Below are 72,089 nucleotides of genomic sequence, written 5' to 3' on the forward strand. Positions count from 1 at the left end.
TCTATGCAAGATGACTAATGTGAAAATGTGTTTAATAAGGATTTACGTGTAGAACCCATATAAGATTGCATGCCATCTTGGGGAGGGAGGGGAAGAAAGGGGGAGAAAATCTAAGACTTATGGAAGTGATTGTAGAAAACTGAAAACAAATTTTTTTTTAAAAGTAAACAAAAAAGATTGAAGGTGAGTTAGAGTGGTTGTGACAAAGAATGTAATCAGCTGGAGAAGACAGGATAGAATGAGTGGTTTGCCCTGGAAAGGAGGACTATCCTATTTTGTGACACAGGGGTGAAGGAGGAGATAGTAGTAGAAGAAACCTGGGTAATATGAGGCTAGAAAGAGAGGAGGAGAGGGAGATCTCAGTGAATTGCCTGAATTTTTTCAGTAAAATATGTAACAATGTTCTTAGCTGAGACACAGATAAAGAGTTATGGGAGGCTTGAAGGAATATGAAAAGGTTTAGAAGACTTGCTATGGTGAGTAAAACATTGAGTTAATTAAGGAGGTTTAAAAATATTGCCGTGCAATGGTGAGAACCAAGTTAAAGTTGTGTAATATAAATTAGTAGTGGACCTAGTCAGAACATGTGACTTTCCCCCCCATATTTGTTCTATAGTTCATGTATAGGAATAAAGGAAGTGGGAGTGTCCCAAGGCTGAAGCTTTGCAGGGCAAGTTTAGCAATATATTAAGGAGACTAGGAACTCAAGAAAAGAAAACAGTGTAGAGTTGAACTGGTTTATCAGGTGTCAATATGAAGAAGAGGATAGCTAGCCAGTATAGGTGTGATATCCTGGGAATGAAATAAAGTATTGAAAGAGTGGAGGTCATAGTAAGGACAAAAACTAGGATTAGGGGTTGCAAGGCAACAGAAGAGATAGAAGGACAATAGATTTTGATCTGATAAGGGAATTTCAGAATTCATGAATATGAAAGTGGTGCATTTGTGTGAAATGGCAAAATCAAGGGTATGAAGGAATGTAGAATGATCAGGCTGAGGAACTGTGCAGTAAAGGTGTTCAAGGAAGTATCAATATATGTGCTGAAGCTCCCTATAGTTAGGGCAAGAATTGGGGAGAAGAGGAAGTCTGTGAGCCAGATACTGAACAGATTGAGGAGGTCCATAGATTATAGTCACCAGAATTTTGATTGAATAATATAAATGGATTGTGCGAATCTCAAAGGAAGAGAACTTACTGAGGAACCATAATAGAGCAAAAGCACAAAAACAAAAATGGGGAGCAAGGAGTATTCCAACTCCCCCACCTTGACCAGTGGTCAGAGGGAATGAGTGAAAGGCAGCCAGTGATAGAATGGGAGTTTAAGAAAGCTGTATTATTAGGAGGGATACAGGTCTCAGTGAGACCAAGAAGACTAAACTGTAAAAAGAAAAATTTTAAGATGAAAATAAGATTGTTGTCTATGGAGGAGGCATTCTAGAAACCACAGTGGGAGGGGTTGGTAGCTTTAGACTGGGACATGAGAGTGTTGGGTTGAGGGGGTTCAGTATAAGGGAGCAGGCAAGAGAGATGGAGAACTGGGTTTGAATGACAGCTGGGAGGTTGAAAATCACTGATATGGAGAGATAATGAGGAGTGGAGAGTTTGTTAATCACTGTAGATTTAATTCAGGTGATGTTCCTTGTCCTTAGGGTTTGGCCTCAGAGTGGAGTTCTCTCAGAGCCTTAGGCAGTTCAGATAAGAAGACCAGTACTTGAAGCTAAAGCACTGGTGTCAGTAAGACCTGAGTTCAAATTCAGATTCAGACACATATTAGTTGTGTGACCTTGGGCAAGTCCCTTAACTTCTGTCTGCCTAAGTTTTCTCAGTAGTAAAATGGAGATATTAGCATCTATCTCCCAGAATTGTTGTAAGGATTAAATAAGATAATATTTGTAATCACTTAGCACGGTGCCTTAATAAATGTTTATTACCTTCCTCAAGACTCAGTAAAGCATTTCTATATGGGACAATGAGATCAGAAGATCATATAGGAAACTGATGGAATAAATGACTTCTTTCCTCTTCCCTGGAAAGAGCACTATGATGTTTGCCCTCTCTCTGAGGCAGGCAGAAGACCAAGCAGGAGACTTGAGATTAGAATTGTGTTTGATTTCTGTATCTCAAATAAGAGAAAGATTCATGGTGGAATGAATTTCTTCTTTTTACAAGGGAGACTGGAGATCTTGTAGGAGACTGGAATGGTGTTTTAGAAGTTACCACCTAAAAGATGTGTATATTGAATTTAACATAGTAGTAACAGTCTTGTTTGCCTGAAATTTTTTTTCACCTTTGTTCATATAATGTAGGTTATTGCTTTAATTTGTATTTTTAGCTGCAAAGTTGTACTCAGTAACATAAAATTATATTGAGTCACCTAGGTGGCACAGGACATGAGAGAGCTGGCTTTGGAGTCAGGAAGACCTCAGTTCAAATCTTGTATCAGACACTAACTGTGATCCATGGAAATTCACTCAGCTGTTCTAATCCTCACCTTCCTCTCCTGTGAAATGAGAAGGTTGGAATCAGTGGCTTCTAATATAGCTTCCAGTTCTAAATCTATGACTCTATATATCGAGAGCTGGAAGGGAACTTTGGGAATATCAAGTCTAATTCCTTCAATTTACAAATGAGGATACTGTTACTCAATGAGGTTAAGTGTCTTGTTCAAAGTTACAGAGACAGGAAGTAGCAGAGGCAAAATTATAACTCAAGTTTTGTTACTCCATGCTCAGTCACCCTCTATTCCATGCTTCTGCACATATTGTTCTTTTGATCCTTCTTCATTCTCCCTCATATCACAAAAGTTTTATGGTAGTTCTGGAAGACTTGATATTGATCGTTTCTTGTGGTGCAGTAATATCCCATCACACTAATATACCATAAGTTTTTTTTCTATAATTACCTAGTTGACGGGCTTTCCTGTTTTGATTGTTATTAAATAGTGCTTTTAGGAATATGAAATATATATATATATATATTTAAAACAAAGTATTTTATCTTGTCAATAATTTCTCTGGGTTATAGTTCCAGGGGTGAGATCACTGGGCCAGAGAATAACCACAATTTAATGACTAATATAATTTCACATTGCTTTCAGAAAAAGATTGCAACAATTCACAATTCCATCAGTTACATAATAGCATATTCATTTTATTTAATCTGCATCATTATTGAATTTTATCATCTTTATTAATTTGATCAGTGTTAGGTGAAACTTCAAGGTTGTGCTAATTTTCATTTTTTATTACTACAGATTTTGAACAGTATTTTTATGTTGCGGATATATCGTGTATCCTCTTTCTAAAAATGACTAGTCATATGCTTTGACTATTTGTCTGTTAAAGAACAATTCATATTAATAAAGTTGCATCAATTCCTTATAAATTTTGGACATCATACTTTAATCAGAAGCAATTGATGATGAACAGATTTTTAAAACATTTTTTTCTTTTTTTTGTATTTTTGTTGCTATGAAAAGCTTTATTTTTATGTTACCAAATCAATCTATTTTATTTCTTCTTATTAACACACTGCTTGTTAAGAATGTTTCTGACCACTACCTCCCTTCCTTCTGTTTTCTCTTTTATCATCCTCCCTCATATCTTTTCTCTACTTCCCTTTCTATTTTTCTATTGAGTATGATATATACTAAAGCATCCATCTGCCATATCACCCTCCCCACAACTAAATAAAGTCTAATGACTCCCCATCACCTTCAGGATCAAATATAAAATCTTCTCTTTGGTGTTCAAAGCTCTCCATAACCTGCCCACCCTATCCCATTTCTAGTCCTTTTTCATTGTACTCTCCTCTCTCACATACTCTTGATCCAGTGACACTGGACTCCATGATGTTCCTTGCATAAGACATTCCCTCTCCTGACCCCCCACATTTTCAAATGGATATCCCACATTTCTGGAATGTACTCTCTTCTGGCTTCCTTCAACTTACAGCTATCATGTCACAATCTACAAACAGCCTTCCCCAGTCCAGTGCTTTCCCACTGTTGGTTAACTCTAATTTATCCTGTATATCTTATCTATACACAATTGTTTTCATGATTTCTCCCAATTACACTGTCTTTTGCCTTTATTTTTATCTTTATTTTTTATCTATTTTTGTCTGTCCACTGTGTCTGACACACGACTGGTAAATAAATGAAAGTTTATAAGCATGCTTAATCAAATTTATTTTTTCTTACATATTTGAAAATCTATACTTGTCAGTAGATGTTAAGTTAAATTTATGTTTAAAAATTATATTAGAAGTTAAGTAAATATTTTAGAAATGACAAAATGTGCTATAATGAAAAGAGCCCTGGACCTGAAATGAAAAAAGATATGTTGAAATTCTACCTCTAACATTTACTTGGTAAGTGTGTGATCATGTCTGTCTGTCAATATTTATTAAGCTCCAACTATTTGCCAGGCACTGTGCTAAATGCTGGGGATACAAAGAAAGATAAAAAAAAGTCTCTTCTCAAATCTAATGAGGAAAACAATATGAAAGTAGCTATGAGCAAAAAAAAGATCAGTAAGCACAGTTAGCTTAAAGCAAAAGTATTAACTAAGATGGCTTTTAAGTTAAAACAAAAGTAGCCACTAGATATTCCCCTAACAAACTCTGGGTATACTACACACACTACACAGTATGTATGGGAAGAATGGGCACAGATTTAGTTAACAATGATGGCCATTAGTTAGCACATGGCCAAGGCAATTCAAGGCTCTGGTATTACAGGGATTCCATATCTTTTCTCTCCTCTTTGAATCTTCATGTTGCTCACCCCTCAATTACCAGGGGATTCCTTTGAATCCACAGTGGTCTCTCTTCTCTGTTGCTAGAGGTCAAATGTCTTAAAGCTATTTTCTCCTTCAAGTCCTTTGTATCTGACTGGAAAGCATGTGTCTTTCCTTCCAGACAGATGTAGCTCAAATTTACTTTGAACTCTATCAAACCACCTTCCTAAAATAATGGATGATGAGGTGTCTCCTACAGGGCAAGTGGCCCTTTGGTTGACAGCATAGCCAATGGGGCAAGGGGAAAGAAGGAGGATTTAAAATAGCATTCTATTTATATATCACAATTTGCTCATGAGGTTGGGGGAGAGACAGGTCCACAAGAATCCCAGATAAGTCTATAAACATTTTAACCTATAGGACTCCACTCCATCACTCAGGGCTTAAAAGAACCAGACTCACCTCCAGATCCCTATAAATGTGGACAATAAGGACCCTGAGTTCATATGCAAAGCACCCAAGTTAAATACACACACACACACACACACACACACTTATACACACATATATGTACACATACATATATGTATGTACAATATATATTAGATACAATTTTGTTTCAACCTATAGAAAAACATCCTCTATAATCATCTTCCCTTTAGTTCCCCCCCACCAGAATTTTAATTTTTCATTATTCTGAACCTGTTAAACAAGCATGAACATTCTCATATGTAAAGAGAACAAAAGGATAGCATACAAAACTTCAAATCTTTTTATATACATTCCATTTTCAAAAATATATTACAAACTCAATTAGTGACAAGTCTCTCCAGACTTCTTGTTGAATTTGTTATATACTTTACAAGATGCAGCTCAAGTACTATCTTATAAATGAAGTTTTTCCTGATCCTCTCAACCATTAGTGCCCTCTCTCCTACATGACCTCGTGTTTAACAGACCTAATTTCTGCCAGATTGTTTTCCATCTTCCTCAGTAGTTTTTGTCAAATTGTGAAGCCTTAACCTAGCAGTGTTAGTATATTTGTTTCTGAATTTGGGGTAAATAATCTCTCCAGAGTGCATTGTTTCCTTGTGAAAAGGAAATCAGTTAGTATTGATAATTTTGATTTTTAGTTTGCTAAGATTTAGCTCCCTTCTTTAGGAAAAGCTAGCCCTAACAGCTAAGCCAGATAAATGTAGATATTTTCTTAAGTCTAGGTCGCCTATAAACTTGGTGGATAAATAGGCTTTATCATTTAGCAGCAGATAATTTAGAGTAAGATACATCTTTATAGTAATAAAATAATCATAGGATTATAAGACCCTTTTAAAAAGCTAAATTCCCCTTTCTAGCAGCTGGAGAAAGAGAGGATTGAATAAAAGGTTAAGTTCCTCTTCCTAGTCTAATTGGTTGTTGTTTTTTTTCTTTAGCTAGAGATTAAGTTTAAATTGAGTAATGGAGTCTGCTATGGTTGGCAACTGGAAGATGGGGGAGGGGGGAGGGATGATTGATAACTACAAATCACAAGCTTGTCTTTCATAGTAAGCTTTCTGGTCACAAAAAGCATTGCCTATAGGGTAAGGACTTTTGGAGTAATCTCACTTTGACAACTAGTTATTGCCTGGGAGAAGTGAACTAGTCAGATCACCTGTCTTGTCCAACTGAATTATGTTGAAAACAAGTTTCCCATTTTTTTGTTCCTTTTTACTATTATAAAAATAAGCTCTGTAAATCACTCCTTTGTCACTAATTAGTTGACCTAATTAAGTAGTAACTTGCTAGCCTTACCATTAAATAATTATTTATTACTTTCTATTTGTACCTGGGTTTTTTTTTTTTTTAAGATGATTCATTTTAAAACTTGTTGCATAATCTTTTCTGTGTTGGGGCAAAGTAAACATTGTGTTAAGACCAGGAAAAGCTTCTTTAAAAGATGGGAATTGAGTTGAGTCTTCAAGGAATCTAAGAAACGAGAGGTGAGGAGGGAGAGCATTCCAGGCATCTGTTTTACTCTGGGTCGGAGTGTTGCAATCTTCAATTTCCCACTCCAGTCCCACTATGCCAAGTATCTAGGTCAGAGCACTGCTGGCTCCTGCTGCCAGAGGGCTCCCATCTGACCACATTGTGAACTTCCACAGAATTTAGGCTTTCCCCTCACAAGGTTGCAAGCCTCAGGTGCTTCTTCAGGTGTAGACTTTCAGCCTGTTTTCTGGGCTGATGCTGGCTTCCCTAGTGGAATCTCTCTCCCAGTGACCACAATTTCTGACTTTTTCTTCGATTTTGGTCTGGATGAAGGCATTTATTATCATTTCTCTTTGAACTTTTTGACCGTCATTTCATCTTGTGCCTTTTTACATTTTTGCTAGAGTACATGTGGGAAATGTAGACTGTTTAAATGACCTTTCATGTCACTCTTCTAACCATTAATCTTCCCTATAGATTTTAAACTTGTTAGTAACTGTTTATCCCAGTTCTAAGAAGATTTATCAGTAGAACTCAAGTTTTGCCTGTTCTACCAAGTTGGAAAGACCTACCTACAGTGATGAAAATCCAGGACTGAAGGGTCAATTTAGCTAAATTTATTAATGATTGGGCTTGGGTTTCTGTTCAGGTTAACGATGGACAGTAAGTTTTCTCACAGAGAAGTTAGCAAAGTAGAAAAACACTACCTCTTCTACGATGGTGAATCTGTTTCAAGAAAATTATTTTCTTAAAGTGCTAATAAAATAAGTATGATTTTATTGCTTGTCACCTTGAACCCATCCTGATGCTAACATCTCTATAAAGATGGACATCAGCATTGAAATTGTCTATATGTAGAATCTGAATATAATAAATCTTTAAAATATCATTCAAAAGATGTCATTATTGGAAAATAATTCTTATTAGAAAGAACAAAAATTGAGCATATGGAGTTATAGCCAATATAAGAGATCATTAGAATTAAGCCCAGCATTTAGGACCATAACTAAATATGAAATAATGGATAGGATACAAGCTAAAGGTGAACTGACTCTTTCCAGGAGGGTATGACCCAACTCTAACAATAAGATGTGAAGAAAAATTTCCAAGTAAGATACTTTTGCAACCTAGTCCTCATGAATGAGGAAGGCAAATGGTACTTCAAGCAGTAGGAGATCATTTTATAGAGAAGAGCTTCTGAGAAACTGAAGAGACAAGAGAAAAAAAAAAAACTTTCACCAGCAGAATCTCTAGAATCACAGGTGTATGTTAAGCAGCCTCAAATCTGAATTAAGCATGAGGGAAAACTGTAAAAGTTCAAAAAAGTCAAGATGGTTGCAACCTACAGGGGAAAAATAGGCCAAAATTTCATTTATAACTGTTACCCTTAATCTGATCCTGCTGTATTTATTTTGTTATACTACTAAATGTTCTTCAAAATATTTTTTCCCTGAAACATTGGAACTTCCTCAAATTGCCAGGGTGTTGTCTTTTTTTTTTTTTACTTCATACTTTGATTTGATGATAATATGCATTCAGATATGCATAAGCCTAAACAGTTAAATATTTCATCTGTGTAGGTTGATGTTTTGTAATTTCATATTCCTCCTATAGGATTATAGATCATAAAACTTCCTGCCCCCATCCATTTCCAGATCACTGATATTCTTTTCAAAACAAGACCTGTGTTTGGATGATATTAGAAAGTTCAAGTGGTTATGGTGTTATGTAAAAATTTACAACTAGGTATTCTATGCCTACACCTTTCACTGAGTATATTTTAGAAGTCTTGTATGCGTCTGAGAGGTTTATATATGATTCTTTTGTTCTAAGTCTCCCATTCCATAATGTTTTAAATTTATAGCTTCATTACAACCTTGCAAATTAAGGAAATACATAACGTAGTGGGTTGATCACAATTTTAGTTCCATTGTCTCTTTTTGCCATTCTTAGTCTACAGCCCTTCTGTAGATTTTCTACAGTGTTAATAATTTAAAATTGTGAATTTTCATATAAGATTTTTCCCCCTGTACTTTAAGGTATTTTACTTTTTAAGTATTAGGGAAATTTTAGATATGTGTGCAGAAAACACCAATTCTTAAATTCACAAACCTATTAACTGTTAGGATAAATGGACTCTGTGTCATCTCCGATTCATATCTTCTTAAAGATACTTGTGTTAAACTGTAGCTCTAAACAGTCACAACTCAGATTTCACAAGCTAACTTTTCTAGGAAATACATAGTGTCTGTCTTAATTTTGTTTATCACTGAATTTAAGTCCTCATTTGTTCAGATTCTTAAGAGAAGGTTGTACTTGTGAACATATGTTCACAAGTATGAGTTCAGTTCTTAGATGTATTATATATATGTACTTAATTATACATATGTACTATTATAACTATAACTATATATGTGTATACATGTGTGTGTATATATATATATACGTATATATATGTATATACGTATATATATATATATTTCTCATCTGATACACAGCAAAGTCACTTGCTCTTAAGGTTCATGAACCACCTAAGATAATTTTTTTGTAAACTTCAGTACAAGCCTTGTCAATTAACCTTATATTATGAATAAGCTAAATCATCTTGACTACATTTCTCTAAGAACTGTTTTCCTACTATGCCACTTTGACAAAAGTCAGTACTCAATTTTTCTTATTGGCAGACGATTCTATGTACTGTGGGTGTCTGGGAATGGAAACAGATTGATTTTTTTACCCTCATGTAAGGTGCCTGTTAAGAATTTTATTAAATGCCAAATACTTTCATGGTAAAGTCACATATTATAATCTAAAAACTGTATTTAAGAATTATGAGAACTGTATTTAACCAGCTTCAAGTTGTGCGACTGTGCATAATAAAGAATTTGAAACAGATAATGAGCTATTTGAATGATTAAAAACAGCAGTATCGTCAAAAAATTTTTTACTGAGACTCATGATCAAGCTGGTTACACAGCATAATGAATTTTTCTACTATTACAGTTCTATTACAATTGCCTAATAAATTCTAGTATAAGTCTAAGGAGGAGTATAACCCATTCCAATGAACTCACAGATCCTTTGCAAACCTTAAAGCAGATCTATATGTTAACTAATATTAGTCTTATCCTTGAATAGATACTCCAATTTATTTTGTTTCCCTTACGGCTTCAAGCACAGTATCATTCCACAAGTAATAGCTCAAGAAATGGTTTTTTTTTAGATAGAAATTCTATTTCTATTCTATTCGGTGTTTTAATAGAAAACAGAAAACAAATTAATTTTTAAAAAGAAATGTTTTTGAATAGTCTTTAAGATTTAAAAAAGCACCTTACTTCACACGAACAGTTAAGTAGATGCTGCAAGTATTATTATCTACAAAAGATCATTGAATTATTAGATTCAGAGCTGGAAAGGACCTCAGAATCTCCTGGTTCAAAGCCCTCATTTTACAGATGAGGAAACTGAGGCTTGAGAACGTTATATGACCTCCGAGGTCACACAGGGAGTAAACACCAAAGGCAGGATTTGAACCTATTTGAACCGACTACCGCCAGTACTCTTTCCAGTTTTCCAGATTAACCTGACCATGATCACACAGATAGAGTTGGAGGGATTCCCTGTAATCCAACGCTAACCACCACACTTCACTCCTGCTCAACCTTTGTGGTTAATGAATCCCTTGTCTGTGTGCAACATTGTATTCATTTCAGGAACGAATCTAAGGACTTTAAAGGACTGCGTCTGGTCTTCCTACAAAGTCCAGCCTTAATTGCATTGAGACATCTAATAGATGACTGTACTTTAGCGTCGCTGGAAATGAAGACGACACAGCAGAGAAGCTGCAACATTTCTGGAAGCAGTGAAATCAACATGCGTGCTCAGGGGGCGTGCTGCCCAAGCCCGGAGTGGCTGAGATCTACATGGTCTCCTCTGCAAACACCGGACATTCCAAAGACACCTCTTTGGCTTCTGAAGGCCCGGCGGTCCGTTCGCAGAAGGCCCGAGGGCAGCCCTCTCTCTTTTAAGAAGCCCTTCTAGATCAGCCTACGCTGTTCTTCAAGTCGAAGCATCCCAAAGCCGTAAGAAGACACTTCCGAACGGGTTTAAAAAGGGAAGCCTTCAGCCTATGGGATACATTCCTTTGGGTAACTTCCTTCTCCTCGCGGAGGAAACGGAGCCGGCCCAAGACCCGCGGCTGAGCTGCGCCACCTGCCGGCAGAGGTTTCTTGGGTCCGAACTTTTTCCCGTGTGACGTCACCGCCTGGAGCCAATCAGCAGTTCTCCTCTGGGCTCTCCCCAAGTCCTCGCCAAGCGAATGGAGATGAAGTGAAGAAGCCCGGAGACTGAGTGCAAAGATTCCGATCAGTCCTGAGGTGAAGGGTAAGAAAGAGCGAGAGGCCAACCGACTGTGTTTGCGGCGGGGGGAGGGGAGGGCGGTGCCGCCAGGAGAGCGGGCCGGACGAGGAGGGGGAGAGCGGGGCAGGCCCACGGCCGGACCCCAGCCGCCGCCACTCCGAGGTAAATGGAGGCCGGGCAGGCCCCGCCGTTTCGGGGGAGGCCGGGTTCCGGGCCGGAAGTAGCCGGGGCCCCGCCTCACATACTGTCATCCCGGGGGAAGCCTCGGCTCGTTTCCCGCCCCGGCCGGTGGCTGCCACTGTCGGGTCCTCTCCAAGCCGGCCCTCGACCCCGCTCGGTGGCCGCCGGCCCTGGGTACCCTCGGGTACCCGGAGGCTTCTCCCCACCAACGGAAAACCCGTCACTAGCCTTCTCCCGCTCCGCCTCGCGTTTCCCCTGCCTTCTGGGGGCCCCTTCCTTTACTGTGGTGCAGTGGCAGGATGGACAGTCGGACGGCCGAAAGCCCGACTCCCCCCTTAGGCCTGTGGCCTTAAACAGATTCCTTTTCGGTGGGCCTCTGTTTCATCACGTATAGAACGGCGTGTGTGGTGGGGGTGGATTTGCTCATCTCCAGTGGCCCTTCTGACTCAAAATTTTTACCCCGGTCTCTTTAACAGAACTAAGTTTTTGTGGTATTTACTGAAACTTAGCCTTCTCTTGTAAACATCAGGCGCCTTTATATGCTCTCCAAGGCTCACTCCTTTTTCCCTCGTAGAAGGATGAGTTGGCATGCTGATACTCTTTTAAACACTGGCTCACCCTTACCTAGCAACCATCTTTAACGGTCGATCAGTTAACCGGGATTTATTAAGTACCTTCTTTATGCCAGACACTACTTCTCTACAAATAAACCCCTCCCCCCCAAAAAAAGATCCCCCTGCCTTCAAGTAACTTATGTTGTATCGGGGAAAATAACAGGTATACATATAAATAAATACAAAATATCCAGAAAATAAACACTAATCATTTGCTGCTGTCTGTGGATACACAGATCACGTAAGTCGATTACCTGGCTCAAAATTTTCTATGAGCTTTGTTTCCTTGGCACAGTCTGACCTGGCTCCACAACCTTCGCAATGACTTCTTTCTCAAAAGGGTCATAGCTGAGACTCTTCTCACTACTTCAAATGATTCCTGATCATGACTCTGTCTTGGATGTTTGCTGAATTGCTGAGGACAGAAAGGAGACTTTTGGCCATGGATGATACTTGTTGCTTTACTGTGTTCGTCCTTCCTTGCAGAGGAAGACCATGCCATCGGAGAAATAATGACATGACTTGTACTTGACTTTGTTTTGAGTGAGAGAGGACTGTGTAGGTCACCAGCCTCACTTCTCCTCTCCTCCAGCCTCACCAGCAATCTGAATCCAGTGACCAGATATTCATCAGGATGACTGGAGATGACCCAGGATGAGGCAATTAGGATTAAGTGACTTGCCCAAGGTCACACAGCTAGTGAGTGTCAAGTGTCTGAGGTGAGAGTTTCTGAGGTGTTGCTTTACTAAGAGAAACGGGAAGAATGGGTCTCTTCAATCTTCTCCTGCATGCTCAGCCTACTACTTGGTGAATGAAGCAGTTTAGGAAACAGAACATGAAATAGATAGAACTGAATCAGGGTAACATGGAAAAAGTGCTAGATTGAGAATTTTGTTCCTCAGTGAAAGATCAAAAAATGTTAGGACTTAATCCAAATCTTTCCACTATGCAAGACTGCTTTTGTAATGCATTATAAAATTCCTTTTAAGATCTAACATGATATAATTAAATCTTCACTCTCTTCCACCAAGGGACCAGTTAGTTGTTGATAGTAGCCTAATTCAGACCTGTTTCTCCTTTTCATCTTTTCCCTTCCTACCCTTTCCCCATTTGCCTTCCTTTTCTTTCCCATTTCACCCCCCTTTCTTATTTTTGTTCTCTCATGCTTAAGATAACATGAGAAAAAATGTCTAAGAATTCAGTAATTATTATTTCTAAAACAAGGTTGCCTTGATTTTCTCAGTTTCCTCATTTCACATATGCAATCAGTTGCAAAATCTTGTTATTTCTATGTTAACGTCTTTCTCATAGGTCTCTTTTTCTCCAGTAACAGCTACTACCTTAATTCAGGGCCTTAATACCTATCATATTGCGACAAACTCTTATTTGGTCTCTCTGCCTCAAGTTTCTCCCAATCCCAATCCATCTTCCTGCCAAAGTGATTTTCCTCAAGTGAAGGTCTAACCTTGTTACTCATCCACTCAGTAAACTCCCAAACAGTGACTCTGATACCTCTAGGATCAAATATAAACATATAAAGCTGTATGGGGCAGCTAGGTGGTACAGTGGATAGAGTACCATTGCAGGAGTCAGGAGAACCTGACTTCAAATCTCACCTCAGACACTTGACACTCACTAGCTGTGTGACCTTGGGCAAGTCACTTAACCCAAAGTGACTCATCCTGGGTCATCCCCAGTCATCCTGATGAATATCTGGTACTGGATTCAGATAGCTCTGGAGGAGAAGTTAGGCTGGTGACTCTCCCTCACTCAAAACAAAGTCAAGCACAAGTCATGTTATTATTTCTCTGATGGCATGGTCTTCTTCGGCAACAACAAACACATATAAAGCTGTATATAACCTGGGCCTTTCCTACATTTCTAGTTTTATGCAGTATTCTCTTTTGCCTAATAATTGTTCAGCATTTCTGGAATGCTTTCCCTCCTACCTCTCAGGATCTCTAATTTGCTTCCAAATCAAATTCAATCAACACCTTTTATACAGTGTTTCTTGATCCCCAAAAATGCTAATGCTCTGCCTCCCCAAATTACTTTATGTTCATCTAGTATATATAGTTTTATATTCTTACATGTACATATTCGCTCCCCCAAACGGAACTCAACTCCTTGAGGGCAGAAACTGTTTAACTTTTGTCTCTGTATCCCCGGAGCTTAGCACTGTGCCTGGAACATAGTAGGTTTACTAAATGACTGTTGATTGAACAGCTGATTATAGACAGGATCTGACCTATTTAAGTGCTGTGTGATTTGGGGCTTCAATTCAGAAAGATTAGACCACAAGATCACAGAATGCTTGACTTGGAGGGGACCTCAAGGGATTATTTCTTACCTTCTCTCAATCGTCCTCTTCCATAGATTTTTCTGTTCATGCTTAAGTATTGGGGCTGGCCTGTGTATTTACTAACCCCACATGGAACCCCAGAGATAGCCTTCTTGGTCAGAACCAAAGGACAGGATATATCTGTGCTGCATGAATTCTGGTTTAGAAAATGGAGAACAATTATAAGTGAATTATTATCCCTATTTTGACAGTAAGAAGTGTTCTGTTAGCTATCTGATGTTTAATAGAATTCTACCTTGCAACTCCAGCATACCTCTGCTTTAGTTAAAATGTTTCTCTTCAAACAAAATTTATATTTGTGAGACATGTTGCAGAGGAGGGTTCTTATTCAGGTGTAAATTGTATTAACATGCCTTTGAGATCATCTCCAATTCTATGATTCTGTAAGGAGGAGATGATATATTTATTAATACCCAGAGGAATATGATTTCAATGAAATTATTTCTACTACCTTCCCCTCTTTTTTGTCTGAGGAATTGGAATTTAGTTTGTAGCCAGCTCTTTTAGCTGAGAGCTAGCTCCATGGGAGTTGGAAAGACAGCCCACAGTTCAAATTTTATGAGCCTATAAGACAGAGATACCAGAAAATTAAGCAAAAAATAATAATAATAATAAGCGTTGAGATGGGGGTCTCATCAGTGGAAATCTTCCAGACTAAGTAGTTACTAAGCACCTATTGTGGGTAGGACTTGGATTTAACTACTATGGACAACTCGTTCAACATTCAGCAAATATTTATTAAGAGGTTACTATGTTCCAAGCACTATATTAGGTGATGATAAAATAAAGATAAAAACTCAATAGTCTCTGCCCTTACATAGATTACCTGAGAGCCAGTGTGGAAAAAGTGCTAGATTTAGAGTTAGGAGCCATGGGGTCAAATTCTGGCTCTGGTATTTGCTGCTTGAGTAAACTTAGTTAAATTATTTAACTCTTCTGGACCTCAGTTTACACAACTGAAAAATGAGGGCAATTATATGACCTCTAAGATCTTTTTGAGCTTTAAGTAGCTACTTGCCAACTTCCTACAAACATCCTGGTCCTTGACTCCTCATTTTTCTTTATCTCTCACAAAGGCCTTTGCACATCTCTTGAGTATGCCTCCTCTCTTGACACTACCACTACTCTGGAGAAGGCTCTTATTACTTCACATATGAATTATTGCATTAGCTGGTTGGTCTCTCTGTCATAAGTCTCTCCCAGCTCCAGTCCCTTTTCCACTCTGCTGTCAGATTGTTCTTCCTAACGTGCATGTCTGACCATGTCAACCCCTCACACATAGACATTCTACAAATTCCTGTGACCCCCATCACCTTCAGAGTCAAACATAAAATCTTGTTTGGTGTTCATTGCCCTTTGTAACCTGCCCCCCACCCCCAACTTTTCCAGTCTTCTTACACCTGAGAAGGGAATTATGATTTTTCATATTACATCCCCATGCCCCCAAATACCTTTCCCTTTAATGATAACAACTTCCTTGATCTTCCTCAAATAAGACATTTCATCTTTCTCCTAGTCATTTTTGCTGCCTGTCTCCTATGCCCAGAATTCTAGAATTCTCTCCCTCCTCATTTCTACCTCATAGCTTCCCTGGCTTTTTTCCAGTTCCAGATAAAATCCCATTTTTAATAGTAGGCTTTCCAACCCTCCCTTAATTCTAATGCCTTTCCTGTGTTGATAATCTTTAATTTTCCAGTGTTTGTACATAATTGTTTGTATGGTGTTTCTCAATTAGACTGTGTGCTCCTTGAGAGCCGAACTGTTTTCCCCAGACTTAGCATAGTATCTGGCACCTAATAAATATTTATTGACTGACTGATCCTGTTGGGGAAAATAATGTGTACATATGTAAGTAAATACAAAATATCTACAAGATATATACAAAATACATTAGGAAGGGGGACACAAGCAACTGGGGAAGGAGAACTGGGAAAATTCTGTTGAAGGACATGGCATCTGAACTCAACTTTGAAGCAAGTTAGGGATTTTAATGAGGCACCAGTGAGGCTGAAGTGCAGTGCCAAGAATTATGGACAGCCTGTACAAAGACAGTGAAGCAAGGGAAAAACTGCCGAATTCAGGGAACAATGAGTAGATCTGTTTGGCTGGCAGGCAAGTGTATGAAAGGGAGTAATTTGTAATAAACCTGTAAAGACATGCTAGACCTAGATTATGAGGGGCTTTAAATGCCAAACAAAAGAGTTTGTATTTTATCCTAGAGGGTAATAGGAGGTCACTGAAACTTCTTGATCAGGGGAGTGACATCGTATCTGCATGAGTACTATCAGCCATTGTGCTACACTAGCTCTCAGGTGAGCCTTATGAGGGCAGAAACTATATAATTTTTATGTTTTTATTATCTACACCTAGCTTGGCATAGAGTAGACTCTTAATAAATGCAGGTTAAATGTTGAATGAGTTGCCCGCAGCTTCTAATACTGGTAGTTCTATGGTGTATGATTTGGAGAGAGGAGAGACTTGACAGACCAGTAAGAGGCTAGTGGTCCAGGGAAGAGCTGACAGGGACTTGAGCTAGAGTGATGTTTGTGAAAATGTGGAGAAGAGGACAAGTTCCAAAGATGTTGGGAAGGAAGCAAATCAACAAAAGTAACTGATTAGATATGGAATAAAGAAAAAAAAATTTAAAAAAGAGGTGTGGGTTTGAGGGAAGAGAGGAGAAAAGATGAATCCTGTTTTAGATATGTGGAGGTTGAGATACCTGTGGCATATCCATTTGGAAATTCATTAGGCAGTTGGAGATGGGGTACTAGAGTTCAGGAGAGAGACAGAGGTTGGATATATGGATCTGAGAGTTATGTGCATAGACATGATAATCACTAGACCTGTGGGAGCATATGAGATCACAGAGAAAAGGTACAGAAAGCAAAATTTCACAACATACTTTTTTCAAATTCTATGCAGTAGGTATAAAATACAATAGTATATACAAAATAATAAAACATGTATTACTGAATGTGTAACAGAGAGCATTGGACTTGGGACTCAGAGGACTAGGGTTCGAATCCTATTTACCATAGAGCTAAAGTAGTAATTCAGGGGATATGGAGTGAAAAGAAATGAAAGGGAATTAATTTCAGCAAGATCTCAAAAACCTTCATATTCCTGATGCTACCCGTCAAGACTGAATTCAGTCACACCTAGGAAGGAGCAGCCCAAACCCAAGTTCTGTGCCTTCTCAATAGCCCAGTCCAGCATGACAGTTACCTCCTACCTCAAGAGGAAGTGGTAGAAGCGATGGGCATAGTCTAATCCCAGAATCCTTAACCTAGGGTCTAGAGAATTAATTTTCTTTTTAATAGCTGTTGTTTCAATGGAACTGGTTAACTTTTGATGTTATGTATTTTACTTTATGCATTTAACAATATATTTTTGAGAAGGCATCCATAGACTTAATCAGACTGCCCAAGGGGTCCAAGACAAAAAAAAAAAAAGATTAAGGATCTGTGCTCTAGACTCTACAGGAAGTCCTAGCTTTATAGATGTAGGGATAATATTATACAGCTAGTTTGTGACCCATGTCTTTATTTCCTCAGTTCCCCATCCCATTACTTGAAATTTCTTTAGCATCTCATTTCCCCTTTTTCCCATTTCTTTACAAGATTGCTGACACTAAAATTTGTGAGATTATTCTGTAAATCTTCCCTCCCTCTTACATTGATTGTTGGGAATTGAAAGGAATGGGGTTTTTTGTTGATGTTTTTCTGACCAATGCTTTGCCTAGGACTTTCTAGGAGCTGCGGCAAAATGCTTTATGATGGTAATTATTTTTGTACCTCTAATTGCTCCCATTCTAGACACACTCCATAAGGTAAATTGGAATGTAAATTTTGGAGAATCTTTTGAGAATATACTTGCTTAGTAGATATTATTCCTATTGATACTTAAGTTTGCCTCCAAAAAACTTTGTGAAACTTATGTGCAAATAGATTTTTTTTTTAACCTGCTGCTACAACTGTGAAATAGAGAAAACTGACTTAAGTATTCAGAGCCCAGGAAGTTAGGGCCAAGAAAGAGAAAGTCTTGTCCACATTAGACAAATGGTTTGGGAAATAGCTATGCCCTTGATATTCTGGCTTTTTTTTACATATGATACACAAATATTGCAAAAGACAAATTGTGATTTGATGGGAATGAAGAGTGCCCCTCTAAATTTTAGTGCCTAGAACAAAAATCCCCACTTGCTCTACCATAGTCTATAGGTCTTTTAATAAGTTGCTTAGCTTCTCTAGGCCTCATCTTCAAAAGAAGGGAGTTCCTTCCAATTCTAAGTAGATATCTTATGTTAAGAAGTTGCCAAGTATAAACTATAGTTTACACTTTCTAAGTTTACAAATTCTGAGGCCATTCTCAAGTGGTAATTCAACCTTTTCCCTGATGCCTCCTCTTCCTCTCCTCTTAGATAATATTAATAAGAATGAAATTTATATTGGGTTTCCAGGTTTACAGAGCACTTTACCTCTTTATCTCATTGAGATAATTGTGTCAGCTGACAACTTTGCATAGCTCTGCCTCACTCATATCCAATTCACAAACAAATCAAGATATCACCCTCTTGATGTCTTTGGTCCTCTTCGAGAAAAAAGGACAAAACAACAGCCGCTGTGACCCTTACAACAACCCTGTCTATCACACTTGGGGCATGCTATGTATACACTTAAAACATTTATATTATAATACATTATCCTTTCTGTTAGATTCCTTGAGACAGATTTATCTTTGTATCCATAACACCTAACATTACATTGTACTTCATAGGCACTTAATTAATATTTATTTAATTGAATTGAGGAGGCTTGCTTTGAGAACGTTTACATTTCCATAGGAGGTCAACTGAATTAGAAAGTAAAGGGATTACCGAGCAGATTATTTTGTCTAGGGATGGTTCCAGCGAGTCACCCATAGTTCCATTTCTTCATCTGCTAGTTGGTAAGATAAGAAAAAGCCTGTGGCTCCCTGATTCTGAAGGACCTAGAATGGAGCTTTTCAATTTGGAGAATTTGGCCCTCTATGAAAAAATAGCTGAAATTTCCTAGCATCCTGAAGCCTGAGCTACAGAGCTCCCTGTGGTTTGTGCTGGAACCTTCTTATTTGCTTACACAAGACTGCAAAAACAAATTCTCACCCCTCTGTACCAGAAACCTGGGAGAAAACTGGACCAGCGATTGACTACTCTTTTTTTTTTTTTTTGGTGAGATAAGGAAAAGAAATCTGTGTTACTGGCAGTCTTATTTTTTCTTCACTGGTTGGACTTCCCCCACCCCCCCATCAGTTCCTCCATTCACTCTTGCGGGGGTGGCTTCTTTCAGGGAGCGATGGAGGGTAACCTGGCTAGGACTGCATCCTCCGTTGGCTCCTCTTGGGGAGCAGGATTGGGGTGGGGTGTAGTTACAGCAGATAGAGAGGTATCAAAGGAGCAAAAAGCTGGAGAAACGTAACTCATTCATTTCACGTGGATTCTGGAGTGAAGTTTGGCCATTCTCCCCACTCTATTCCTCCTTTCCACAGTATTCCACCTCTACAATGAGATCTTTTCCCTTTCAGTCACACCTCCGCCCCTCCCCCACTATAAGAAATTTGAGAAAGACTAGGCTGATAGATTGGGGGTGGGGAGAATCTTCTTCCTTTGATCCCTTCCGATCCTTTATTGCCAGTTCTGTCCATTAATGCACATTTCCCTTCCGGAAATTTTCTTTGGTCACTGCTTCATTGTCCTGTACAGATTTCGCAAATTACTGATTTGTCGATTTTTTTCCTTTCTTTTGCTCAAATCCTCCTAGAGAGTGGGGATTGTGTCTCTCCTCTGATGCTGTATTCCTTATCCTGGGCTGTGAAGTTTGGCAGTGCATAATGTAGACCCAACAGTTCTGTATGCAAGAAAATAAAGATATTTAGCACGCCCCCTCACCCCAGTCTTCCAGGAGTAGAGAGCTGGCTAAAGGAATTCATCTTCCTTGGAATGCAGAGAGACAAGAGGTTGCAGGGTGAACCTGATGGAACGGGAGGTACCAGCATCATTGTACGCTGTGGGCTGGGGGGTTTCAAATGTCATTCCCGCCCCCTCACCAGCAACGCACACCATGTGTGAGGAATTGGGTGGCGTAGAGGAAAACCACTGAGATGCTGAAACCTCCAAGGTCCTAGAGAGGAGCAGGAAGTGTCCCTAGGGAGGGAACTGGAGGGCTTGCTCTGTCCTTTCCATCCACCGGGCTCGGTGCACACGGCTCACTTGACTCGACTCTGAGATGGGGACCCGGGGCTAGGAGGTGAGTCTGGGCAACAGCGAAATCTCCCAAACCTGCAAAGGAACAAGAAGGAGTCCAAGGTTCGGGGAGACTTCGTTGGGAAATTGATATCCTATCTTTGCCTTTCCTTCCACCTCGCTCCCGCCCTTTCTCCCTTCTGCTACTCCATCATCTCCCCGATTTACTTTTTCTTTCCTCATCTCCTTTCTCTCTTCCCTGTTTTCTCCCCTTCCTCCTTCCCCTGCTTTCCTTCTTTCCCCCTTCTTAGATTTCCTCCTTGCTTCTAGTTGTTCCTGTGTCCGCCCACATTATTTTCCCCCTCCTCTTCACTTTTAATAAATTTCTTCTATTTTCGTTTCCTTCTACTTTTCTTTTTTCTCTCCTTCTGACAAGCCTCCTTTATTTTCTCCCTACTGAGCATCACCTATTGCTTTCTTTTTTTCTGCCTTGTTCTTTTTTTTCTGTTCCTTATCCATCTTCTTGCCCTCCTCCTACTTCCCCCTTCTCCTTTTCCTTTTTCCTTCTCTTCCATTAATTATCATCCTTTATTTTACTCTTTGTCCTCTCTCCTTCTTTTTTTCGTAAGTCTGCATTTGCTTTTCCTGAACCTTGCTGCCCCATTCCCTGACCTCTGTCTGTGCCCCTATCCCCCTTGCATTTTCCTTCTTTCCTTTCCTTCTGATGATGGAGGATGTTGGATACTGGATGGAAATGGGAAAGGGGCAATTAAAAACCCATTTGGGAGAGAGCCTGGGCTCCCTCTACAGTTATTTATGGGAAGAGGAGCCAGGCCCATCCACTTTTTGAGTCTGAGTTCAAAATGTAATTTTTTCATTTAAGAAATCCTTTGCAAAAATGAAATATAAGAAAAGATTAATGTTACATCCTGGTGAGCAGCAGCTGTGTATTTCTGCTGTGGTAGGAGAATTCAAATTAGACAAATTCAGACACTATTCTAGGAGCTGGGGATGCAGATCCAGAATAAAAAAAAATTCACCTGCCTTCAGTAAGCTTGCTTTCTACTGAGAGATCAGGAACATGTGCACAAATGTTGTTCAGTCATGTACTTCGTGACCCAATTAGGGATTTTCTTGGCAAAAATAACTGGAGTGGTTTAACATTTCCTTCCCCAGTTCATTTTACAGATGAGGCATAGACTTCGAGCTGGCAGGGACCTTATAGGTCATTAAATCAAACCCTTTCCTACCTTCCCACCACACTTCCCTGTTTAACTGCTGTATACTCTGAGGACCAGGAAGGTTAAACTACTTGTCTAAGTCATATAGATCATAAGTGACATAGCCAGGATTTGAACCTTGTTTCTTGGACTCCAAATTTAGTGTGCTTTCCATTCTGTCAATACATACTATATAGGAAGTTGTTATTGGAGGTTGTAGAGTATATAACCTTGTTGATGGTATTGAGCTGTTGGTCAGGTGCCATTAAAAGAATTACTTGCTCAATAATCTCATCAAGGGCTGCCCTTTTTTATCTTCAGCTTCTGGGTATAGATAAAAATAGCATTAAAAGATATTTAGGATTTTGCACACAAGGCATATGACTTTGGTAGGCAGCCAGAAATACTAGGGCAGTCCTTAACCTTGCTTATGTCATTGGAAGTCTGCTGAAGCCTATAGGCTCCTTCTCATTGACTTTATAAATGCATAACATAGATAGGATTACAGAGGAAACCAATTTTATTGAAATGGTTAACAAAATATTTTTTTTTTAAACCCATGGATTCAAGGTTAAGACCTTGTGTGGGAGAATGAAGTAAACTGTTAATTCAAACAAATTTATAGTAAGGTCAGTCTTAATTATAGATTATTCAAAATGCTGTTTTATTGCTGCCAATATTTTATTATCTGTGAAGGACATTAAGTTGTCTGTTAAATCATCTTGATTTAAAAAAAAAAGTTTGTTCATTTAGCTTTTTGATTTGTGTATTCTTTGACTCAATTTAATTATAATTTCCTTGAGGTCTGGAAACATTTCCTGTTACTTTGTATCCCCTATAGATCCTACCAAAATACATAGTAATGTACTCTTATCTTTAGATAATACTTATACAAAGTATTAATACAAAGCACTTTCAAATTATCTCATTTGGATCCTGGCAAAAATTCTTGTGAATTATATAGTACAGACATCATTACCTTCATTTTATAAATGAATGACAGATATTGAGAGAGGTGGAAGGGGCTTAGTCTGGAGAACTAGTTTTGTAAGCAGAAGATTTGGTTTAAATTTATCTTCTGCTATTTAACTGTGTTACCTTGGGCAAGCTAATTAACTTTTCTAGGCCTTATTTTGTCATCTACAAAGCAAGGGGCTTGGACTAAAATATTTGTAGTGTCCCAGATTTATAATCTATAAAGTATCATTTTTGCCTTAGAATTCCCAAGTCCAGTCTTCTTTCTTTACACACAAGTTCCTCAAGGGCAGGAGCGGTCTCTGTATCCTCAGTTACTGGCTTATAATAAATACTTAAATGCTTATTGATTTATTGATATTTATTTAGTAATTGATTATTATTTTAAGTGTTTTTGAGTCTTTATACCTTTTTTCTCCTCTAGCTCTATTTCTGTTTGTAAACTCTTCAAGGTCAAAGTTCCAGTCTCCTACAGCCTTGGGATAATGCTACGTGATATGTTACAGAACCAAGTATAATGGTAAATGCTTTTTAGACTCTAAGAGGATTTATTATTGGAAGTACACCAAAGATATCATTACAACATTATTCCACCTGCAACATAGTTCTGTGACATGGACTTCAGGGACAGTATTACATCAAGACTTGAATATATTTCTTCTGGATTCCTCTCCTACCTACTTCCTAGTGTGGTGCTTAGTAAACAGAACAACTTTCTTTTTAAATATTGTTGACTGACAAATGTCTTCAGAGGTAGGTGAAACTCCCATCCTCTGTCTCACATCTGAGTATCAGTTATTTGTATTCATCCTTCACATTGTATTACATTCCCCATTACTTGTGTAAACCAGCTTTGCCATCTTATCCCTCTGAAATAAACACAAAGGACATAAACGTTGAAGCCAGTGATTTTTGCCTGGAAGTAGGGTTGCTGTCTGCCTTTGCTCATCCATCTTCAAAGTCTATCATGCCTACAGCCCTTTGCCCCAGAGTCTTAGCCCCAAAGGAACGAGAGGAACCCATTAAAATGAGGAACCCACGAGGACAGGACCCTACTCCACAGGCAGAACCCCCTGGCCCTGAATCTTTCCGAAGGCTCTTCCGACGTTTCCGCTACCAGGAAGCTGCTGGTCCCCGAGAGGCTCTAAGACGGCTTCGGGAACTCTGCTGGGGTTGGCTAAGACCAGAGCAACATACCAAGGAGCAAATCCTGGAGCTTCTAGTGCTGGAGCAGTTCCTGACCATCCTGCCTGGAAAGATCCAGAATTGGGTGCGAGCCCAGGAGCCAGAAAGCAGTGAGCAGGCAGTGGTTGTGGTGGAGGATTTGGAGACAGAGCCTGGAAGACCATGGCAGTGGGTGAGGAGAGGTTCCTGGGGAGGAAGGACTCTGCAAGTAGTATAAGTCTGTAACATACTCAGGAGAGGGAAGAAGGTTGGGCTGAGGGGTGGGGAGGGTGGGAAGAGAAAGAGAACAGTAGAGAATTAAAAGAATAGAAGACATGATTTTTTTAAAAATAATATTAGACATAGACTAAAGTGTCCACTCTTGTCACAACAATATTGACTGACTTTGTGCTAAATAAGGCTAGAGACTGGAGAGGAGAGGAGGGTATGGGAATTCTTGAAGACAGTCTTGCTGTAGACTCAGAAACAGAGCTTTAGGGGTCATTGTAGAAGGAGAGGCATTAAAAGAGGAGCAGGTCATTGCTTTGACTTCCTTCTTCTTTGACTGTTCTAAATAGTATTGTGGACAATTAATTGTTCTGCGATTTTTAGGATATTTAGGTTTAACAAAAGGAGAAAGAAGCCAAGGGAACAAGCAAATTTGGGTCAGCTGTTCAGTGACCAAATAGGTAGTTCCTGATGGAGCAAGCCATCAGTTGTCTTGGGCAATCTAGGAAGACTGCCTGGAACAAAGGAGATAATGATTATAAAGCACTAGTATGGTGCCTAACACATAGTAAGTGCTGTATAAATGTTAGCTATTATCATTATTATTACCTAGAGGAGATAAAACCACATAAGTTGTTTGACATGTGGGAAAGAAGTGGACCTTTGGATCTGGAGATATGTTAGCCATGGAGTTGATTGGGAGAACACTTAGAGACAGGAAGGAATACAGTGAAAAGGACTGGTGAATTTGTGTAGCCCTTTGCAGAGCTACACTGTCCCCAGAGATTGTTCCTGAGATTTCCTCTTTGGGATTTTAGCTCCAGCTCTCTGAGGATCCTGTGGTGATTGATGATGGTGATGGTTCCCCTGTCCTAGTTCGGGGGCCGGAACAAGAAAGACTCTTGTCAGACACAGCATCCCCTGTGGCAGCATCAGAGCCCTCAAACAGTCTGGCAAAGAGGCGGGTCTGTCATCCTCCATCCCAAGAAGAAGGATTGGGGAACCCAAACCCAAGAGCAGCAGAGCAACTCAGCAGAGGCACTGATGAAGGGCCTCCTTTCACGAAAGAATCAGGTAAGGAGATGGTAGTGCATTGCAGTGGAATGGGGACAGGACAGGGGGCAGGAGATCTAAGTTCAGGTTCCTGTTCTGTTACTAACTTTGAGCACGTAATTTCACCTTTCTGGGTTTCAGTTTAGTCCTGTTAAAGTGAGGCGATTGAGTGAGATGATACTTGAGGTATTTTCTATTCTGTGATTCCCTAAATGGAGCCTGGTTGGAAATATCAGGGTTTCTGCTTGTAACTAGCATCCTGCTTTCTATGTTATTCAGAATACTGTAAATCAGACCTATTTTCCTATTCCCCTATAATAATTTTAGAATAGATTTACCTGTATTTCCATCAATTTGACTTTTATATTTCACTTCACTCTTTATAAACAGAGTATTTAAGACCTGGAAAAATGCTCTGCTATATATGGGAAGATCAGAGCAAAATACCAAGCAATTTAAAAGAATTCTTTGGAAAATAGAATCTTTCTATAATTCAAATAATACCATTTTAATTTACCTGGCTTTCTCTTCCTCCCTACTTTAGATTTAGATATAGCATAAAAACACTGGATTAGGAGCTAGACCATCTCTCCCACTCTAGCTTTGTGACCTTGAGCAAGTCATTTTGACTCATTGAATCTCTTTCCTTAGCTATAAAATGAGTTTAATAGTGCCTGCTCAAATTTACCTTATAGCATTGTTCTTGGGATCAGAGATAATGAATGTAAAAACACTTTGCCAATTATATGGTGCTGCATTGATATATATAGTACAACACATAGATTAAATGCCCTTGTATCAAGTAAAATTGATTGGAATACAAAAGAGGTTTAAATTGCTGATGCTGCAGAACTGGCCCATTTGACTGGAATTTCTTAGGGAACCTTATCCCTAAGACTTATTCTGGTAGCTTCAAAGTACCCCAAGTGGCGTACATACTTACGTGCTTGAATGATGTGTGATTTCACTGATGTAAATACTTTATCCATGATGATGTATTAGAGCGTAACCAGTCTTCATTGGCTCCTCTTGTGCTACAGTTGTTCATTACTTCTCATAAATCTTCCAAAGGGGAGTCTAGGCGAGGAGTTTTCCACAAGATGTTTTGATGTTGCTCAGATACTAGAAGAGCACATTGACTTTGTTTAGGTAGTCCTTTGCTCTTACCATATGACTTGCCCACTTCTTATCAGACATCTCACTCATGGCATCCTTTATGCTACTTCTGTGGAATACTTAGTTGACACTTTGTTATATCCTCTTCATTCCCACTCTGGTCTTCTCTGTTGCTCTTTGGATGACCTTGACTTTTTAGTCATTTAGAATTTGGTATTCCATGGTACTCCAAAAGAATATTATTAAAGCAGTGGGCCATTGTTTCTGGTAGAAGCTTATGGTCATTGAAAGTAATTCAATTTCTTAAAGGCACTCCAACTCATTCTTCTGTTACATGCTGGACCCAAGTGACTGTGTAGTTTATATCTAAAATATATGTACAAATAGATATTTTTTAAAAAATGACCTTAACACTTCTGTCTGGGTGTGTTGTACTTTGTTGATCATTTGTTGGTTTGTTGATCATTTGTTGGTACAAAAACCAAGAAGAGTCCCTGTCCTTTCATAGATTAAAATATAAGACAGATAATAACTAAATAAAAAGTTAAAGAAAAATAATTATCCCTTTCGTGTTGTGGGGATGAGGGGCACAGTATCCCCATGATCTGGAAGATCTGGATAAATTTTTTTGACCCTCCCTTCATACTAGAGAAGAAGTCTGAATTTTTTCTTTTTCTTTTATAAGATGTTTACAATACCTTATTTTAAAATTTGAGTTAAGTATTTGTTCACAGTCCTCTGTGTTGTCTGTGACTTCTGCAAAGCTCCCCAAAATTCCCATTTAATCTCTTATGCCAACCTGCAATATATCAAAACAGCAAAGGGGAAAGTCATGTTGTGGCAGGGGTAAATGCAGTCCAATATATATTACACTAACACAGCACTTTAGATGCGTTAAAATATCTGCAGCATGCAGAAGAAATATGGATTTTCTCCAGGAGATCTTCTGTCATACCTCCAGCTAGAAGTTGTCTGTTTTCCCTTAAAGGTTTCATTCCTTTCTGTTTGGTTTTTCCCATGTATCCACTTATCTCATTCTTACTTATATTATGATTATATTTGTGTATTCTTGTTTCCCTGCTATATTGTGCATTTCTTGAAGGGAAGAACTGACTCATTTGGATTCTGGCTATGTTACTTTGTTACTCAAACCTAGAGAGGCTTCCTTTTACTTACAGGATAAAACATAAAGTCCTTAACTTGACATTTAATACCTTCTATAATATGGCAGTAACTCACTTTTTCATGCTTTTTTCACATTACTCCCCATCATGAATTTTCTTTTTCAGGCAAATTAGCTTACCAGGTGCTCCCCAAGTCCAACATATCTTGTCTCTCTCCATTTGCATAAGCCTTTACTCATGTTTAAAATAGTAATAGCATATTTTGTAGCTATTTAAATATGTTAACTCATTTTATCCTCAAAATTCTGTGAAATAAGTATGATTATTATACCATTTTAGAGATGCAAAAATGGAATCACAAAGAGGTTAAATGACTTGCACAAGGTCACACAGCTAAGAAAAGTTTGAGTCAGGTCTTTCTAACTCCAGACTCGGCACTCTATCCACTGCACTACCTTGCTGCCTTTCTCATGGGAATTCATTGCTTTCTTAATGTCATCTCTATAAATTCTTATCTTCCCTAAAGCCTTAGTTTTGGTGGAACTTCCTACCCGAAATCTTCTGAGATGCTCCCCATTATCTACTAGTGTTTTTTTACCCCCTTGAATCACTTTATTATGTACATGATATGCATCCCACAATTCCCCTCCCTCCTCCCCACCCTAAACAATGTAAGGTCCTTGAGGGTTGCAGCTTATAAAAGTTAGGCACCCAATAAATGTTTGTTGAATTTCATTGATAGTCATGCAGTTAGTGACAGAGCTAGGAATAGAATTTCCAGATATTCTTATTTCAAGTGTAGGGTTTGTTTTCTGATACCTTAAGCCTTTTTATTCTACAGATTCCCTTTTTAAATGCACAAGTCCAAGTGGGCAGAGAAGAACCTGGTAATAATTTAAGTCAACAGTTAATTCCATAATAATTCTCATGTATTTAGGAAATAACCTCAGCGGCCATATACTTCAACTCTCCCATTTTAGAGATGAGAAAATTGAGCCTCTGGGTTTAGTCTTACTCAAAAATATATAGTTGGTAAACATCAGCAGTGGGATTTGAATTCAAATCCTTTGATGCCAGAGCCATAGGGGGCCAGTGTTTTTCTTACTATGCAAAATAGTACCTTCTTTAGCAGAAATTAATTACATCTGAGAGCAGCATGGAAAAAATCACTTGTAACACAAAATTCTTCCCTATGTTTTGGCTCCCACATCCAGTCAGTTGCCAAATCCCTTCAATTATACCTCTAAAGGGGGGCATCTGTCCTTCTTTCTACTGCCACTGCCACTGCCATCACTCTAGTTCAGGCCCTCATGATTTATCAGTTGTATACTATAACAGCCTCTGTTATCATTGCCTCCACTCTTTCCTTCTACATTCTTTCCTGCACACTGCTTTCAAAGTAACCTTAACCTAAGGACACCGTTCCCCTGACTAAAAGTCTCTGGCTTCCCCTTCCCTACCAATGTCTTACCTAACATTTAAGGCATGATATAGTCTGGCTTCAACTTACTTCTCCAGCATTTTGTCACATTATTCCCCCTACTAAAGTTTACAGTTCAGACAGAGAGCATTGACCTTTCATTCAAAAGACCATTTGAATCCTTTCTTTTTCACTTGTGTAACTTGGGCAAGTCAGTTTTTCTCTATGAACATTGTTTTCTTATCTGTAAAATGAATGATTTGTACATAATTGACTTTGAAAGTCCTTTCCAGTTTTGCAGTTCTTTGAGTCTGTAACTACCTGTGTTCTTGTGCTTCCCTCTCCTACTTCCATTCATTTGTGCAGATTCCCTTTGTACCTCTGTTTCTTTGCAAATATGAAAGAACACCTTTCCCCATTCTTTATATGTATTTGTGAATGGAGGTGGGGGGGAGGGAGAGACTGACTGAGTTTAGAGCACTACATTTTGAATGTATTGGTTAATTATCTGAACTTTTTTCTTTTTTCTTCTTTGTTTAAGGGATGGCTCTCTGGGAGGAGGAGGGATATATTGGGAAAAGTAAGTGAAGTAAACAAAATCCTTTTCCTTCTCTAAGGCCCAGCTGAAGTGCTACTTGTCCCATAAGTTTTCCCCTAACTAGATATGATCTTTCACTTCCTTAGTTTCTCATGACTATTTGATCTCTCCTACATATTACCACATTCTGATTTATACTTTTGTTCGCACTCATTTCCCTTTTGACTTATAAATATCTTGAATGCAGGGAATGCATCATTTTTCATCTTTGTAATCCTCAATGTTTGATACAGTACCCTGCACATAATAAATGCAGCATGATTATTTATTGAATTGAAAAGGGGGAGAATAGTAGCAGAGTACATTTCTATAGCACTTTGAACTTTAAAAGAAACCATTCTCACAATAATGTGAGGAAGACATTTTATATATTACCTCTGTTATATAGATGAAGAAACCAAGGCTTTGGGAAAGTAAGTGATTCACCTAGAGATTATAAAACTAAGTATCTGAAGGGGAATTTGAATTCAGGTCTCCTGCTTTCCAGTCCAGCACTTATTTCCTTCTGCCTGATAACACACCAAGAACAATTTCTGCATACTTAGCAATTTTGCTAGGGTGACCCCTGCTTGTCGCATTTAATCATATTGTGCTTGATAACTCCTGCTTTAGATAATTACCTGAATATTCTCTTTTGAGTTCCTCCTCTAAAATTCTGGGATTGGTGCCTTGAAATTATTACTGTTAGACTGTCCTCTTTTGTCTTTGATCAACTTATTTTCATTTTCTGACCTACATCTACAACTAAAATGAATAGTTGGAAGAAGGGAGAAAAAAGATATTTTTAGCAGGAGAAGCAGGGGCACCTACCTAATTTGGTGATAGGCTGCCTGTTGGAGTACGTTGTTCTGATTTTGTTCTTTTTCCGGTTTCAGTACCCCCTGTTTCCCAAGTTCCTTTATTTCCTGAGGAAGGGTGCTCTGAAGACCAGGAAAAAGTCACCTCACTCCATCTGTCCCAGGTGAGTTATTATTCCTCTCTTCCGTAGGGAAATGCAGCTAATTGGAAAGCAGATCTATGTTCTAGTCTAGATCTGCTAACTAGATATGTGACCTTGAACAAGTAACTTCATTTCTTTGGCCCTCATTCTTAACTATAAAGAAATGGTCAGTTGGATTTGTAAGGATCATTCTAGCTCGGTCACGGTTGTTTAAAGAATCCTCAAAGTGATCGAGTTTAACCCATAATCTAGATAAGAATTCTCGCTAACATCTGAAAAGGGAACATCAAGCCTCTATTTGAAGACCTTCAGAAGTGAAGAAGTCATTACTTCATGAGGTAACACATTCCACTTTAGGTCAGCTTTCATTATTATTAATTTTTCCCTCTCGATAAACTGAACTTTTCCTCTTTGTAACTTCTCTTCCCTCCTCATGTTTTTCTTTTAGGTAAAGCAGAACAGAATATACTATTATACATAATAAGCCTTACAAATCTTTCAGGTCCCATCTTGGCAAACCTTTGGATATACTTCTGTTTGTATGTGATCGTCTTAAAATATTGTACTCTGAATTGATTAACTGATGTAATCTGAGAAGAACAGAGTCCAGTAAGATTGTAACTTATTCTTTCTGAACATTCTGGACAAAGCAGTTCTATACTGCTTTGTACCCAAAATCCCATTCTTCTTCACCTTACACTAAATTCATGACATAGAAATTCCCCATGCACCGCCCCCCCCCACATTCCAGACAAATAAGAAGATCACAGTACCAAACTCTGAAACTTCTAACTATTTATTCTCAGCTTTTAGGCCATTTGTAGTACACAGTCATGGTCCTGTAGGAAGAACTAAAAGTTCATCTGTACTGCTTAATAGCTGAGAGTTATCTAGGCTAAGAAGACAAGCTTCCCCTTGTGTCCAAATGAAGCCTACTTCATAGGAATATTTTGATATCAGTTATGGTTGAATATAGATCATATATTGAGGCTTCTAGATGACATGGTGGATAAAGGTCTGGGTGTGAAGTCAGGAAGACCTGAGTTCAGATCCAGCCTCAAATAGATACTTAGTAGCTTAATAGTCTTGGGCAAGTCACTTAGCTTCAGTTTGCCTCAATTTCCTCACCTAGAAAATGAAAATAATAACAGCACCTACCTCACAGGGTTGTTGTGGGGATCAAATGAGATAACATTTGTAAAGTGCTTAGAGTTTTATATAGCTCCTTCCATGTGCCTGGCATAGAAGCACGATTGAAATATACATAAATGCTTATTTACTTCCCTCCCCCCTAACACTCTTTGTGAAGAAAATGTGATAAGAAATGATTTTGAGTATATGTTCTATAGGTGCTACTACTCAATAAATAAATTCTCTTGACTGAATTTCAGGCCACCTTTGCTTTAGTTTCTGACCCACAGGGGTTCCTAATCCAGTCCATTATCCACAACTTTACTAGTCAGTTGAGAAGGAATGAGAAAGAGTGGGACTACAGGCAGTGGATATCATCCTTCATTAACTGCCTTCTCTCATGTCTTCTCTTAAACATTCATTAAAGAACAGAGAAAGCTAGGATTTTAGTATCTTGTTGATCTGTGTTGAATTGCTCAAAGATTGAGCATCAGAAGTAAAAGTCTCCTCTTCACCTGGTATATGTATGACATTTGGACACCTTTGCTTTTAGCACTAACTCCCCAGGGGTCTGACATCTGTCAACATCTTTGGACTTATGGGTCCTGAGTAGTTGTTTCATCTTGTTTCAGAACCATGTGACTCAGCTCAAGGATGTGATCCTGTGTTTCTCTGAGGAAGAGTGGTCTCTTCTGGACCCTGCTCAGACTGGCTTCTATGGAGAATTCATCATAGAGGAGGACTATGGAGTCTCTCTCCCCATGAGTAAGGGTTCAACTCCCTCCTGGCCTGGGATTAATAATCTAAGGGGCTTGGGAGTGAATGGCAACTCCTCTCTAGCTTCCCTTTTCCTCCCCATGGTGCCTAGGTGATTTGTTCATGATTGGTTCTAAAAATAGTTCCTAACTACCTCAGTACCTTCCCAAACTGCAGTCAGATTTAGGATCAGAGACATAACTACCTGTTTTTCCTCTTTTGGTCAAAAAGAACATATCTGGTTTCCTTTGTGACCAGTAGTTTTACCTAGTCCATTTCTCTGCAGTCAAAGTCACCTTTCCCATTCCCTTTTTGACAGATACAACTAATGGGAGTAAGAGGGAAATGTCCTAAACTCTTCCCTCCTCTCATCTACAAAGTGATCCCCATCTCTACTGTCCTACCCCCAGGAATGGTATCTGCTTGTGCCCCTGTCATGTTTTCTTCTACCTTCCCTCTTTGTCCTCATCAGGGACCTAGGTATATTATCCCACTCACCTCAACCTGGGTATAGCATTGTTTAGGCTGCTGCCTCTAAGAAGGTTGCTGGACAAATAGATATCCCCTCCCTTCTTCTCCTTAATAGACTATCCAGGTCCCCAGCCAGTCCCAGAGAGAATAAATGAATTTCCCAAGGTCATGCAACTACCAGATTCCCGGGTAGAAGAGGATGAGCCATGTGTCCTGGAATTCCAGGGCCCCCAGGATAAGGAGATCCCCAAAACTACTTGTACAGGTGAGGAATGAGGTAGTAACTAGAGTACAGTGCCTTCTGATAAGGAGTGAGATCAACTCCAGAGCACTTTTATTAGGATCCTCCCTCTCATCTCTACCCCATCCTTGCTCCAAAGGTTCTCTAATTTGGAACTCTTAATTACATGATTTGGTGTTGGTAGGACTTGACACTTCAAGTTCCTTCCTTACCATCCATGACTTTTATCAAGAACTTGGAATACAGGAAGAATATGGGGTCTCAAATGTGTTGATTAGAATGTATACTTTTGAGCAACCTAGGATTAGAAAAACAGGGGTTTTCTAGAAAAACTCCTTATTTTCTTTCCCCATGGGATTTTGGCATTATTTTTGGTCTACTCATGTCTGAGACTTTCCCCCTACACCTACTAATAAAGACGGATGTGAGGAGATTTATGAGATGATTGACTAGGTTTAGGCATACAGTCTCTGACCACTGAATGGCACAAAGCACACTCTCCTTTGTAAGGATTTAGCTCTGTCTAATTAGAGCAGTGTTCCATGCCAATGGGTGTTCAGTATTGTTAACTGACTACTACTATACGCATTTACCTTTATTTTTTAAATCTTGGACTGCTGTATCTAATGTCATTTGAGATATGATAGACTTGTAGACACTCCTTTTCTCTTAGCATACTAACCTGGTTTCTCTCAAACAGCAAACATTTATTAAATACCTACTGTGTGCCAGGCATTTTGCTAGATACTGGGGATAAAAATATAAAAGTAAAATAGTACTTGCCCTCAAGTATCTTCCTTTTTACTAGAGGATTACAGCATATATTGAAAAATGATAACAAAGGAAGATTCAGACAATCATGGGAATTGTAAGTAGAGCCATAGGGCAATAGATTACTTTGCCCTTACCAATCGTAATGATGCATATTGATTTGATTATTTTTTCCTCAAAATAGCTTAACCAGAGTGGTTAAGGGAATCTTTATGAATGAGATACAACATGATCTGGGGACCAGTTAAATTTAGAGGATTTAGGTAAGGATTGACCCAGTTACCCTCTAATACCAACTGCTTGACATAGCCATTTTAGTGTAAAAGAAATATTTAGTTGTATCAAAAAAATTCAGTGATTCCTTGGAGGAGGTCTCCCAAAACACCTATATAGGTTGGTATATACAGATTGGAAAATAGAATCCAAAGTCTTTCAGAGCTACTTTGGGTTGGAACTCTCAGCTGTCATGATCCTGCCCTGATAAGAAATGTCTGTTCTAGTTTTCCCCTACCTTTTCTGAATCATATTCAGTTAAACCCAAGTCAGTAAACATTAGGTGATGGGAGGGGCACTGGATCTTGGAGCTTACAACATAGAACTTTATGTCATTTACAAAGTCACTGACATTTTTGTAACATTTTAGGGTTTGCACATAGATGTACATTTATTAGCACATTCAGTTCTCATTAAAGCCCAATGAAGTAAGCACCACATTTTACAGGTGCAGAAATGGAAATTTTCAAAAGTAGAATTTGAACCAGGTCATCTTGACTTCAATTCCATCACACTGTACTACATTGTCTCTCACTATACATTACTATAACATAAAATGAAATGTTTTTATGATACATACTTACTCTTTGACACTGGGCAGATCATTGCTTTGGGCAGTTCTCTAAGATCAGATGTTGGATAATAACCAACAAATTGCATGAGCCTAGGAATTTTCCTCACCCAGAGAAATCGCAGATTCAGACTAAGTGCAAGAGAAGTACCCCAAAAATTCTATATGAAGACCAGAGAAAGAAAGATACTTCTTATTGTGGGATCAAGGAAGGAGTCATGGAAATATTTAAGTTGACTTTTTGAAGGAACACTAGGGTTTCAACAAGCAGAGAGGGGACTGGTGTGCATTCTAAATATAATGAAGAAATACACAGAAGTGAAAGAATAGATGGTTGTGTAGGGGATAGTAGATGGTTTAGTTTGCTTGGAGCACAAGATTTGATAGAGAATGTTGTTGAACAAGGCTCAAAGGTTAGAATGGCACCAAGTTTCTTGAATGCCAGCCTAAGGAGTTTGGAATGTATGTAGTAAGCAGTGAGGGCTTAATGGAGGACTGAGCAGAGAATTTAAATGATCATACCTATGCAATTTGTCTAGCAGCAGTATAAAGGATGGATTAATAATGATAGGGACTAGAGTCTGAAAGACTATTACAATAATCTAAGTTATGGTAATTAAAGCCTTTTTAAAGTTGTGGCTATAGAGATAGGAAAGAGGTGATGATTTCAAAAGATATGGAGAATAGCTATGACTTGGCAATTTATTACCTTTAGTAGAGGTGAGGGAGACTGAAGAGTCAAAGGTAGGACCATGGTTTCCAATATGGGGGACTAAATAATAGTGGTGCCATTTATAGAAATCAAGAGAAAGAAGCAAGTTAAATTCCATTTTGGAATGGTAAGTTTTCAGTATCAGGCAAGATGTCCAGAAGAAAATGTGAATCTGGAGGTCAGGAGAGAAGTTTGGATTAGAGATATGGGGTATCCCAAATGTCAGATGCTACAGGTTAAGAATGAGCTGAAAAAAATTTCCTGGATTTAGTACTTTTGAGAAAGGTATTTCAGTTGACATATTAAGGTAAATGATAAAAGGTTATGTTGAATGATGAGATAGTAATGCTACAAGACAGACTACTTTTTTTAAAGGGTAGTTTAATGCCTTTTGTCTTTATATCACAATTATTTCACACACACACAAACACAATTCAAGATACAAATTCAATTCAAACACAAATCAAGAGATGGATATTGTAGCTCAAGTAGTAGAAGAATCAATTAAAAGATGTTTTGTTTTATTTTTCAAAATGAGTGGTAAGGAGGAAATTGAATGATAGACTTCTTGGAAAGGACTCATGAAGAGGGAGAGATTAAAAAATGCAAGAGGCAAGTGAGAATTGATAAAAGGCTAGGTAGATGGAGTTAGATTTGCCAAGTGTAAGGCCTCCTGAAAAAAGAAAGGAGGAAAAGGAAGCAATGGATGAACATGTTGAGAAGTTCTGGGATATGGATGAGAGAATATGGGACACAGGTCTTCTCAGTCAAGTAGAAGATCAGGTAAATGTGGGGGTGGGTTTGGGCCTTGAAGACAAGGGAAAATAGTCACTGTATAAAGTAAAATTAGGGAATTAATAAGTGTTGAACAAAGAGATTTCAGAGCAGCATGTCAGTGAAGTTTGCATGCCTTTTTCCACAGTGCTTATTCAGCAATGTGGCCATAAAAGTAAGAAGGAAGGAATGGAGTAGTGGAGGTTACCAAGTGCTGAGGAGAGGGAAAAAGTATGTGGCAGTGAGACATCCTGGAGTTCCTGTCTCGTTGCACTTGCTGACTGTGGCCCAGCACAGTGTTTGGCATTTGGCAAGTGCTTGATAAATGCTTGTTAATGTGTGTCAGAGCAAGGAAGGACAGGTAGATGTGGCAGAATTTCAAAGTTCAACATCTTATAAATGATTGTATGTGGTGATAAAATTTAAGATGTGCACTTACACAGTGCAGTGGTACAAAATATATTCATGAATCTCTTCTTTGTATTATAAGTGCTTGGTATTTATAAATGCTCACTTACTGAATTTTTAAATACTAAAACAGAGAGAGTGAGTGAGTGTGTGTGTGTGTGTGTATTTTCAGTTTTCTATAGGTAATTTTTCAGGCATCAATGTGCAATCCCTTTCTGGTCTCTCCTAGGCCCCAGCATAGGTAATACCCCAGATAGGTAATCTTGGGCAGGTAACTTAGGTTTTACAGAACTTAGTTTCTTCATCTTTGATTCTTAAGAATCCTTCTAAATCTGAAATTCTATGATGTATATGGAAGGGAACTGAGAGATAATATAATGCTTAGTTAATGGAAATTCGTTTTTACTCTGATTTCACTTAAAAATAGCACATGAACCTAGTAATGTGGAAATGGTAAAAGACAATGATGAGAATGTAATGATTTGTTTGAAATCCCATAAAGAGGATTCTTTTCTTCTATTCATAAAGGGGGACTCTCTCATAAGAGTCAAGATTACCGTATAAAATATGTAAGAACAAAGAATTTTAATATTAGCTTGAGCAAGAAAAACCATTAGGAAGAAAAATCAGCTGGGAAAAGTATAATCTTCATTATACTTACTATGTCATAGCAAGCTTTTTGTTTTATGTAACTATTATATATTACACATTTGTCTAAGTGTAAGACTAAGATATTGATGTGATCCAATGTATTTAAAGTGTTATGACAAAAGCATGTATCATGAAGATAGCACCGCATATATAAGGTAGCCCCTATGCTAAGTAGAAATAAATTTTAGATTATCTATTTTTGAACTACTCCTCCACTTCATTGGTTCAGATAATTAGGAATTGATTCCATCACACTTTTTCTGACCCTCTTTAGAATATATAAGCTTTTTAATGGTGAAGACTATTTAATTTAATTTAGTCTTTGTATCTCTAGTATCTCTCATATTGCCTGGAGCACATAGTTGGTACTTAGTAAAGTTTGATTACTGATGATAATATCATATGCAGTAGGTATTTTTTTTCCCACTTCTTGGAGAAGGCACTACTTAAAAGAAGCAGGTTCTAGGAGGTGCACAGTGGGAGAAGACTTGGAGAAATGAATGCATGAGCAAATGAAGTTTAAATAAACAAATGCCCTTGATTTCATTTATACCCCACCTGACTTCCTGCTCCTTCATGGTATGTTAATTAAATGATGGGAATGGAGTTGAAGTTTTAGAGGTAATTTTATTGAAGTTTTTTTAATTAATTCCATGTTCTCTTCCTCCTCCCACCCAGATATCTATTAGTGTACATTTAAAGAGGCATAGGCATAGTGTTTACATTTCAGGAGTCTTAAGAAAAGCAGAGTTATAACAATGCATTCATTTTAAAAATGAATTTTGTGTTGTCTTTTGATTTTGTCAGTGTAGGGAATTTCCACCAAAAATGCAGATCAGTTATTCAGCATCTATAAGCTTGGAAATGCCTGGAGTGAGAAATTGAGTCACTTGCCAATGTTCACACAGCCAGCACGTGTCAAAAGTATGACTTAATCTTGTGTTCTTCCTACTCTGAGACCAGCTCTTTATCCACTATACCAAGCTCCCTATCTACTGAAAAACCATAAAATCCCCCCACATCATACATTCAAATACTGGAAGAAACAGAAATCTCTAACCATTAATCATCTACCTCAACATTGATGGTAACTGTTTATAAGTTCAGGTTCTCTAAATATTTGTTCGTATGTTTTTTGTCCCAGCTATCAGCTGTTACAGGTCCTTTTCATTGTTTCTAGGCTATTTAGAACCTTTGGTTATAACTGTACCAACTCAGAAATTTTGCTGATACATAGTTTCTCCTGCCATCCAGAACTCTTCAGTTTTAGTTCAGTCTCTTCACTTTGTGACTCTGAAATACTATTTAAAGGGAAAACACTTCACTGGATCTTGTTTTTGGAGGTAGAAGGGACCTTAGAAGTCATCTAGGTTATTAACCCTATCTTCTTTCTGGGAAGTCATCTGAAACAATAGGGCACTCCATTGATATGCTTCTTCCAGAGTCAATGGTAGTATTTTTTAACTACAATTTAAGTAGATTACAGAGTAAAGGGGAATATGTAGAAGGTGAGGGAGGGGAAAATGGACTAGGGGGAAAATGAAGACACGTGGTCCCAGACAATTCATAGCTGAGTGGCTTGACTCCTTCTGGACAGGTTCTCTGGAGTTCTCTGGGTTTTCTCCTACTCAGTAAGGAGAGACATAGTCATACATACACTTGAGAAAAATAACTTTGGCAACCATTTAAAGGATGTGCTAGAGAGGGAACAGATGACAAAATAGGAAGACCAGGCAGGAATCTAATGCAGTCATCTAGATGAGAGGCAATGAAGCTCTGTACTAGAGTGGTGGCTAAATAAATAGAGAGAATGGGACAGATACTAGAGATTTAACAACTGATTGGATATGTGAGATAGAGTGAGGAATGAAATGTGATGCTGAGCTTATGAATTTAGGTAAATAGAAGTATGTTGATACTCTTCCTCAGAGGGCCAGGAGGGAGAAGTTGGAAGTTTGGGGGAGGGGGCAGATAAGGAGTTATTTTGGACATGTTGAATTAGAGATACCTATGGTATGTATAGTACAAGACTTCCAACAGGCAGTTGATCACGTGAGAATGCAGCTCAAGAGAAACACTAGGGCTGAATATATAGATCTACAAGTCATCTATTTATAGAAGATAATTGAACCAATGTGAGATAATGACATTGGTAAATGAGTGTAAAGAGGACTAGAACTTTGAAGCATACCTACAGTTTAAATGCATAATGTGGATAAAGATCCAGCCAGTAAGGAGTAAGATAGGATAAGATAGGTAGAATGAGAACTAAGTAATAACAGTGACACAAAAATTCAGAGATAAAGAATATCCAAGAAAAATGCGTGGTCAGCAGTATTGGATGCTACAGAGAGGGTAAGCTTTGAGAAAACTTTATTACAGCCACTCTGGAAAACAATTTGGAACTATGCCCCTAAAGTTGGTAAATTATATTATGAAATTATAATACCTTTTGACTCAAGGATATCACTGATAGATATCAAATACAGAGGAAATGGATCCATACACACACACACACACACACACACACACACACACACACACACATAGAGAGAGAGGCTCTTTTCATGGTGGCAAAACACTGAAAACTAAGGGGGTGCCTATCAGTTGGGGGATAACTGAAAAAATTATGGGATATGAATAATGGAGTGTATTGTTCTCCAAGAAATGATGAAAGAAACAGTTTCAGAAAACCTCAGGAAGATTTGTATGAATTAATGCAAAGTGAATTGAGCAGAACTAGAAAAATTAATAAAATAGTAGCTATTAAAATGAATTATTTTGAAAGATTTAAATTCAATAATTAACTCTGATTCCAGAGAATTAATGATGAAAAATGTTGTACACCTGTGATGGTCTAATAGATAGAAAAGAATATGTTTTGGGATATCACCCAGTATAGGAATTTTTTTCTGTGTGTATTACAGGGGGTTTGACTCCATTTCTTCCTCCTCCTCCTTCTCTTCCTCCTCCTCCTCCTTCTTCTTTTTCTTCTTCTTCTTCTCTCTCTCTCTCTCTTTCTCTTATCAATAATATGTGTGAGGGAGAAAAAATAAATGCTTCAAGAGTTTAAAAAATATATTGATAATTTTGGAGAAAGCAGTTTGAGTTGACTAGTTGGGTCAGGAGAGAGATTACAAAGGAGTGAGGAGAGAAGAAGTGAATGCAATGGTATAGACGTAGCTTTTCCTAAGAGGTGAATGAAAAGAGGGAGTGTACTAGGATGTAGTTAAGTTTTGTTTTTGTTTCAAAGCTATTGGAAGGTTAGACATTTTTGAAGGGAATCATAGTAACCGTAGTTAGCATTTATATGATACTTTGTGGTTTTCAAGGTACTTGTCATTTCATTTTTGAGAAAGGTTGAAGATGAGAAAGAAAGTGGGAGAGAGTGATTTAAGGGCACATTGTAGAGAGAGAAAGGGATAGATCTTAGCAAGAAGAAGAACCACCACACAGAGAGAGACTGAGAAAAATTAAGAGAAAATGGAGGATTATGTCAAGGCATTTGTAGGTGTGGAGAAGAGGAGAAGAAAGTATTTACAGTGAATTAACTCTGTTTTCCAAGTAAAATATAAGGCAAGAACCTCATCTGAAACTTCAAATCCACTTTTACTCTGACTCACAATCACTGATTTGTATAACTTGTTATCTGAACTTTGTCCACTTTTGCATAGCTATCTGAAACTAACTTCCTTCATAAATTTTGCGTCTTAATAAATTTCTGGGCTAGTTTTCCTCTTATACTATGACTGTTCTCTGTGGTTTCCAGTTTTGAAGATACCTGTATACAGAGGTAGTTTCCTTCTTTCCCATTTTCAGTTTAAATTTCCTTTCCATTAGATTTCCAAGATGCCAGACAAATACATTTTTACTAGCTGTTACTAGGAGATTGCTACTTGTTAGTATTCCATTTCCAACCTAGAGTCCATCATTCTTATATTTTAATCCATGGTCCAGAAATTCAAATTCCATTTCCAGATATCATCTTTTTAAATTACTTAACTTACTGACTGAATCTTCATTTCTTCTGAAATCCTAACCTTTCATCAACGGCAATGTGAAAATACCACCTATTGCCCTAAGTCTTCAGTTTCTTTTCCAAGACTTCATAATCCTTAGCAATACTTTTAAGATTACTTCTGACAGTATTATTTCTTTCCATATGAATCACCAAAAGCATGTAGTCCTGGAAAATATTTGCAGTCTGCTCGCAGTTATTATAACACTACTCTGTCATAAATTCTAGGTTGGATTCTGGAGCATCTCTAGAACAAGAATAATTCTTTATAGCATTCAGTGTTTTCTCTGGTTTACTCGTCTTTAGTGCCTGCATTTGCCCCTTGCTGTGGTTTTGAATGGAATTGTAAGCCCTGTTTATTCTGCGCTTTGGTCAATTAGGTTTCTATACTTCTACCTCCCGGAGTTAAGCCATATGGATCTTTGAGGTTCAGAACATGGATCTTCATGGCCCTCTCTAACATTGTAGGACACAGTAGTAGAAGTTTTGGAGCTTTAGGATTTTCTTGTCTGAGCACTACTGTGTCTTCACTGTTTGGCTTAGTGGAAACTTTGGGTTTCTAACCATGAACTTTCTCAAGGGCACTCTCTACCCTTAATGCTCCTGAACACAGAACTTTTCTACTTGTATTGGATGGCCGAGAATATACTGCCAGCTTGTTTATCTGAACTTGGACGCTGGCTTTGCTGGTGACCCCCATGGACTTCTAGCTGACTTTTATGCAGTTCTGGAATGTTGTTGTTTATTTTTTTTTCTTTTTCTTTTGTTTTTGTTTTTTGGACAAGGGAAAGAAGGCAATTGAGGTTAACTGACTTGCCCAATGTCACACAGTAAGTGTCAAGGGTTTGAGGCTGGATTTGAACTCAAGTCCTCCTGACTCCAGGGCCAGTGCTCTATTCACTGCACCACCTAGCTGCCCCAATGTTGTTTCTTATTGGATGTCTTGATCATTATTTGACCTGGTACTATTTTTAGCTTTTTGGTAGAGTAGTTAGTTTTGGGGAAACTGATCTTTTTCCATTCAAGCAGCCATTGTGGCTAAGAATATACTTCTTTACTTTTTCTGTTAATAATTGATTCCTGAGATTGACTAAGGGACTTTCTGTCAAGGAATTGTATTTTAAAGTGATAATGTATTACAGAAATTATTGACTTAACTTTATCTGCCTCTAGATGTTCCTTACTATATGTCAATAACAAAATTTAGGAGCAATAGCAGAAAGGGAATTCTCATTCAAAATTACTACAAAATGCATAAACGATAGCATTGTAGAGGAGAGAGAGAGATTACCTTAGAAGTCATATAGTTTAAGGTGTTCATTTTACGGATGTAAAATTGTGCCCCAAGGCTTATGCAGCTAATTAGTACCAAATAATTTAGTTAGTTAAAACTCAGACTACACTATAAGTTCTCTCATATCTAATTCTTTCCATTATACCATTTTGATGCTATCAAAATAAAATATAAATTAAAAAAATGAATTTAATCACTAGAAACATAACTAACATTTACATAGCACTTGAAAATATACAAAGTATTTTATCTACCTCATCTTATATACATCATCACATGACAACCCTGTGGAGTAGATATTATAGGTATTATTATTCTCTCCATTTTACAAATGAGAAAATAGACCCAGAGTAGATAAGTAATTGGCCAGCAGTTGCACATCTAGTGAGTGTCAAAGAAAGGATACCATTATATCTAGCATCTTCTTTTCTGTGATCTTATGAGGACACCATTTCTGAGTCATGGATTAGAAAACTCTTTAGGGACTGATTACTATTAGAATCAGCTGGTAGGCATAAAGCATAGACACAGAGAAGAAGAAATGGAGGACCAAAAAAGATATTTTGTGAGAGTAAAAGAGCCAAGATTGGAGTTAAGAAGTTGTTCCTGTGTTGGGCCGTGGCAGAGTGCCAACACAGTTATGCTGCTCTGGGTGTCATAGTTTATCTCATCATGGTCTGGATTCTTATTTTCCTTTTTCAGGAGATAGCAACATGAACAAGAAGGAGATGCCTCAGCAGAAAAACCTAGGAGAGGAAGTTTCCATTGAGATTGTATTATCCAGTTCTGGAGATGAGGATCCCAAACAGAGCCAGTCATGCAGAGAAGATCTTCCAGTCTCCAAGAGGAGGAGACGCAACCCTTCCCTACCCCACAAGAATAATATGACTGACTTCAGAGATGCTGTCCATTCTCAGGTTGAGACTACATCAAGGAAACCTTACACATGCCCTGAATGTGGGAAGAATTTCCGTTGGAGGGCAAACTTCATCAGGCATCTCAAGAGCCGCAAGGAAGAGAAAAAGGTCCATGAGTGTCCTGTCTGCCGAGAAACATTCACTGAGAGTGAAGATCTTAAAGAACACCGAGAGACCCATGAAACTAAGAAGCCCTACATATGTGGTGAGTGTGGGAAAAGTTTCCGCCTCAGTTCCCATCTTGTCTCCCACAGCAGAATGCATGCCCAGGAAAAAGGGCCTGAACTAAGTAAGAAAGAGCAGCAAGGGTCATCGTCTTCATCTAGTCCATCTGAAGAAATTACAAATCCTAGCACCTTATTTGGAGAGGAGAAGAGAGAACAAACACATAAGTGTTGTTTTTGTGGAAAAGCCTTTGAGCAACATGACCACCTGGTTCAGCACAGCACCATACACACAAAAGATAAGTCCTTTAAATGCCGGTACTGTGTCAAAAGTTTCTTTCATAAGCATGATCTCATTCGACATCAGCGAGTACATATGAAGAGACGCTCTAAGCAAGCTCTGAACTCATACTAAATTTCTTTTTACCCCAATATGCTGGGAGCATTAGAAAAAAGCCTTATGTCACTAGGTCACTGTGATCTTATTATTGTGACTTCGTTAACAGCTGTTACTGAATTGTGCCACTTTATGTGCTGAGTCTCACATCAACACAGACATTTCATTTCTATTCATTCATACACACATACACAGAGACCACATAATTGTTATTCCTTTACTCTGCATCAGTGCCCATATAGCAATACAGTATTCAATAGGCATACAAAACATGAGTAATGCAGTCAATTAACTTTTCTTCCCCTCCTCCCCTGCCATTGCCAAATAATTGTTATCCATTTCCCCCCTACATCCTCCTGCATTCTCATTATACTGGTTTGGGAATGAAATCAATCCATTGCTTTGGCATCTTATTGATAAATTCAGATGAACTTGGAGGACCATTTCTTTCCTTCCCTTATGAGATTCTTTCTGGCCTCCAGTCCCTTTAAATTTACTCTTTCTTACTGTACCTCTCAATTTTTAGTTAGAAGGCTCCAGAGCATGAGGTAGTACCCATACTGATTCTTCTAGTAGCCATGGCTAGAAGGTGGTCATTAAATACAGGCTTTACTGACAGAACCAACATAAAGTTCAAGTCTCCTAATCAAAGGAGGACAACTTTCACTAGACCCTACCATCCCTTGAAGCTGCCTTCTTCTCCAAAGCAGGTCGAGCAAATCCCCATGCTAAGCCAACAGATAGTATCAGGTCCTTGTTGTTCTCTCCCCCTTATTCCTCAGTGTCATCGGTGCAAATGGTGACATCTCCTCCCTGACCCCCAGTACTTGCATACATAAATACAACATGGCCCTACAACCGCTAAGGGCATTTTATTTGATTTCCAAGACGATTTTGTGGCTACTCAAGCCTACTGTGTAGATTAAGAAAACATTTCATGTTCATTACGTTTTTTTCTTCCCATTAGATACGTACATTCTAAATTTTATGTGGCCAAGCTACTTTTAACTCATATTGCCATCCTGAACACATCTCTTCTGGTGCTTTGCACATAGAAAGTATCTCTTGCTAGTTTATATTTTGCTTTAAAAAGCCAAATTTTAATATGGGTAGATAATTCTTGTCTCTCATCCTTTACTTATGAAGCAGAACCTTCTAGGTAAACTCATGGATTTGAACTTCAAGTATAAATCAGGGAAGTTGAACAAATTACTACCAACTCATTGTATTTAATGGCCTTGGTATAACTTAAGCCCAGGAACACTCAACTATATATATATATATATATATAGAAATAATCAAATTGGAGCCTAGCACTCAACCCTCTAGTTACTTTGGAACCTTAAACTAAGATATTTTTCCTCTCATAAGCCTACATTTCTTTGGAGAAAAAAATTCCATCCATACTTGAATGGCCAATGGTAAATAGTGCTCTTCTGAGGAATGGGAATGGGACTAAGTACAAAAGAGGGCAAATATATGAAGATATATGGATGTGTTTAGCTTACAGAGTCACGCCTAAAATATTTTTCATGCTAGATGTTGGATGACATCATATTATCCTCAAGGGATACTGTAAGGTTTGGAAGGTAGGAACATGTTCTCTCCATCCCCATATAATTTTCATAAGCTAGAAAAAAATACACCTTTACCTATAATGCACTAGGAGAGATATAAGTATTTTAAGTCTAAGTGGGTATCAGTTGTTTAGCATTTTGTTTTGATCCAAAGAGAAAGATTTCTTTTTGGCAAGTTTTATCAGGCTAAAGAAAAATTTTAAATTCCTATTATTAAATAATCAATAAAGCCAGACAGCATTGCCCTCACCTAGGATATAGTCCCTGATTTATTCAAAAAGAAGACCTTAGACAGTTGGAAAAATGAAAGCAGCATGCCTTGGTTATTGAAGGAAGTAATGCACACTAGTACCCAAATAAATTGATTGCTCTCCAAGGTACCATCTTAAGGATAGAGAGATTTAAAATCATGTTACTATAGTCTGATTTTTTGGAGTGCTCCTGATAACTATTTTCCAGTGTTATCCTGCCTATGCCTCACTTTTTTTCAATGAAACATCCTCTGGAGAGTAGGTCAAAGGTAACTGAGGTAAGGCTGGGGACAGTATTTCCCCCTACTTAGAAAAGCAAAAGTAGGAATAGGGAGCAACATTTATTGAAAGTTAAGATTTATTAACCTCTGAAATCCCATTTCCTTCCAGGCTTTTATTGTTCTTGGGATCCTTACACTGAGCTGCATACCCTCCAAGAACCTTTAAGTAATATAGGCTTTATTCCACTCCCAGGAATTAGTCTCCCTAACCCTTCCCATCTAGGAAGGAAAAAATAATTGTCCTAAGGGACAGTTAAAGTGACTTTGTCAGCAGTGGCTTTGATTTATGCAGTGGGCATAAGTGAAAACCTGACTTTTAATGGTGAAAACATTGTAATGTATACGACACATATTAAGAATTGCCTGAATTGCTTTATTTATAAAAGTACAGGGAAAGGTTTACTCCAGTCTAGTGGGAAATGCACTGGGTCTGGAATATTGGTTTCTGTTTTGAAGTTCTGAAATTGACTAGCTATGTGACCTTGGCTAAGTCACTTGCCTGTTTCTTTCTCTGTGTATGTAGGCATTCTTGCTTTATCAACTGGGACAGTATGAAGATAAAAATGAAATTATAGACATTAAAGTATTTCAGTAAATTAAACATGATTGTGCACAGTTTTTAGTGTATTAACTAAAATCCAAAGATTAATTCCCCCTACATACATAATCTGCCTCATCCCCAATAAAGTTACAGATCTTTTTTCCCCCTGCCAGAGAAGACCATTCAATTGAGTTAATTTTCTGAATTTGAGGGGGGAGGGTAGGGAGCAAGGGTTGGGGGGAGGCGAATCTGGTTACCTCAAAAATAATAAGAATTGCAGAATTGTCCCTGGCTTTTTCAGTGGACAGACAGTGGCATTTCAAAGCATTTGGAATTAATTTCTCAAAATCAAGCAGGTTATATGGCTTGTATTCAAAGAAGTCACTCTTCAGCACCAAGACTGAATGGTTGATTTTACCTGGAGTCCCAGAGGAACTGGCCACCATCATCCAATGAGTGGCTGTAAATTTCATTTCCAAGGGCTGGAGGGGAGAGGAGGGGGAAAGACGGCACAAAAGGCAGTGATAATGCTCTGACTTTCAGTCTGAACATCTTTCACCTATCATTGTCTTAATGAATCTTGAGATTCCAGATCAAACCTGTACAAGTTTTATTTTCCAAAAGGTTAAACAAGCTCTTTAAGTATGAATTATGAGGGAGAAGGAGGGAGCTAGAAAGACCACCAAGAGGTAACACTGATAACCTCAGGTCCAACAAGAACACAGTACATAGGTCAGAGTTGGAACAGTGTCTCCCAGGGGATTTTCAGGATTTGCTTAGGGCAGGTTCTAGAAATGTTCCACTGTCTGCTATTGTCTGATCCTTCCTAGAAGCAATTTTTTCTAATCATGCCTAGCTGAGGATAGTTGGCATCAAATGCAATACAGTACTTGTTAAGGTCTCTGATGATGTGTATGTAGCCTGTCTTCTCTCAACTAGAAGCAAACCAGTATGGAACAGTGAGGTTAGTGATGAAGAAGGTGGAGCATCTACTTTTCATGGGTTTACTGGTGGGTTTACCTTTTCTCCTCTATAAAATTCGGAGATTGCACTAAATAAGACATTGATCTAGGAAGTAATTCGTTAAGTACCGTTGATACAAAAATAAGCAATGTATAGAGTACATCCCTATCCACAAGAAATTTGCTTGCCAATAAGGCACAACAAACTTTTAAGGTCCCCTCTGATGCAGAAGTTCTCCATATGCAAAAGTGCTTTATTGATTATCCTGTAACTTCTACATATATAAGAGTGAGGAAAACTGTTACCAAAACAAAAAAATTGTTTTTGGTTGGCTTTCAGAACTTAATTTCTATCTCTAAAAGAAAACAAATGAAGGATTTCATTGAGAAAGCTGCCTGCCAGTTTTCCACATTGGCAAAGTCTGAAAGATGATTAAAATAAAGTTCATGACTGTCAGGGTGATCAAACAATGGAATGAGCTACAAAGGATGGTTGTGAATTCCCTGCTACTGGAGCTTGTCAGTGAGAAGTGACATCTGGTATTAAGGGGAAGTAGCTTTACAGTCTTCCTTCTTAAGATTCCGCACCTTTGCATGCCACACAAAAGCATGTACTGCAGTGAATGGATCACTTAAGATTTGATTAGCTTTAGGAGGAGCAGGGGAGAAATAAGAGAGTAACCTACATTACTGCCACCACCAAGATAAAAATGTCTGTCTAGCTCTAGCCTACTCCCAATCTGATCTAGTTCAGATTCTAGAAGCAGAGGGGCAGGGCTAGAGAGGGCTACTTATACCTGTTCTTGACAACCCAGTATCCTTTATCTTCACTTTGAAAGCCATGCCCTACCATCAAGAATTCATGGTTAAAATCTCTGTAGCAGTCTGTTAGACTCAGACTTTAAATCCCTGGAAGATTTAAGTACATGAATTGTGACTATGAGAAGAAGGTGGAAGGAGTGTCACCAAAGGAAAGTAAAGCTAGGGGCAAGACCCCAGGATTTGCTCAAAACAGCCTTGGGTTAGCGTAAGTGTCAAAAACACGAGATGGGGTATTCAGAGCAAAAAATTTAAAAGGAATCTCAGAGGCACAGAGAGACACCATCCAAAATACATCGTAGAATCTAAGGAAAACAGAAGACTCCAGCCCTACCAAATTATAACCAGGCAACTGTACTTGGTGAGGCCGGCAAATTGGGGCCACTGTGACTAAATTTGGGGAAGCCTGCCACTTGTGTAAATTGGCTATATTCTTAGTAACATCAGAGGTATTTGTAAAGTATATAGGCAACACAGAGAGCACAATCAGTGTGCAGTGCATCCAGAATGGGGATGAGAATAACTCCTCTGAGATCATTAAAGGGGCAAACTTAGGAGAACAAAGGGGCAGAATTCAGTAAGTGGTCACCATTTTATTCAGGTTCAATAGTGGAGGGACGTATTACAAACATGCCTTTTGCTAGAGTATGAATCAAGTCCTGAATTTGAAGTTGGAAAGAGGATGTTCAAATTCCACCTCAGACAATTACTAGTTGTGTAAACCTGGGCAAATCTCTTAACAAGAAGAGATGTCTGAACCTGATGACCTCTAAAGAACCTCCCAACTCTAAATTTACAATCCTATGGCTATGAGAAAAAATGCTGACCTTGGGAATCTGAAAACCTATTTTGATTCTGTCACTAGTAATGTAAACTTGTCATTTAATATCTGTCTGTTTCCTCATCTATGCAATAAATATGAATAATAACTTGTTCATCTCACAGGTTAGGATCAGATGAGTTAGTCACATATACCTATGGGGCCACTAGTAGGGACTCATGAATTATGTTTTAGGAGAGCAGACACACTGAGTAGCTTGTAGTTTCTATCTGTATTTTCCATTCTCTCCACACTTACACAAATGGGGGAGGGGGAGGCAGAAGATTGAGGGGAATATGACTAATAATGAAAGGAAAACAACTCCTGTAGTCTTTCAGGAAGAGAGCCTATAGGAGATAGGCAAAGGGATGTGTGTGATGAGGCAAAGGGAAGGAATGAAAAAGGGGTAAGAAAGGAGGAAAACTTGTTTCAGTGGTGTGAGAAAATATCAGTGATGAATGTTCTTAGGGGAGAAGGACTAGGGAACCTTGCAATGGGTCCAACCTGAAGGGATCTGGTGCTTAGAGAGACCATCTATCCTGCTAGGGAGAATCAAAGTTCCTGGGAGGGTATGAACCCCTTAGGAATAAGATTTTGAGGAAAATAGGAGGGAAAAAGACTGAGGACGGGGTAAAGGTCAATAAGGAACTGCACAATAAGGGATATGCAGAGATTCCCATCATGGGGCAATATCCTATTTATCACCTGAAGTAACTGATATTTCTAAGACTTCAGCACATCAGAAGAAATGGAACCAGGAGGCAAGACATTTAGGGCAATAACAGAAGCTATTTAGAAGAGACAGCCCAAAATAACCCAAACTCAAAAGTTTGAATTCCATAAGAAATACAAAGAACCAAGAAGGACTAAATAAGTATAAGGACCACAAATCAAAGAACAAGAGTCTAGACAGAAAGGGAAAATTAATAATAAAGAGAAGGGGAAGAAAAAAAATGAAAAGGCACACAAAATGAAATATTTAAAACTAGCAAAATGAAGTGAAGGGAAGGAAGTGGGTTTCCATTTACTTGAGAAAAGGGGAAAAAAGAGGAAGAACTAAATCAGGTAAAAGAAAACAAGAAAAAGGAACTAATAAAACTCTAAAAAACAAGGAAAAGAGTAATGAATTAATTCGAAGGGGGCAGGGCTCAAGTGTGAGGAGAAGATAGATGGTGGAAATAGGGTCACTTTAAAATAGATTGAGCTAAAATAATGGAAGAGATATAATACTGTATTTATAGCAGAAGATGGGAAAAATTCTAAGTTGGGGGAAAAACATATTAGAGATAAATGGAGCAAAATGTGAACCTAACTTTAAACATAAATGGATTTAAAAATACATGCATGGAGAGGGTGTGAGAGAGGCAAAAGAAAAAAAAAGTCGGCACAATTAATGCATTTAGAAAACATGTGCAATGTGTGGTACCTGTGAACCTCTCACCTCCAGGAAGGAGGAGGAAAAATAGGTCAGCACAACTATATACCCAGAGGACAAGATGTTTGTGGTAGGAAATAGTCTCTCTCAGAGAATTCCCATTACTACAGCTTTGCTGTCTGTTAAAACATATCTAATCTCAGAACACTGAAAGGAAAAGATACTTGAACATGCCTGTTCCACAGTAATTGATAACGTTCCCATTACTACAAGCTTTGTCTCTGTAAAAGCTAATCATGTTTGAGAAAACTCAGATCTCCATCACATTCTATGAGAAGGGTAAACTGAGGTACAAAAGAGAAATAGTAAATACATCCTTACAGACCATAATGCAATAAAAAATAGTAATCTGTTCAAAGACTTCCAAAAAAACAGAACTACATGGAGACTTAATAAAATCTTATGTAATGAGTAAGTCTACAAATTGTAGAAAATAAGAATAGTATAAATGAAAATGATAACAATGAAACAATATACCAAAATTTCTGGGGTTACTAAAGTAGTCCTCAGAAAAATCATCTCTACACACATACATTAACAAAATAGAAAATTAGAAAGCCAAAAAATAAGCCAAAGTAAAATAAGCACAAAAGTAGATTAAAAATTAGAAGACAAATACTAGAAATGAAAAAAAAAAAAACCTAGAAATGATAGAAAAAATTAAAAGTTGATTCTTTGAAATGACTTCATAATCCAGTATTTGATAAAGTAGAAAATACAAATTTCTTAGGGAAAAAATCCCTATTTGATAAAAATTTTCTGGGAAAACTGGAAAACAGTATAGTAGAAATTGACTTAGACAAGTTGGGGAACTTGCGGCCTTCAGGCCACAAGCTCTGGGTTCTCAAGTAAGGCCCTTTGACTGAATCCAAATTTCACAAAACAAATCCCCTAAATGAAAGGGGCCTTGAAAGATCAAACTATTAAAAAAAATTAAATGAGAAACGGATCATATAAATCTCTCATTATAAGTAGGAGATATATTCATAACCAAGCAAGGGATTGAGACTATTACAAAATATAAAATAAGTAATTTTGATGATCTTAAACCTTAAAGCTTTTGCACACACAAAATTAATGTACTTAGAATAAAGGAAGGAAAGAGAATAAGAATTGATGCATAGGTCCTCACAGTGAGTGATACCGCCTCCTAGGGGGTACTTGAACAATACTGAGGAGTGGTGGTGGTAGTAGCCTTGGTTGACGCAAATTGAAAAAAAAAAACTGATAAACAGTTAAAGAAAGCAGATTTCCAGGGGAATGCTTAGCAATTTTTTTTTTTAATTTTGAAAAAGGAACAGTAGGCCAAATAAGTTTGGGAACCTCTGAGAGGTCACATTAACTTCCATGCACTGTGCTAAGTGCTTTTACAAATATTTCCTCATTTGATCCTCAAGACCCTGTGAGGTGGTTGCATTTATCATCCCCATTCTGCAATTGAAGAAACTGAGGCAAAAAGAAGTTGAGTGACATACTGGTACTAAGTATCTGAGGACAAATTTAAGCTTAAGTTTTCATGACTCTAGGTCCAGAGCTCTGTCCACTGTGCCACCAGCTGAGAAGGGAAGCAATCACATAGGTGGGTGGGGGCGGAATCTTTGTATCAAATTCTCTGTTGGCATACATAAACAATGGCATACATAATGTAAAGCAAAGGAATGACAATTTGTAAAAAAATCAAAAGTGAATGTTGCAAGCTTATAAAGAGCAAGCATGGCTGAGAAGACAGTCTCCCCATCCCTTTGCAGATAAATGCATGTGGTCCCTAAGTGTTGCACATCACACATATTTTCATAATTTTTCAATATAATGATCAGTCAGGCTGATTTTCCTCTTATTTTTCTTGCTTAAAAATATTTTTATATGGTGTAAATGTGTGGAAAGGAAGAATATGAGGGGAAGCTATGGTTATGTAAAAAACAAAAGATATCCAAAACTGTATTTTTAAAATCATTGATTAAATTTCTATTATGTGTCAAACAATGTAGTAAGCACTAGGGATACAAGAAAAAACAAAAACTTTAAACCAGTCTATGTTTTCAAGAAGCTCACAATATAGTGAGGAGATATCACGCAAACAACTTTATACAGTCAGTTAGCATTTATTAAACTCATACTATGTGCCAAACACTATGTTGTAAACAAAAACAAGCTGCTTTCAAGGAACTCACAGTATAATAAGAGAAACAACACAAAACAAGATATGTACAAAATAAACTGGAGATAATCAACAGAGCATTGGTATTAAGGGGACTGGGAAACATTTCTTGTAGAAAATGGGATATTAGCTGGGAGTTTAAGGAAGTTAGGAGTGCCAGTGAAAACAAACAGAATTAGACGATGGAATCTCCTGTTCAAAGAATAACAAGGATTATTGAATTGTTCCTGGATTAAAGACTACATGGAAGAAAGTAAGGTATAAGAAGGTGAGGCAACTTAGATGGCTCAGTGGAGAGAGCTCTGGGTCTGGAATTCAGGAAAAGCTCAGTTCAAATTCAGCCTCAGACAAATACTAGCTGTGTGACCGTGGGCAAGTCACTGGAAAACAAAATGGCAATCCACTCCAGTATCTTCACCAAAAAAAACCCATAGACAGCAATGGTTTGCTGTCATGGGTCGTGAAGAGTCAGACACGACTGAACAAAAAAATAAGGCACAAGAAAACTGAAAGGTAGGAAGAAGCCAGGTTTTATAAAGGGCTTTAAAAGCCAAATAGTAACATCTGGGATTTCAAAGCTGGGGAGCTCCTTAGTGGCTGCCCAGAGTCTCCTCTGGCCAAACCAACACCTCCAATGAGTAAACCCCAAAGTAAAACCTCACCTCAGAATATTTATACACATTTCAGAGTCAGAAGGCATCACAACCCTTCAGAACCAGTGCCTCATTAGAAATTAAGAAAAGATGTGGACCTCCCCTAATCAAGCTTCCCTTAATGGGCATGCCCCATCCGTGGGTAGGGAAGATCTTTAACTCTCATTAACTCTCATACATAGATGTCCAGTGTTAATGAGGAGATAGCACCTTTGAATAACTCAGTGGAATATCTTGTGGAGAATGAAACACATTCTTCAGTACTGAAAGGACTGACAGATTCTTGGGCTACTGTCAGTGATATTTGAAAGCACATGGAGAATGGGAGATACACTACAGAAGCCTAAAAAGAAAAATGCTTCAGTTGTCAAAAATTAAAGATCATTACGCAATCTATAGGCCAGTGCGTTTGACTTTGATTCCTGGGGAAATTCTAGAACATATCTAGAACAAAAAAAATCATAAGGGAACAAGTATCTAGAAAAGGAAGTGCTGATTGCCCGGTTTTATTATGAACAATGGCAGCTATGTGGTACAGTGGATGCAGTGTTAGACTACTTGGGTTCAAATCCTACCTCAGACACTTCCTTCTAGCTCTTGACCTCTCAAGCAAATGATTGAACCTTTCCTATCCTTCATTTCTTTCACATGTAAAATGAGTATAATAGCACATACCTCAGAGTGTTGCTATGTAGATCAAACAAGATAATATTGTAAAGCACTTCAAAATCTTAAAGTGTTACATAAATGCTATTTTACCTTGTTGTTACTGTTGTTATTAAACAGGTCATGCCTAAAACAACCATATTTCTCATTTTTACAGATTTAATTAATTGATAGATTGGAAAATATTGTAGTTGCCATTTGCTTGTTATATTATTAGGTATATTCTTTGTGAAATGTTGGAAATGTGTGATCTAGGTACATGTCACATGATGAAGGGAAACCAATAATTTGCTGGACTGGGGCAGAGGTCACTCTAGTTCCTTTAGTAATATACATATGTACCTTAACCCTTACTGAAGGATGCTTATTGGTAGTTTCTATCATTGGGGATGATGTCAAATATGAGTGGTCACAGTTAACAGAAGACACCCACTGAAGGTTAATAAAGCATTTCAAACTGCTTTCGTGGGAAATTTGGAGATATATGAACTAGGTACATATAGTTAGAGTGATGAAGAGAAGCCCATAATTTGCTAGTCTACACATGGTTAAGAATGAACAGGTTAATATCTCTTTGGGAATGCATGTAGTTCTTCTCTCTCTTGGAAAGGAGTGAAAAAGGATTTCTCTTCCCTTCCCTTCCCATCTCATTTTCTCCACCTCCCAGCAATGATACTTTATAAACACATGGAAACAAGAGCATGTGCTGCCCAGTCTACTTAGAATCCTTATTTGCTTCTGGCTTTCTGTTGTCTTCCCTAAGCACAAGCCAATAACTAACAAACCTAACATACAGACATGGTCAGCAGTATTGGAAGGGGAAGGAGTGGTGCCCGGGGTGACTCCCGGGCCTTCGCCTTCTACTTACCTATCCCCGGTCTTCGGACGTCTCCGGCCCCTCTCCTGGTTGGGGGAGGGGAATTCCCTCTCCCTGTTGGGGGAGGGGAATAAACAGGCAGAGCACCCGGAAGGAGTTGCAGGCAGCAAGCTTTATTGCGTTTCTTCTCTTCCAGCTCTCGTGGTCATCCCCTTTTATTATCCCCTGTCTCCTCCCCCGTACCTCCCATGGGCGGGCGAGCTCCTCCCAAGTGCCTCCCCGTGGGTGGAGCCAGCCTGTTACCAGGGCCATCCCAGTACCCCACAAGGGGGCAGGTTAGGACCCTCAGGCGTCTCACGGTCCTCACGGGGGACCCCGGTCCAGAGCTGTCCCCCAACAGAGTGGGAGTAGTATTAAGTGATAAACAGGTGAAGGGACTCCTTTTTATGCTATATTCCCCAGTCCTACAGAACTTCGTGTTAAGAAGTGGGACAGGTGGCAACCTCACATCGTGATGTAGAAGGACAAAGACTTCCTATAGGTTCAGATAAAAAGGTATTTGGACTGAAAGCAGAGTGATAGTCCAATGAAGTCAATTATTTTTTTTTAAATGCCAAGACTACAATGAAGATTGTATTGAAATTTAAATGTGCTGAGCTCAACTGTTTATCTGAATTGTATTATCCTATCATATTGAATTGGATCTGAAAGGGACCTTGGAGATGATCTTCAACTCTTTCATCTTACTGATGAGGAAATCAATGCCCAGAGAATTTAAATTAGTTATCCAAAGTCAGATAACTATTTTGTAGAAGAACTCCAATTAGAACCCAAGTCTTCAAACTTTTTGGGCTGTATTGTTACTCAAAGTCTATAAGATTATAGTATATCATTTAATATAGACCAGTCCCTACTAGTGTTATATTAAATGCTGGAATAACTCTCCACTATTTTTGAGCAGTAACTCTGATGCTTCACTTGGTAGTGATCAAAACCAGTATAATTACATTGCATTTCAGCAGTGGCTTAATGTGGTTTAGCTGGGTTGTGGGAATGACCCATCTGTTTCTTCCTCTAGGCAGACAAATGTCATAGAGTCTTAATAATTATGAACTTATCAATGAAATATTTAACATATCAAATATATGAAAACATTTGATCAGATCATATGATTTAAAGTGTATAAATATTTTAATATAGCTTATTGCATTTAAAAATATTTACTATATCACTTTCTTACTCCAAGTCTCTCCTCTCAGTCCCTCCTCCATTTGACTGTAAAGTTGATCTTGCTAAAGTAAATGTCTGACCATTTCATCCCCCTATTCAATAGACTGCAATGGTTTCTTATTGCCTGCAGGATCAAATATAAAATCTTTTGTCATTTAAAGCTCTTTATAATCTTTTCCCTTACTACCTTCCTAGTTTTCTTGTGCTTTACTTGATATATCCCCTTACTCCCATGTACTATTTGATCCAAAGAAACTTGCCTCTTTGTTCTTATACAAAACACTGGAATTTTTTTAATGTAATATTTTACTTTTTCCTAATTACATGGAAAAAATGAATTTTTTAAAATTTTTGAGTTCCAAATTCTCTCCCCTTTTTGAGAAGTGAATCAATTTGATAGAGGTTAGACATGTAAAATATTTGCATATTAGTCATTTTACGACAGAAATATAACCCCCTTCCTCCCCCAAAAAGGAAGTAAAACAATATATGCTTCAGTCTGCATTCAGATTCCATAAGTTCTTTCTCTGGAGGTGAATAGCATTTCTCTTCATAAATCCTTTGGAACTGTCTTGGATCATTGTATTGCTGAGGATAGCTAAGTTATTCACAGATGATCATTGTACAATACTGCTATCACTATGCACAATGTTCTCCTGGTTCTGTTCATTTCACTTTTCACATTTCATGTAAGTCTTTCCAGATTTTTCTGAGAGCATCCTATTCATTATTTATTAGAGCACAAAAATATTCCATTACAACCATACACAACTTGTTCAGCCATTTCCAATTGATGGGTATCCCTTCAGCTTCCAATTCTTTGCCACCACAAAAAGAGTTGCTATAAATATTTTTGTACATATAGGTCCTCCCCCCCTTCTTTTTAAAATCTCTTTGGGATACAGACAGATAATGGAATTGCTGAATCAAAAGGTATGCATGGTTTTATAGCCCTTTGGGCATAGATCCAATTTGCTCTCCAAAATAGTTGAATCAGTTCACAACTCCACCAACAGTGTATTAGTGTCTCAATTTTCTCACATCCTCTTCAACTTTTGTCATTTTCCTTTACTATCACAAAAACTGATCTGATAGGTGTGGGGTGGTACCTCAGAGTTGTTTTAATTTGTGTTTCTCTAATCAATAGTGATTTAAAACTTTTTAAATATGCTTATAGATAATTTTACTGCCTGATTACATCCTTTAACTATTTATCAGTTGAAGAATGGCTGACTTGTATTCTTATAAATATGATTCAGTTGTCTATATATTTGAGAAATGAGGTCTTTAATTAGAGAAACTTTTTGCAAATTTTTTCACAGTTATGAGTACTGTACATTTCCTTCCATACTATTTCTCCCTGTTTATCCTACTCTCTCCCTTTATTGTTAGTCTGCAAAAATATTTTGCTTCTGACTACTGCCTCCCCTAAACTGTTTTCTCTTCTATCACTCCTCCCCTTGTTCTTATTCCCTTCCACTCTTAGTTTCCTGTAGGATAAGATAGATTTCTGTACCCAACTGAATATGTATGTTATTTCCTCTTTGAGTGAATTCCAATGAGATTCAAGTAAGGTTAAAGTGCTCCCCACATCCCCAGGTCCCCCATATTTTCCTTCACAGTAAAAACTCTTTTGCACTTCTTTTGTGTGAGATAATTTACCCCATGAGAATTTTCATTTTGGGATCCTTTTCAGGACGTGATCAGTGAATTCTTTCCACTTCTATTTTGTCCTCTGGTTCTAGACTATCAGGGCAGTTTTATTTGATAAATTTCTGAAAGATGATGCCCAGGCTCTTTTTTTGATTATGGCTTTCAGGTAACCCCATAATTCTTAAATTATCTCTCCTGGATCTACTTTCTAGGTCAGTTGTTTTTCCAATGAGATATTTCACATTTTCATTTTTTAAAATTCTTTTGATTTTGTTTGTTTCTTGATGTTTCAAGAGTCATCTGCTTCTACTTGCCCTATTCCAATTTATAAGGAATGATTTTCTTCAGTGAGCTTTTGTACTTCTTTTACCTTTGGCCAATTCTGCTTTTTAAGGAGTTCTTCTGTTCAGTGAATTTTTGTGCCTCTTTTACCATTTAGTTCACTTTGGTTTTTAAAGGGTTATTTTCTTCAACATTTTTTGGTGCCTCCTTTACCAAGTCATTGCCTTTTTTTCATGATTTTCTTGCATTGCTCTAATTTATTTTCCCAATTTTTTTCTCTACATCTCCCATTTGATTTTCTTTTTGACCTCTTCTAGGAATTCTTTTTGGACCTGAGATCAATTCAAATTTTTCTTTGAGGCTCAGGATGTAGCAGTTTTGACTTCATTGCCTTTTTCTGAGTTTGTGTTTTGATCTTCTCTGTCACTATAGTAACTTTCTATGGTCGAGTTCTTTTATTTATTTGTTCATTTTCCCAGTCTATTTATTGATTTTTACCTTTATATTAAATTTGAGCTCTGCTCTTGGGTGAAGGGGGCACTTTCCCAAGCTTCAGGGTTTTTTGTGCAACTATTTTCAGACCTAATTCTAGGAGTCTATAAATTTTCAGTTCTTCCAAGGAGATATGATCTAAGAAGAGGGATGTTTACTATTCTTCTACCCTGTGGTCTGGTCTGTGAATGATCATATACTTTCTTTTCTGCCCTGGAACTATTACCAGTGTTCCTGCTGTCCTGTAGCCTCAAGCCCTTGTGTGATAGCACTGTTTTTCTCTCTGGGACTGTGGCCTAGGACTGCAACCCTGATCTATCTATGGACAATGGGACAGAGCCTTGCATCCAGTGCCATCAGGGTTTTCTCAGTAATCTCCTTCTGACCAGTTGTTTTACCCTTTTACTGTCTGTAGGCTGACACCTCTGGGAGCCACTGCTATGAATTTGGTTGCTCCCAATGCCTACTGGTGGCTAGCTGAGGAATTTCCTACATTGGACTGCATTCCACTCTCAACCCAGTGTGATAGCTGGAAAAATTGTTTCACCCCGTCCTTTTTCTGGGCCTGCTGCTCCAGAATTCATTTTGAGGTATCATTTAAAAGTTATTTGGAGGGAATTTTGGAAAGCTTAGGCAAGTCCCTGCTTTTTCTCTGCCATCTTGGCTACTGACTTTGGGAATTTTCACTGGATATCCCCCATGCTGAGCCTCTCTACCTTCTTTCAAGCCTCAGCTAAAATCCTACCCTCCGCAAAAAGCCTCTTCCTATTCTCAATTACTATCTTTCCTTTGAAAGCATCTCTAATTTAACTTGTATACATCTTATTTGTACATAGTCATTTACATGGTGTCTCCTCCATTGTACTGTGAACTCCAGGAGAACAAGGATTTTTTTTTGCCTTTCTTTGTATTCCCAGCATTTAACATAGTGCCTGGCACACAATAAGTGATTAATAAATGCTTCTTGACTTGACTTGACTGTGGGGTAAGAGTCTAAGCCAGGTACTTGCTTCTGGCCACATGTATATAAAATCATATATGCATGTATTTGGAACTGAAAGTTACCTAAGAGGTCATAAACTCTAATCTACCTTTTTACAAATGAGGTAACCAAGTTCAAGAGAGGTTAAATGACTTACCCAGAAACATACAGCTAGTATGTTTTTGAGGTAAGTTTTGGTTCCAACTCTTTCTTACTCCTATGCTAGATCCATGTCATATTCTTTCCCATAATAAAGGCAAGAATGTAAAACAAAAGATTATAGTGATCGAAGTAGATTGTTGTAGTGCCAAAGTGATATTCACAGCACCTATGATGGCCATGAATATCATGGTGCAATTCTGAATCATGAAGTACAACAGACTCTCCACATGGAAGACAGAATCAAAACATTTATTCAGACACCAGAAAGTCAAATCCCAATACCAGAAAGCCAAATCCATCATAGTAACAAAAATCTATATACAATAACAACGTAAAGGACAATAGCATTCCCAAGCCTTGCCCCTGCTAACCAGCTCCATTAAACTAATCACAAGTAGAGCCTCTTAAACAAAATCACAAATGAGCTCTCTCACTTATGCTAGCTAGCTGCCTGCTTACCTGCATCTGTCCTGACTCTGACTGCTTTCTGACTAATTTATTCTTAGCTTTGCTCTAGTTCCTCTTTTTCCTGTTCCACCCATTCAGCAAACTCCTCCCACCACAACTTCCATGTGATTCAAACTTCCATGTGACCCAGGCAGGTCACATAGGCCTATTAATGAATGGGAAAGATCCTCCCATTTAAATTACCATTACAAGGTGTTTTTGCTGCTTTGTTTTTCCATGTTCTACATGCCCGTAGAGCAATTCAGAAAGAAAAGTGATATCTGACAGACAAAATCTCCCCTATTAAACATGCCCCTATCCTTTTATGTTTTGGCCTTTCCACAGCCATCTTCAGTTCCCTCCAGGAAAATTGTCTTTTCTCTATACTCATTTTATTCCTATTTGGTCTTTGTTTGCTTTAACTTGCTTGCTAGATTTGTTTCTTCCAGGGTCTGAGCCATCAGATGACTGCTCAAGCTATATACCAACCTTCCACCAAGTCCAAGGTCTCTAGCCCACTGGACCTTGCATTAGCCAGGTTCTGAAATATGACCCCTTGAATGAGACTCAGAGAGGCAGGGACAGCTCTATGTCTCTTGCCAACAGGAAACAGTTTCAGAAGCCAAGACCTTTGCCCCTTACCCCAAAAGAATTTGGGTTCCATTTGTTTGAGGGGAGAATGATGGTGTACAAGCTGGGCCCAGGAAACACCCCCTTTACCACCATCACTGAACTTCCTCTGAACTCTCCCACATGGCCCTGGAATTTGTCTGAGGTTCATTTCAGTGACTTGGCTCCATCCTCAACTCCCACTCCTTAATTCCAGTTAAACCCTTTCCACATTGCCCAGTTCCCTGTTATTCACCTGGGGTATCTGGCCCTTCCCAATCCTTCTCTGTTACCTCCAAGTTACTCCAGACTAGATCACATCCAGAACTTCCCAGACTTCTGTATAAAAGCTTCATCTTGCCTCCATTAAAGTGCTCAGGTTCCTTAAGAGTCTGGACAATGCTCAGATTCAATCTGGCCCACTTGTCAATGCAAGTGTTACAAATATGGCAAATTCTTAAGATCTTGCCCACCCAGTCAGTCTTCTAATAAACTTTGTCTTTGACTGAAAGCAGACTTGGATCAGATTCATTTGAGGCAGGATCTGCATCACTTCAGGGTTCTAGTACCCCAAGACCTCATCAGGGGAGGAAGCAGGGAGAAAAAAAAGAGATTCATATGATAACTATTATATATTTAAAAGGAATTATATATTTAACTATTATATATTTAAAAGGCATATATTTGCAGTTTCATGTGCAATAATTATTTTGTTCTTATGCAATTATTATGTTATAGAAATGCTTGTTTTATTCCATAAATTAAAAATAAAATAAACATATCTACATTTAATCAGTCTAGTTAACTAATATGAGTATAGGAACTACATATATGAATAAATTGTTTTATACATCTTAGTTAGATAGATTCTTTCTCATAACAGGCCCCAAACTTTAAACTACAAGCTTTAAATGTCCTATTCACTAATCTGTCATGAAGCTCACTTTCCCAACCACAAAAATGCTGGGGATGAGTACATGACCAAGCCCAACATGGATAGGATGTCTTATAATATGGAAAGTCCCATAACTTATTTTTGTACCTCCAGGTCATCTTCTCATGCCCATCATGAGGAAGGAATCATTTTTATGACCACTTAGTCAATGGAGATGGTCCTTTGATGAGATGATTGTGCTTGGATCCCAATTCCAAGATCACATTTCTCCCCAGTTTCAAAACACTAACCCCAGTCCAAGGACACTAAGCCTAGCAATAACTCATGAGTGAGACTCAATAAGACAAACTACTTTTCCCTGCAATTACTCACGAGTGGACCCCAGTAAAGTAAGCTTTCCTTCCCCATCACAAGAAGAAGCTGAATTCTCAAGAAATTCTCTTGAAAAAATAGTACTCTCTTGTAACCACTGAATTTACCATATATTGATTTCCAAAGTTATCATATTCAATCCAGAGGTCAAGTTATACATGTCAACTCTCAAAACCATCTTGCTACAGATATAACACCAAAATACACCCCCAAGAAACCCCTAGGGTCCCTTAGTTACCAGTAGTGAAGTTCCCTAGGAGACTCTGCCTGTTGTAATGGTATTACAATAAACCTTTGCTTACAGAATGCTTAAGTCTGTGAATTCATTCCAGATGACTTTCTCCTATACTTCAGTCCTTGAGGGGTCTCTGAAATCCCCTCAAACTTCACAATTTCTTTGACCCCCCCTGCACCCACTTTCAAACTTCATCATGTTGCCTTGTTCATCCTGTGATGGGCAAGCACTTGATATATGTGATCTCATTTAATCCCTCACTATGACACTGTGAGATAAGTGCTATTTTATTATTATTTCCATTTTACAGATAAGGAAGTTGAGGCTGAGAGGAGGTTAAAGTGATTTGTGAAGAGTTATACTGTCTGAAGGTAATTCTAACTGTCTAGGGTCAACCAACTCTCTGAGGCAGCAATTCAAAGTCAGATCTTCCTAATCTCAGATTCAGAATTCTACCCACTACGCTATACTTGATACTTTTTCCAGGGTTAGGAATATAACAGAAATAATAGGACTTAGCAATTGAGTGGGGGGTGAGAATGAGAAGCTGAGAATGACACCTAGGTAGTGAGTTAGAGTGATGGGAGGAAATTAGCAAGTGGGGATGGTTTGGGGAAAAAGAAACGTCCTGTTTTGGACATGCTGAGTTTAAGATGTCTGTGAGACATCCAGTTTGAAATAGTGAGGGGAGACTAAAACTCTAGAAAGGCTAGAGAAGTAGTTCTAAGAACTGTCTACATAGAAATATTAGTTGTATCCATGGAAGTTGATGAGATATCAAGTGAAGTAGTACAGAGGGAGAAGGGACAAGACATCTTTGGGGTGTCCTCTTTTGGGAGACATTCACAATAAATAAGCATACTCTGTGTGAAAATTCAGCAAAAAAGACTGAGAAGGAGCAGTCAGACAGGTACAAAGAGAACCAGGGAGGAGCAATATCTTTAAAACCTAGACAGAAGAAGGTTATCAAGTAGAAGAGTTAATATCAGTGACACTGTAAAGCAGTCAAGAAAGAAGAGGACTGAGAAAAGGCTCTTTGATTTGGCGTGTAAGAGAAAAGACATAATAATGAAGTGAACACTTTTGGGTGAGTGTTGAATTCAAAGGATAGACTTCAGAGAGTTAAGAAGAGAGAAGAAAACATATGGTAGCACTGATTATAGAAGGTCTTTTCAAGGAGAAAGGCAGTAGGATGAGAAAGGCAGTATGATAGCTAGTGGAGGTGGATAAATCAAGTGAGGGCTTTTGGAAGATGGGGCATGCTTTTAGGCAGTAGTAAAGCAGCCAGCAGACAGAAAGAGTCTGAAGATTAGTGAAAGATTGCAGATGACAGAGGGCAATCAGCTAGAGAATAAATGATTTGGCAAGGAGAAGGACCACTCCTTTTTTATGTAAGAGGAGTGAAGGAGGAATAATTGGAGAAGGTATCTGAATGAAATGAGATGAACAGGAATGAGAAGAGGGAGTACTCAGTAAAGGGTTTCAATTTTTTTCAGCGAAACATGAGGCAAGTTTCTCAACTGCAAGGTCTGGGGAGGGAAAGCTGTGGGAAGTTTGAAGAGAGATGAAATGGTTTGAAAAAAATCATTGTGGTAAGTAGTAGAATGAGTAAATTAAGGAATGGTAAAGAGGATTTGTCTTGCTTTATTGAGAAAAAAGTTGAAATTATATAATGCAAATTTGTTGTGGTCTCAATCAGCCCAGTTTCATGATTTTTCTCCAGCTTCATTCAGTAGCAAATGAGTAGATGCAAAGGCAGGTGGTGGTAGGAGTAATCCATAAGGCTAAGGAGTATGAATGTTTGATGGGCTAGGATAAAGGGGGCCAAGGGATTGGAACTGAAGAACAAGATGAAGAAGAGGGTTTGTAATTAAAAGAGTGAGAGAGAGAGAGAGAGAGAGAGAGAGAGAGAGAGAGAGAGAGAACTGACTATGATCAAATAAAGCAATTCCAGTTTATGAATATGGAAGTGGAACATTTGTGTGTAAAGACAAAGATCAAGAGTGTGATCATCTCTGATCACAATCAATGAAAAACATTTCAGTGCTTACTACATACCAGGTAAGGGCAGCTAGGTGGTGTAGTGAAAAAAGTACCAGTTCTGAAGTCAGGAAGACTCCTGAGTTCAAATCTCAAACACTCAGCTGTGTGACCTTGGGCAAGTCATTTAATCCTGTCTGCCTCAGTTTCTGTATCTGTAAAATGAGCTGAAGAAGGAAATGGCAAATCACTATAGCATCTTTGTCAAGAAAACCCCAAATGCGGTCATGAAGACCTGGACACAACTGAAACAACTCAGCAAAAACAACATGTTCTAGCAGTTGTGGGGAAGGATTGGATCAGGAAAAACCTAACGCAAGAGATAGCTTTGATCTAAGCTTCAAAGAAAACTAGGAATTATAAAAAATAGAAGTAACAGGCAAACTGTTCAAAGGCACAGGCTCAGGATATGTCGTTATAGGCTTCAATCATCCTGTGAACTAACAAGTTATGTTTTGTTATAGTCCTGGTTTGGCCTGGCCAATCAGCTTTCAAATATCATCCACCTGAAAGCGGGGTATACTTTCTTATGGCAATGAGGTAGGATGAAAATGGTACTATGATAAGAGCCAGGAAACCTAGGTTCTAGTCTTCCTCATTTCTCTGCCACCAATAAGAGGTGTGACTTTAATAAATCTCTTCACCTTCCTATTTCTCATTTTTTAAAAATATACTTTATTTATTTTCAGTTTTCAATATTTACTTCAACAAGATTTTGAATTCCAATTTTTTCCCCACCTTTCCCTTTCCCCCATCCCAGGACAGTATGCCACCCAACCATCCCTTTCCCCAGTCTGTCCTCCTTTCTATCACCGCCCCCTTCTCCCACTGCTCTCCCCTCTATTTTCCTGTAGGACAAGATAGATTTCTATACCTCATTGCCTGTACAACTTATTCCCTACTTGCATGCAGAAACAATTTTTAGCATTCATTTTTAAAGCTTTGAGTTCCACATTCTCTCCCTTCCTTACTAGCAATTCTATATGGGTCATACATGTGTAGCCATGTAAAACACTTCCATAACAGTCATATTGTGAAAGACTAACCACATTTCCCTCTATCCTGTCCTGCCCTCCATTTATTCCATTCTCTCCCTTGACCTGTCCCCCCACAATAGTGTTTACTTCTTATTACTCTTCCCCCAATCTGTGATCTGTTCTATTATCCTACCTCTCCTATCCTCTTTCCTCCATCTTCCTGCAGGGTAACACAAATTTCCACACTCAATTGAGCATGTATGTTATTCCCTCCTTAAGCCAAATCTGATGAGAATAAGGTTCACTTATTCCCTCTCATCTCCTTCCCCTTCCTCCATTGTAAAAGTTCTTGGCTCTTTTACGTGAGATGATTTACTACATTCTACCTCTTCCTTTCTTTTTCTCCTAGTACATTCCCCTCAACACTCAATTTTATTTTTTAGGTGCCCTGCCTTTATATTCAGTTCACCCTGTGCCCTCTGTCTCTCTGTCTCTCTGTCCCTCTGTCTCTGTCTCTGTCTCTCTCTCTCTATATATGTATATATATATATGCACACATACATACATACATACACACTTACATGCATACATATACACACTCATATATATATACATACATATATATACCTATATATATAATACACACACACACACACACACACACACACACACACACACACACATATATATTCCCTCTAACTACCCTAATAGTGAGAAAGGCTTCATGAGTTACAAATATCATCTTTCCATGTAAGAATGTAAACAGTTCAACTTTAATGAATCCCTTATGCTTTCCCTTTCCTGTTTACCTTTTCATGTTTCTCTTGAATCTTGTATCTGAAAGTCAAATTGTATATTCACCTCTGGTCTTTTCAACAAGAATGCTTGGAAGTCCTCTATTTCATCAAAATTCCATTTTCTCCCCTGAAGTATTATACTTTTGCTGGCTATGTGATTCTAGGTTTTAACCCTACCTCCTTTGACCTCTGGAATATCATATTCCAAGCCCTCCAATACTTTAGTAGAGAAGCTGCTAAATCCTGTGTTATCCTGATTATGTTTCCACAATACTTGAATTGTTTCTTTCTGGCTGCTGATAACATTTTGTTTTATTTATAATTAATTTATTTATTTTCAGTTTTCAACAATCATTTCCATAAGTTTTAAATTTTCTCCCCCTCCCCATGATGGCATGCAATCTTATATGAGTTTACACATACATTCTCATTAAACACATTTTCACATAACTAATGTTATACTGAAGAATGAAAAACCAAACCAAAACAAAACATAACAAAAGAAAAAGTATTCTGCTTCATTCTGCATTCCTACTCTGTTGTTCTTTCTCTAGATGTGGATGGCATTTTGCAGCATGACTCCTTTGGAAATATTTTAGGTCCTTACAATTCTGTGAAGGGCTAAGTTTATCAGATACAGTCCTTGCATACTGTGGCTCTTACTGTGTATATTCACTCAGCATCAGTTCATATAAATCTTTTGTAATTTATTATAGTGCAATAGTATTCTGTTACATTCATATACCACAACTTGTTCAACCATTCCCCATTTGATGGACATCTCCTCAATTTCCAGTTTTTGCCCACCACAAAAAGAGATGCTGTAAGTATTTTTGTTGGGTCCTTTTCCCATTTTTACAATCTCTTTGGGATACAGTCCTAGAAGTGGCATTACTGGATCAAAGGGTGTACGCATTTTTATAGCCCTTTGGGCAATAGTTCCAAATTGCTCTCCAGAATGGTTAGATCAGTTCACAGCTCCACCAACAATGAATTAGTGTTCCAATTCTCCTACATCTTCTCCAACTGCTTGCAATATTTTCTCATTGTCCTGGGAACTCTGGAATTTGGCTACAATATATCTAGGAGTTTTCCTTTTGGGATCTCTTTCAGAAAATGATCGATGGTTCTTTCCATTTCCATTTTACCCTCTGGTTCTAGAATATCGGAGCAATTTTCCCTGATAATTTCTTGAAAGATGATGTCTAGGCTCTATTTTTGGTCATGGTTGCTGTTACTGTGTATAATATTCTCCTATTAAGACAGGAATGCCTATATGTTTTGTGCATGTTATGGACCACTTTGGCAGTTTGAAACTTATGGACTACTCAAAACAATGTTTTTTTTTAAAGGCATAAAATTAGATTGGGTTGTAAAAGTAAATCAATTATAATGAAATATAGTTATCAACTTATCTTTGAGCTAATACAACCCAAGTTAAAAACTCCTGCTCTGCTCTCAGAGAAGCAAGGTCAGAAGAGGAATTAGGGCCCTTAGAGTGGGGGAATTTTGCTAAATATCTTTTTATCTGCCATTTTTCTATAGCATTTGCATGTACTCCAACAGACAAAGATTCCTGCTACTGTATCTTTTAGCTAGGCCAGCTAAGTTAATTATACTAGTCTCATTCCCCACCTATTTCTCATTACAGAAATGCCCATTATTTCATTTTGCTCTTCTCAGTTACCACTTGCCTATCAGGACACTTAAATCCTCCAGAGTCCAAAGGATTGGGTGGTTGGGGAACTTTCGTAACGCTTTGCTTTTACCTCCTATCCCATCCATTACCTTCATTTTGTATTCTACTTTCTACCTACTACACTACTGTAGCAAATTTCAATTACAAATCTCCCTAACAAGGTAAGATCCAAGTCTATTTTTTGCATAATGCTTTGCACAAAGTAAACACTAAGTCCTATTGACATTTTATACAGAAACATTCTCCTTATCTCTCTTCTTTTATCTCCTGTTACTGATCTTTCCACACACTCCAAAGGTATAAACCAATTACTAAGGAACTTGGGAACTCTGAGTGAAAATAAAAGTGTTATAGATAAGGATTAACTATTCTCATTTTCCTCATCAATAAAAGAAGGGGATAGAATAGATGATAAATTTAGATTTATAAGGGACCTTGGAACTCATCTACTTTAACCCCTTCTTTTAAAAATGAAGACACTTCTGTAAAAAGTCCAGAGAAATTAAGAGATTTGTACAAAGTCACACTGATAACAGCAGCCAGCATTTCAATATTTTTCTCAGGACCAAAGCTTTTAATTTCGTTGTTCCACTTTGTCTTTCCATGAGTTATGGTCCAGTGAGAAAGATTTGTTGCTTAGAAAGGCAGAATTTTAGCTGAGACTTGAAGGAAGTCAAGGAAGTCAAGGGAGGTGACAGAGAGAATTCTAGGTATGAAGAATTAGCTAGAGAAAATGCCTAGGGTCAGGAGATGGAATGTATTCTTCCAGGAACAGTAAGGAGGTCAATGGCAGTGGATCATGAAGAACTTGGGTGGGGGATGGCAGCGTAAGAAAACTGGAAATGAGAGAAGGGAGTGATACAGGTTATGAAGGACTTTTATATTTGATCCTGGAGAAGAGAGAAACACTGGGAGTCAGGCCTTAAACTCATTGAGGAAAGAAAGGGGGGTTTCCACAAGGTTGGATAGACAACAGCTACTAGAATTTTGATTGAATAATAGATAGGGATTGAGTGCACTTCAAAGGTGGACTGTTTACCTGAGTGATGAACATAGCTAGGTGTATCTCAATATCTCCATCTAGATAGTAAGTCAGGGGATGAGTGAAAGTACAACCAGGTACAACCAGTCCTAGAAAAGTACAACCAGTACATATTCGGGAAGGCTGTGATGAAGACAAAACCAGTTCTCAGTGAGAACTAGAAGATGAAAGCAGAGAGGGAAATGAAATAATTTATGATGAAATGAAGAAAGTTTGTTGCATGAAAACCCAATGGAAGGTGTGGGTAATTGTAGAATTTGACTGTGGTAGTCAAAAAGTGGAGTATAGAGTTGAGGAAGACTGGAATAAGGGAACTGTCAGTAGAGGATAAAGAACCACAGTTTACATGACAGCAGAAGGTTCAGGATCACTAGAATAGAGAGCATATAGTTGGGTGGGAATTTCTTAATCACTGATGAATGAATTCAGGGGTGATAGCCTCAGGATAGTGTCATCTTGGGTTGCTTCTTCCGGTTTTTAAAGGCAGATGATCCTTAGAGCAGGGGTTCTTAACTTTCTTTTTTTCATGACAAGGACCCTTAGGGCAGTCTAGTGAAATCCATGTACCCATTCCTAGGCTGTTTTAAGTGCATAAAATGAAATGTAACGGATTGCAAAAGAAACAAATTATATTGAAGTAGTTATCAATATTAAAAACTTACAGACCTTTGGCTAAGAATCCTGCCTTAGAACAGTCTTTTCCAACTCTTATTCATTTGTTTGTTTGTTTGTTTATTATTTCTCTTTACAATAATGGAGTTTTATTTCTTAGTGTTGACCCTTTGCCTGTGGCTGGCCTTGCCTGGCTCTGATTAAGATATTAACAGGAACTGAAAGCTGTGAAAATCATGCCATCAGAAGTCTTACTAAAAGGTTTGACTGTGTTTTTTTAAAAAAGCTGAATGAAAAGAAAGCATCTTGGCTTTGCTAAGTGGAAGGAATGTCATGATTAGGTATTCAAACGCCATATCCTACCTCCAAGCAAACAACATTAAAGAAGCACTTTGCAGAGATCTTGGCTTTTGTTTCAATTCCTTCTCACTGAGTCAAAACTGATGGAGTTAGTTATGGTTCACAAAATATAATAGTCTTAATCTTCTGTCCCTTACTCTACTTTAAGTCAAAATATAGAAAAGTCAAAGTGAAAGTGTGGCTTTAGTTCTCTGAAGGCATATATAAACCTTCTCTTAACTCCCACAGGAAAAAAACTGTGTAAAGTGGTAGGATGACAAGATTCATCAGTATCTAGTGTTGAGAAATAGATCTTATCTATGTTTATTTAATTTAACATCATTTGTACCTACCTTGTGAGTCACTGTGCAGATTTATCATCAATTAAAGTGAACTTCTGTCAGGTTTGCTATTATTGACTTTCATTTTAATTGAAAAGAGTATTTCAAGTTTTATTAGAAAAGTCTGGCAATTGTATAATATTCTCCCTTGAGAAGGTTCTACAGAAGTATTGAAAACTCTGAGAAAAAGGCTAAGAGTCCTCAGTGGAAATCATTCCTATATCTGTGCTTGGCCAAAAATTTACTTTTGTGTTGTCTTCATTATTGTAGTCATTCTTTATACTCTCTCCCCAGTTCTCTCTGTATTTCTTCAGACTTATTTTCATATAGTGTATTCTTCACATTCATAATTCTATACCAAGCAAAAATAGTCTATATACCATAGCCATGCTCTAAATGATAAATGTAATGAAATGAGTTTTTATTAAATCCCTAATTTTTGCCAGAGGCATTTACTTTGCCAGTTTTATTTATTTTTTTTGCTAGCAAAGCAAAAGTAAATATTTTGGTCAATATATAATTTTCAAAGTTATTTATTAATAAAAACTATAAAGATACTCAGATTGTCTTGAGGTAGTTGTGTCTGGGAAGATTTGAGAAAATGAGATCATCACTTCTTGACATCAACCAACTGAAGAAGGATTTATCTAGCATTTTTCTATGTGTCAAGCGCTATGACAAGCACTGGGCTTACACCTCACCTCAAGGAACTGTCATATACAATACAGTCAGATATAAAATATATACAAGTTCATGACAGAGGGAAGAAGCAGATACAGGTGAATGGTTTATATTTCATTAAACATTTATTAAGAATCTACTTTAAGTTTCAGAGTGAGGATTTTGGGGAAAATTTGATCATGAATCACTTAACTTGAGTCACTTAACTTCATATCAATTTGGAGAGAAGAAAGAACTTGTATAAAGTGTTCTGATCTACAATATCAAGGAGACTTCTTCCACACTGATTGAATAAATTTTAATAGTAGAACTTCTGGGACTTGCCTGAAGCTTCTTCCCTCTTTTCCTATTTACTTGATTTCTGAATGAGTTCACAGAATTTTCCATTATCAATTTATAGAAGCATCAATTCAGACAACTATTTCCATATTTCTTTGAATTTCTCATATTTGTCATTTCTTGTGGCATAATACTTTATTCCATTACATTCCTGTACCACAATTCATTCAAATATTCCCATTTTCCAAATTTGATCACCACAAAAATTGTTTTGAATATTTTGGTATCTATGGAATCTTTGGAGTTTTTTACTTTGGTCTGTATTGGGAGCTCTGTATCAAAAGGTGTATGTATTTTAGCGATTTTTTCAACTAATTTTAAAATTGTTTTCCAGATAGTTTTATCAACAGTATCTTCATATGCCTGTCTTCCCACAAACCCTGAAATATTGACTATTTTTATATTTATTTTATTTACCAATTTGATGAGTTTTAGATGAAACGTGAGGGTCATTTTCATTTGAATTCCTCAGAGATTTGGAGAACTTTTAAAATGTTTATTGATAAGTTTGTATTTCTTCCTGCCTCCCTTCCTTCCTTCCTCTTCCTTCCTTCCTTTCTTCCTTCCTTCCTTCATTCCTTCTTTTTTCTTTTTTTTTTCATTCCTTCTTTTTTCTTTCATGGCACTACTCTCACTTCCCATTCTAGTTCCTGTGATCATCATGATAAAATATAGAGAGAAGGGAACAGGGAACCTTGGCAAATCTAACCTTGGGTTTTTCTGTGAAATTAAGGTGTTGAACTGGAGGATGATAGATTTATAGTTAGAGTACAGATAAATTTCACCTATTGCTAGGTCTCAATGAACACAAATGATGAATCCCCAAAAATGAAACTATTACTTACTATTCAAAGTGGTAGTTGTATGTAAAATGTGGTCATCAGTTTCAGCCCAATGAAAATATATGATAAAAAGATATAAATTAAATTTCTTTTAGCTATTTACTAATGTATAAAGCAGAATAAGAAAAGAATAAGAAAAATGTATTTCTGATTCAAGTTTATTACAAAGGAATTGAAATATAGGAAGGAAAAATTTTAAATGACTCAATATGATACT

General features: G+C 37.9%; 1 protein-coding gene across 6 annotated transcripts; it reads left to right on the top strand.

Moving 5' to 3' along the window:
- Positions 1-10,996: 10,996 nt before the first annotated feature.
- On the top strand, positions 10,997-46,534 carry ZNF496 (zinc finger protein 496). 6 transcript variants are annotated; one of them, XM_072640994.1, is made up of 8 exons: positions 10,997-11,085; positions 23,057-23,989; positions 24,843-25,098; positions 29,279-29,317; positions 30,211-30,296; positions 32,039-32,171; positions 32,749-32,898; positions 43,049-46,534. In XM_072640994.1, the coding sequence occupies exons 2-8, from the start codon at positions 23,600-23,602 to the stop codon at positions 43,840-43,842; spliced, it is 1,848 nt and encodes a 615-aa protein (XP_072497095.1). In that variant the 5' UTR covers positions 10,997-11,085; positions 23,057-23,599; the 3' UTR covers positions 43,843-46,534. The 6 variants fall into 6 exon arrangements, with proteins under 6 accessions (XP_072497095.1, XP_072497099.1, XP_072497098.1 ...); XM_072640995.1 differs by lacking the exon at positions 10,997-11,085 and adding an exon at positions 11,137-11,223; XM_072640996.1 differs by lacking the exon at positions 10,997-11,085 and adding an exon at positions 13,469-20,501.
- Positions 46,535-72,089: the final 25,555 nt, after the last annotated feature.

The sequence above is a fragment of the Notamacropus eugenii genome, chromosome 2 (assembly GCF_028372415.1).
Source record: "Notamacropus eugenii isolate mMacEug1 chromosome 2, mMacEug1.pri_v2, whole genome shotgun sequence".
Taxonomy (NCBI): domain Eukaryota; kingdom Metazoa; phylum Chordata; class Mammalia; order Diprotodontia; family Macropodidae; genus Notamacropus; species Notamacropus eugenii.

Coding starts and splice junctions, on each gene's coding strand:
- ZNF496 (XM_072640994.1), top strand. CDS start 23,600: ATGCCTACAGCCCTTTGCCCCAGAGTCTTAGCCCCAAAGGAACGAGAG. Junction 23,990..24,842: donor CTGGAAGACCATGGCAGTGG/GTGAGGAGAGGT, acceptor TTGGGATTTTAG/CTCCAGCTCTCTGAGGATCC. Junction 32,172..32,748: donor TGGAGTCTCTCTCCCCATGA/GTAAGGGTTCAA, acceptor TCTCCTTAATAG/ACTATCCAGGTCCCCAGCCA.